We start from the raw sequence: 72,089 nt of genomic DNA on the forward strand, positions 1-72,089 counted from the left end.
AGTAGTGTTGTGGGGCCCTTTCCGGAAAATGGGACCTGGGATGACGATACTCCCTTGCTTCAGAGGCTGCCATAGCCGTTTCTTCCTTCTTCTTCCCCCTTGTCGTTCCTCCGGACCCGCTTTGGACGGCCTGGGAGGTTGCCCTTATGGCTGCTTGACTCAGAATCCGACCTGTTTTCAGCCCATTCTCTACCATCTCTCCTATCTTGATCGCTTCCGCGAATGGCTTACCCATGGCCGACATCATGTTTTGGAAATAGTCAGACTCTTGAGCCTTGGAGAAAGGTAGTGACCATTTCCACTTCATCCATGGGGGGCTTCACCCTCGACGCCTGTTCACGCCACTTAATAGCATACTCTCTAAAGCTTTCCGAAGGCTTCTTCTTCAAATTCGACAGAGAGTTTCGGTCTGGCGCATTGTCGATGTTATACTGGAATTGTTTTACAAAATCTCTGGCGAGATCATCCCATATATGCCATCGGGACATTTCCTGATCCATATACCATTCCGAAGCTATCCCTACTAGGCTTTCCCCAAAATATGCCATTAGCAGTTCTTCTTTTCCGCCAGCTCCCCGCAATTGGTTGCAGTATTTCTTAAGATGTGCAATGGGGTCACCGTGCCCATCGTATTTCTCGAACTTGGGGGTCTTGAAACCCGTTGGTAGGTTCACATGAGGGAACATGCACAGGTCGGCATAAGAGACGCTCTTTTGTCCACTCAATCCTTGCATATTCTTCAAACTTTGTTCGAGGCTCTTCATCCTTTTGGCAATCTCATTTTGCTCTTCAAATCTGGGGTTCTGATCCTGCCCGGGTGCAAGCTCGCACTGAGGCGGTAAAGGATTAATATTGGTAGCGAACCTAGTTGGTTCCATTGAGAACGATGGGGCTTGGAATGTAAAAGATGATGAGTCAAAGCTTGGTTTGTATGTGGTAGGTTGTGCCGTAACCGGGCAAGGCGATGCAGTAAAGATGTTCATGCTTGCATCAGTGGCCGACATTCGGGGATGAGGCTCAGAAGGTGATCCAGCAGAGAAGGCGGAGGTGGCTGGGTACCCAAATGGAGTAGCAGGATAATTTATGGGGACATTGGACGTTCCACTTGACCTGGAGAATAATTCAGGGAATCCGGGGACGACACTTGGCGGCTCTTTCCCGTTGTTCCAGTCGTCCAGCATTTCCAACATGCGGAGCCGTAAGATTCTATTTTCCTCCGCAGTTGCGGATTCAGGTGTGAGGACGGCTGAGATTGAGCTCTCCTCAGAGACGGGGACTGTTTGGAATGGAATTTCCGAAGACATTTCCACACTTCCTTTTGACCTGGTGAAGTAAGTGTGAGTACTGCTTCTGGTCCTAACAACAGGTAGTTGAACACCTCTCCTTGACCTCGTGAAGTATGAGTGCGAGGCCAGACTTTCACCAAGCCAACCGTCTTTTCAAAAACCCTGAAAATGCTGAAAACAAACGCACGGTTAATTTTGTAGCAAATAATAGATAGTTAATTTCACGTTGGGCATGATGCACCTATACAGTTAAGTGGACTACTATATGTTTTCTACGAGAGCATGCGTCATTCCGGCATTTTTCTCTTATTAGTTTTTTCCCCTTTTTTTTTCTTTTCTTTTTCTCTTTTGTTTTCCTTTTATTTTATTTATTATATATATATATATATATATATATATATATATATATTTTATTATTTTTGTAGTAAAAGAAATGCGACCGGATCCGATGAGGATTGCCTACGTATCACGATGCCTACGTGAATCAGATCATCACGTAGTTCGAAAAATACAAATGAGCGTAAAAGAAACAACCTCTTTATTGTTGAAATGTTCTATTACAAGCTACATTTGCAAAAGAAAGAGCAAACTTCGAAAATAAACCTAGACTCAAAATAGACTGAAAATCACCTTGATGAAAAAACAGGCAGAAGATGCTAAAATACAGATTTGACCTACGAATGCATTATGGTTTTAAAAATTGGTTTCCGCGGGGCATCGTTCGGCCTCGCCGCGGTCCTAGGCGTGAGATCCCTCTCAAGTTGCTCCAGTTCGTGCATAGTCTGCTTGACATAAACCATTACTGCCGAGGGGAAGGTAACACTGGACATGTTCTCACATCGCAGACATCGTCTGGTGATGGCATGGGCAATGGCTTTGATCCTATCTCTGGTTTGCTTCTTTTTTATGAGTAGGCGTTTTATCTGATCGCTGCATATTTCGAATACTTGAATATCCTGTATATGCTGATGCTCCAATCGCCGTACTTCCAACTTCATCTGGGCTATTGAGTCATACCAGTATCTGCTCTCAATTTGGAAATCCTTGGCCTGACTAGCTGCTTTGATCTCAAGTGCTGCCATCTCTCTCTTTATTTTAGCAACAGTCTTTTCGTGATCGCTTTCCAATTGATTCAGGTATCTGCGATGCTTATCTGCTCTTGTATCCCACTGTGCCTTGAACTCTGCTATGATGTTTTCATATCTCTCCAAGCCATCTCGCCATTCCCTGATTTCACCTTTTAGCCCTTTTATCAGCTGCTCGTCCGATCGATGCCTTGGTTGTCTATCTGCATCCAACCTTATCTGTTTGATCTGGGCTCTGAGCATTTCATTTTCTTGAGTTAACCTGTTCCGCTCTCCCAGATTGGTAGCAATTTGCACGTTGTGCTCGTATTTCATGCCTTCTACCTGTTGCTTTAATCTGCTGATTTCGGCACAATAACCTCTTTCCTTTGCTAACCAATCCCAATGCCTTTGCGATGACTCGGTGAAATCCCGGATGTGGGGTCTCTTAGCTGGCCTTTCATGCTCGAGTTCCCTTCTATACCATGCAAGGTAACCTGGCGCCGTTTCTCCCTTGGCTCGATCCCGCACGCCAGTATCTGATTTCAAATATTGACCCTCATTCCAGATTTGGCGAATCTTCGCTTCTGGGAACTGTCCGTTAGGACTTATCTCAACTGTTTGAGCGCTGAGATCTTCTTCATGAGGTACTGTCTGGCACCTTCCGAACTGTCTCAACACTCGTCCGGGTGCGTAAGGTTGAATGCTCTTAAGCCCCATCAGCAAGAAATGAGTTTTAGCCGCCGACATATATAAGATCTCATCAACAGGCAACCATCCCAACGTCCATTGTATTTGGCTGGCAGTAAGAGCTTGCAAGAACGAGGTCCATGCCAGGACTCCTTTGGGCCAAATGATCTCTCTGGTTCTCGTGTAAGATTCTTCTATGCGGGTCTTTTCCGGGGAACCATGGCTCAACATCTCGGAATGATGGCAGAGGTGCTCGGTCATCCATATCTGTAGGAGCAAGTTACAACCTTCGAAGAAATTTCCCCCAGCTTTACAAGCTGTGAGAGCTCGAAAGATGTCAGATACCACCATTGGCGCGAGAGTACTGCCACTTTGCGTGAGTAAAGTGCTGACGACCCCAGATATCTTCAAATCAATGTTTCCATCTTTTCTCGGAAATACCAGAAGACCCAGAAACGTTATCATGAACGCCACCCGTCTGTGCTCGTCCCACTTCTGACGAACTCCTTTGCTGCACAGTTTGTTGATTGGATTATTGAATCCCCCCTCGTGACCGTATCTATCATATATGAAGCATGGAGTACAGAATCCGGCTGCTAGATCCGGGTTGTGGACTGTTCTAGGTATTTTCAATGAATCCAGGAACCGATGTACCGTGACGACTCTTGGGGCGACCAAGTATTTTTCCCTCAACGGAAGTTCAGTATTCCCGATGTATCCGGCCATTTCTTCCAAAGTTGGGGTGAGCTCAAAATCAGAGAAATGGAAAACATTGTGCGCCGGGTCCCAATAGGTAACCAAAGCTCTTATGATATCTCCCCGAGGCTGGATTTCCAACAGACCCACAAGACCTTTCAGATTTTTCTTAACCTCATTTTGTCCTTTAACACCTAGATCATTCCACCATAGCCGTAACTTGACAGGGATTTTGGTCATTATTGAAAAATGTTCATTTTGCATCGTGCTCATCCTGCACATTTATTAAGGTGATTTTAACAAAAATGACTGACTCAAAATATTTTACAGAGGGGACCAAGCTTTGAACACGGCCTTTAAGCACTTCGGGGACGAAGATTTTAAGGCTGTGTGGGTCTAAAAATGCTAAGCAAAACCCAAAAGTGGCTATTTATGCAAAGTCAGCCTTCCGGCGTCCCTTTCGGGAACATTCGGCTATTCATGTCAAAACAGCATCACCTGACTTATTTATGACTCTTTAAAAATTTGAAACATATTTTATTTATTTATTTACTGATTTTTGGCTATTTAGAAAAGTGGGGTTGAACCCGACGAGGGTTGCCTACGTATCTCACATCCGGTGAGAATCAAACCGGCGTAGTTCGGGAATATTGTAAAAATAGGAAAAATCGAATAAACCTAGAAATCAGGAATACGTATTTTTTTATATTATTTTTTGTTTTTGAAAAGAGATAAAGATTAAAGGAACTATTTTTTTTTATATTTTTTTTTTTATTTTTTTTTTTTGAGTTGAGACTCATCTCGTGGGTCATTTCGATCCGTGTAGCTCGAGGTTAGACCTGCGGGAAAAAACAAACAAACGAACGAAATTTTCTGCCCCAGTTTCACTAGGAAAATTTCGTTAATTATTCACCAGGAAGTTCATAAAATTGATGAAAGAGGATATGCATGCTCAGTTCAGGGCTGGAGCCCTAACACCAGCTAGCTGGGGAGAGGTTCGGTTTGGGGTTTAAAACCCTAACGCCGAACAAAGGAAGAATTCAGTTTAGGGTTTAAAACCCTAATGCTGATTGCATGGAAAAGCTCAGTTTAGAGTTTAAAACTCTAATGCTGGCTGAAAGGAAAAAGTTCAGTTTAGGGTTTAAAACCCTAATGCTGACTAAAAGGAAAATTCAGTTTAGGGTTTAAAACCCTAATACTGATTGCATGGAAAAGCTCAGTTTAGAGTTTAAAACTCTAATGCTGGCTGAAAGGAAAAAGTTCAGTTTAGGGTTTAAAACCCTAATGCTTACTAAAAAGGAAAATTCAGTTTAGGGTTAAAAACCCTAATGCTGATTGCATGAAAAAGCTCAGTTTAGAGTTTAAAACTCTAATGCTGGCTGAAAAGGAAAAAGTTCAGTTTAGGGTTTAAAACCCTAATGCTGACTAGAAGGAAAATTCAGTTTAGGGTTTAAAACCCTAATGCTGATTGCATGGAAAAGCTCAGTTTAGAGTTTAAAACTCTAATGCTGGCTGAAAAGGAAAAAGTTCAGTTTAGGGTTTAAAACCCTAATGCTGACTAGAAGGAAAATTCAGTTTAGGGTTTAAAACCCTAATGCTGATTGCATGGAAAAGTTCAGTTTAGAGTTTAAAACTCTAATGCTGGCTGAAAGGAAAATTCAGTTTAGGGTTTAAAACCCTAATGCTGATTGCATGAAAAAGCTCAGTTTAGAGTTTAAAACTCTAATGCTGGCTGAAAGGAAAATTCAGTTTAGGGTTTAAAACCCTAATGCTGATTGCATGGAAAAGCTCAGTTTAGAGTTTAAAACTCTAATGCTGGCTGAAAGGAAAATTCAGTTTAGGGTTTAAAACCCTAATGCTGATTGCATGGAAAAGCTCAGTTTAGAGTTTAAAACTCTAATGCTGGCTGAAAGGAAAATTCAGTTTAGGGTTTAAAACCCTAACGCTGATTAAAAGAAAATTCAGTTTAGGGTTTAAAACCCTAATGCTGATTGCATGAAAAAGCTCAGTTTAGAGTTTAAAACTCTAATGCTGACTAAAAAGAAAATTCAGTTTAGGGTTTAAAACCCTAATGCTGATTGCATGGAAAAGCTCAGTTTAGAGTTTAAAACTCTAATGCTGGCTGAAAGGAAAATTCAGTTTAGGGTTTAAAACCCTAATGCTGATTGCATGGAAAAGCTCAGTTTAGAGTTTAAAACTCTAATGCTGGCTGAAAGGAAAATTCAGTTTAGGGTTTAAAACCCTAATGCTGATTGCATGGAAAAGCTCAGTTTAGAGTTTAAAACTCTAATGCTGGCTGAAAGGAAAATTCAGTTTAGGGTTTAAAACCCTAATGCTGATTGCATGGAAAAGCTCAGTTTAGAGTTTAAAACTCTAATGCTGGCTGAAAGGAAAAAGTTCAGTTTAGGGTTTACTTGTTTTAATAGAAGATATAAGGGAGTTTTGCGGGAACTTACCTTTTGAGTGAATTCCTTATTGCCAAAATGTTTCTTGTACCCGTGTACCTTCTTCTTTGGGCGACACCTGCTTCTTGCACGGTTGTCTTGGATTAACACCTGTTTCAATTTCTCAGACAAAGAACAATTGTTAGTTTGAAAATGACGGTCGGTTTGGTGACCTTGATCGTTCCCAATTGCTTCGTTGCGTCTTTACTTCTGTTGCGAAGTCCCGCCATTGATTCGAATTGAATGGCGAAACCTTTAGACTGCTCAGGCTTGTATTTCTGGATTCTGTGATGATTTGCCTCGTAAGGCCCTTTTTTCTTTTGTCCCGTTTTGATTGAAGGTTCTCAACGGGGATTTTATTGGAGGTATTCTGTGGGAACTTGTACAAGAGGAAGCTATGTGGGGGAAATATTTACAAAGTGGATTTTTTGTGCGGATTCTGTACAATGGGGTATGCTGGGTTTTGGTTTCAAAACGGGTTTCCCAAGGTTTGTTGGTGGGTTACGGGTAATGTGATCTTGGCCGTTGATCAATTTGAGATCAACGGCCCAGATCAGACTGCAGTAAAACGGTGTCATTTGGAAGGCCCCCTGAGGCCAGCTGGTCTGGACCAGGTTTACATGGGGTTTGGGCTGAGTTTGTTTGGGCTTGTTTTGTTTTAAAAACCGGACTGGCCCAAGTCCGAAACTCCTTCTTTTCTTTTTTTCTTTTTTTTTTTCTTTTTAATTCCTTAAAATAATTTGCCAAATAATACCATGTAAACATTGGACAACAATTATCACACAATTAACATTTAATTATACTAAACACTTAATGACAAAATACAATGAAGGACGCACATATTTTATTTTTCTTTTAATAAACAGATTGCGGTTCACACGACATATAGACATATATTTTTTATATTTATTTTTTTTGAATAAAACAACCATGGGCAAAATCAACAAATAACTAGCAAAAAATGCCACGTAAAAATCCAGCAAATGTACAGTAAAAACCAATTGCTATTATTTTGTTTCTTTTGGAGTGATTATCGCGTAAAACAAAAATCACGTGCTCACACTGGTTATAGCTGAAACCCAGTAAGGTCCTTCGCATGTTGGTCCCAGCTTCTCATTATTAATTTACCGAGTATTTTGAGTTACCTTTATCAGAACCAAGTCCCCAACATTGAAATATCAGAGATTCACTCTACGGTTATAATATTTTTCCATCCTTTGCTTTTGTGCCACCATCCTCACATATGTCAGGTCCCGGTGCTCGTCAAGCAAATTTAGTTTAACCAGCAACGCTTCATTGTTTATTCCTTCGTTTGCTCAGGAAAACCTTAAGATCAGTTCCCTCACTTCCACCGGTATTAAAGTTTCTGAACTGTATATAAGTGAAAAGGGTGTTTCACCCGTGCTAGACTTCGGTGCGATCCGATATGCTTACAACACACCCGGTAGCTCATCTGGCCACTTGCCTTTAGCATCTTTTATCTTCTTTTTGTTGTTTTGAATAATTACCTTGTTGATTGACTTCGCATGTCCATTAGCACTCTGGTAGTATGGTGAAGATGTAATTCATTTGATCTTCAATCCTTCCAAAAACTTTGTGACTTTGGAATCTATGAATTGTGGCCCGTTGTTACAAGCTATTTATTTTGGTATTCCAAATCGACAGACAACGTGGTCCCATATAAAATAGATCACTTCTCGTTCTCCAATATTTTGGTAAGCATCTGCTTCAACCCGTTTAGTAAAATAATCAGTTAAAACCAAAAAAAAATTTTACCTTATCGGGTCCTTGTAGTAAGGGACCAACTATGTCCATCCTCCATTTACCACTGAATGCAAAAGTTCCCCCCATTGATGTACTAATTGTGCATAGTGTTGACATTATCACATTTTCATACAAATGTCTTTGCGTCTTGCTCCGTCTAGGGCCAATAGTCACCAACACTAACTAACTTCAGAACTAACGAGTTTGCACCGGAATGGTTCCCGCATACTCCTTCATGAGCTTCCTTCATCACATAATAAGCTTTCTATGTCCCTAAACTCCGAGCCAATGGTCCTCAGAATGATCTCCTATACAATTTTCCACCAACAAGACAATAACAAGCCATCTAGGTCCGTAGCGCCCGGGATGCTTTTGAGTCTTCAGGAAATTTTCCATGCTCCTCCACTCCCAGATTAAGGTTGTTGAGTTAAATTCATAGTAGCCATCCACATCCAACATTGAATGTCGTAATTAAACTACCGCACCGGAATCAGATCCTTTTATTTCAGTAGACGAACCCAAATTGGCTAATGCGTCTGCCTCCACATTTTCCTCTCTCAGAATGTGAATCATCAACCACTCTTTGAACCGGGAAAGTAATACTTGGACCTTGTTCAAGTATTTTTGCATATGCTCCTCCTTGGTGTCGAAAATTCTGTATACTTGGTTCACCACCAGTTGAGAGTCACATTTTATTTCAATGACATCGGGACCTGATGTGACGACCCGACCGGACGTCTTAAGAATTAATGCCCTGATCTCCTATTAACTGCTTTTCCCGTATTTATTTCTGCTATTTTGATTTGCCGGGATGTTCGGTTTTGAGTTTCGGAGTGTTTTGGGACACTTAGTCTCTAAATGAGAGCTTAAGTGTTGAAAAGTTGACCGTAGTCGGAATATTGTGAAGACGACCTCAAAATAGAATTCTGATGGTTCTATTAGCTCCGTTGGGTGATTTTGGGCTTAGAGGCGTGATCAGATGGTGTTTTGGTGGTCCGTAGCTAATTTAGGCTTGAAATGCCGAAATGTCAAATTTTGAAGTTTCCGGTTCGATAGTGAGATTCTGATCCGAGGGTTGGAATGGAATTCCGAAAGTTGGAGTAGCTCTATAGTATTGAATGTGACATGTGTGCAAAATTTCAGTTTATTCGGACGAGGTTTGATAGACTTTTTGATCGAAAGCGTATTTTTAAAGTTTTGGATTTTTTAGGCTTGAATTCGTGGTTGATTCGTCGTTTTGATGCTGTTTTAGGTGTTTTAAGGATTAGTATAAGTTTGGAAAGTGCTATTAGACTTGTTGGTGCCTTTGGTTGAGGTCCCGGGGGCCTCGGGATGATTTCAGATGGGTGACAGAAGGATTTTGGAGTTTGGAGTTGCAGCTTCAGCTGCTGGTTTTCTGTCATAACCGCACCTGCGAGTGTGGGACCGCATGTGCGGCGCCATAGAAGCGGCTATGTGGCTGCAGAAGCGAGATTGTCCCAGAGCTCCAGGATTCATAGGTGCGACTGGTTTTTCGCAAATGCGGTGCTGCAGATGCGGCCAATCGACCGCAGATGCGGACCCAACCCGTTAAGTGACTTTTCGCACCTGAGATGCATTCTTCCATAGGTGCGGGACCGCATGTGCGCTCCCTTGACCGCAGATGTGGTAATCGCTGGGTAGAAACATATAAATACTTGCCTTCGCGAAATTTAGCCATTTTTCAACTCTTTTCAAACGGGAAGAAGCTTGAGGAGCATTTTTCAAGAGGGATTTTTAGAGGAGCTCATTGGGGTAAGGTCTGGTACCTAAACTTATTATTGGAGTGATTTTTATCATTATAAGCATGAAAATTTAAGGAAAATCTGTGGTAATTTGGGGGTTAGGGCTTGACTAATTAGAGATCTTTGAGTGATGATTTGAGGGACCATTTGAGGTCCGATTTTGGTACTTTTGGTATGACTGAACTCGTGAGAGTGTGAGAATTTTGGAAATGTAAATTTTACCCGATTCCGAGACATGGGCCCGAGGGGTGTTTTGGTCATTTTACCTAATTTCGCATATTAGCTTAGAATTTCTTTGTAGAATCAGTTACTTGAAGTGTTATTTACATTATAAAATTGAATTGAATAGATTTGGGCCATTTAGAGTCGAGTACTCGTGGCAAGAGCGTGGTTTCAGATTGATTTGAGCTGGTTCGAGGTAAGTGGCTTGCCTAACCTTGTGTGGGGGACCTTCCCATTAGGATTTGGTATATTTGATAATTGAAATGCCTGGTACGTGAGGTGACGAGTGCATACTTGAGCTAATTGTTGGAAATCCGATTTTCTTTAAGAAATTTTAATTGTGTTCCTTTTTCCTGTCTTATACTACTTGCAATTTAAGCCTGTTGTTAGCATAGAAAAACATGTTTAGCTGACTTAATTGCTTACTTGCTTAAACTGTCTTAATTATATTATGTGAAGCATATTATGTTAGAACTACATTTTGCTTGGTACGAAATTGAGCTTTAATGAGTATTCCTTATGTTGTTGCTGCGTGTTTTACTTTGGGACTACGAGACGACATCCCGGGAGATCCCCTGCATGTATTTATGATTTGAGCTGATGTGCGGGATACTGAGAGATCCCTAGTACATATATTAGGGATACCAAGAGATCCCTAGCATATATTGAGGATACCGAGAGATCCTCGGGATACTAAGAGATCCCTAACATATATTGAGGATACCGAGAGATCCTCGGGATACCAAGAGATCCCTGGTATATATCGAGGGTACTAAGAGATCCTTGGGATACTGAGAGATCCGTGGTCATTTCCTTGTGACTTATTTTGCCTCTGTTTTAGTTATTAAATTCCTCGTCTTCCTGTATTAAATTCTTATTGTTAACTTTCAGCTGTACTGCTTATCCAATACTGTCATACCTTATATTTTTATTTTAACTCAGTAGGGCCCTGATGTCACGACCCAAACTGGAGGGCCATGACTAGCACCCGACCATACTTGCCGAGCACCAACGTACATTTCATCTAACCTTCATTATTATCTTTTAGGGCTGACGAGATCAATATTAAATGGTAGACCTGGATCATGGACAACCAACAATAAAATATGACGGCATGAACATACATAGCAGGGGATGACCAGACAATCAAGAAACTACATATAAGGTATGAGCTACCACGCTACCATGAAAGACTATATAACAAAAACCAGCCGACAAGGCATACCAAACTATACATGAGTCGACACTTGTCTATGAGCCTCTAAATGAACATAAGTGCTGCAACATAGCCGGAACAGGGCCCCGACATACCCATAATGTCTATAACAAAAATGCATACCAAGACCAAGGCAAGTCCGGAGAAGGGATCTTGCCAATCACTGCTGAATTGGACAATCTACTGTGGTGGGGAAGTTACACCTACCTGTCTATCAGGACCTGCAGCACGACATGCAGCATCCACAAATAAAAGGACGTCAGTACGAATAAAGTACTGAGTATGTAAGGCAAGGAACCATAAATACGATCAGTAATGTAAGCAAGGATAGAGAATATACAACCTGTAACATCTTAGTACCTCTGAGGGCTACTTACATGAAATGCATGATACATATGTATAAATACATAAACCTTTAAAGCATTCGCCTCTGTGGGCATCATCATCATCATATCGTACCCGGCCATAATAGGCTCGGTAGAATCGTACCCGGCCACGTGGAGCTCGGTAAAACCCAACTGATCAGTGGTTGCACAATAGGTGCCGTACCCGGCCAACTATAGCGTGGCTCGGTAGAGTAAAATAGATACATATATATAATGCATGCTCGACTCATGGAATCACATTCTAAACCTTTCGGAGTGACGTAAGGTCGGTATCCTCTGTACACGTTATTAGGACTAACTCTTCACTATGAACCTTATAAGAATCAGGAAGTACCAACAACATTGATAACATAAGAATAAGAGAAGCAACATTAACATCAATCGTTCCATAAGAGGGAAAACAATGTAAGTACTGCTAGCTTCTAAGAGTAGAGTATCTTGGAAGCTCGTTCATTACATTATGTACAATCGGAGTCGTGAAAAAGAAGGAAAGGGATAGCCTCACATACCTTGTATATACTGCCCCAATCTCAAGCTATGCAATTGTCAAAACTCCTTAGTCTACAATAAGAGAAACGATACTATCGTTATCATTTAAGCGTCATAACTATTATGTATCGACCACAACCTATTTTACGATGAAACGGACAGCACCTCCCCTATATATATGACTTCACACCATTCAAAACAATCACCAAACAGCCCAAACAACATCAATAATAAACATATTGAGCCTCCCAAAATAGTCCACGCACAGCCTAATCACTCCATACATACGACGACCACCGTAGTCGTGTCAAACGACCCGGAAATGTTACGAATAACTATCATACCACAACCCTACATATATATGGTGTTTCTCCACACCCTTCCTCCTCCAAAACTGCACAAAATAGTAGTAAAATACACAGCCCAACAGCAATGCAAAACAGTCCACAAAACAATAACATTACTACCAAGCCTTTCGATATATATTTCACAAGTTCTAGCTTACATGGCTTAGCCACAACTTGGATAATCTTAAATACATATAGAGTAAGAGGTTCCTTACCTTTATACAGAAAGAAAAACTCCAATTTGATCCTAAATTTCCATGAAATATCCCTCCAATGCTGCCACAACAGTAAAAAAGCGAAACTAGCGATCAATTAGAGTTTTTCAGCACTAGAATCACTTTAGAAGGCTTGAAATCACCTAGGATTGATATTAAGAACATGAGGGAGTATACAGAACATAAACCCTTTAAAAAAACCCCCCACACGAGCTGGAACGACACAAAAATGAGCAACAACAAGAAGAACAAGAGACTTACTAGCGCCACGGAATTCCCGACACTTGATTTGTGTTGTTTGCCATTTTTTAGGTCTTGAATCTTGAGAGAACCTTTAGAGGATGTTCCTAGGGTTCTAAGGTCTGAAAATAGTGAGAAGAAATGACTTAAAACGGGTTGGAGACATCCTATATAGGTCCAAATATCTTAAACCGCCTTAGTGGGCCCCATAGAGAGGTGCTTGGCGCAGTCTCGCGAAAATGCGAATATCTCTCTACTCCGAGATCGTATCGATGAACAGCTTAATGAGTTAGAAACTAGACTCATAGATATTTAATTTTATTGGTAGATCACCCCATAATTCCTTGTAAATTAGGAGAAAAGATTAGAAACATTTGACCTAATGTTTAAGTAAAATTATGAACCTAAGTTGAGACAACTTTTGTCGACTTTTGTTTCATAACTCGTTTGACTTCAAGACTTATGATACGGATATTATATGATTAAAATACCTTAATACATGACCTCTTGAGTGTATTAAGCACCGCTAGATTTACCTGAAAATACGAGTTACAACATCCTTGATTCATTTAACTTCTAATACTTGTTAATCACCCTTATACACTCTTGTATCACTTAAGACCAATATGATTGACTTCTTATCATCTCAAAGATAATTCCTTCTTGGATTTATGTTAACTAATATATGGCATGAACTAACACATGTGGATATGGGTTGTAACACCCTCCCCCCCTTAGGAACATTCGTCCTCGAATGTAAGGGTTCATGGGGAGTTTAAATCATCGTGGATTCCAATGGAAATTTCCGATCAATTTTCCCCTATAAAATGGTCACTAGCAAAACTTGCAAGCAATTAAGCCCAACATATGGCTTCACAAGGCTACACAAAGCATTATGCATATTTACATTATCTACATATCACCATTTTGTATTAAGGAGGAGTATTCTCAAATTATTGCTTACCTCATAGAGCCGTTTCACCTTCCAATGTATCCTGTCTTCCACCAGCATCCTTGTTATCTTCATTCTGGAATAGGTAAGGGTATTTAGACTTCATCTCCTCTTCTGCTTCCCATGTCATTTCTTCCATATTTTTGTTCCTCCACAATACTTTGACGGAAGCTACATCTTTTGTTCTCAGCTTGCGGACTTGTCGATCTAATATCGCCACTGGCACTTCTTCATATGATAGGTCCTCTGTAACTTGTACATCTTTGATAGGGACGACTCGAGAAGGGTCTCCAATACATTTCCTCAACATAGATACATGGAATACCGGGTGGACAAATTCCAATTCGGATGGCAATTCTAACTCATAAGCAACCTGTCCAATTCGTCGAAGAATTTTATACGGCCCGATATACCTTGGACTCAGCTTACCTTTCTTCCCAAAACGCATAATACCCTTCATTGGTGAGATCCTCAGGAAAACCCAATCACCAACCTCAAACTCTAGATCACGACGTCGGACATCAGAATAAGATTTTTGCCTGCTTTGTGCCGTCCTCAATCGCTCCTGTATCACTTTCACCTTCTCAATAGCTTGGTGAATCAAATCTGGCCCATATAATTCTGTTTCACCGACTTCGAACCATCCAACTGGTGATCTACATCTTCTCCCGTATAGTGCCTCGTATGGGGCCATTTTAATACTGGAATGGTAGCTATTATTGTAGGCGAATTCTATGAGTGGAAGATGGTCATCCCAATTTCCCTTAAAATCTAGAACACATGCTCGTAGCATATCTTCCAGTGTCTGAATGGTACGTTCAGCCTGTCCGTCAGTCTGCGGATGAAATGCAGTGCTGAGATTCACTTGTGTGCCTAAACCCTTCTGAAAAGACCTCCAAAAGTTAGCTGTAAATTGAGCTCCTCGGTCTGATATAATAGATACCGGCACACCATGAAGCCTAACAATCTCCTTGATATACAACTTCGCATAATCTTCAGCCGTGTAAGTTGTCTTAACTGGCAGAAAATGGGCACATTTTGTAAGTCGATCAATTATCACCCAGATGGAGTCAAACTTATGATAAGAGCGAGGTAATCCAATAATGAAGTCCATATTAATCACCTCCCATTTCCAGGTCGGAATCTCTATATTCTGAAGCAATCCACCGGGTTTCTGATGTTCTATCTTTACTTGTTGACAATTGGGACACTGGGCTACAAATTCTGCAATAGACTTCTTCATGTTATCCCACCAATACTGCTCCTTGACATCATGATACATCTTTGTCGAGCCGGGATGGATGGAATATCGGGATTGATGAATCTCATTCATAATCTTCTCTCGCAACCCTGCCACATTAGGCACACATAATCGGCCCTGGTATCTCAGTGCCCCATCTCTTCCGATCTCAAAAGCCATACTTTTACACTGCTGAATGCTCTCTCTTAATCGTACTAAGATAGGATCTTCATATTGTCGTGCTTTTACCTCGGCTACCAAAGATGATTCTGATGTATTCTGTACAGTAACACCTCCGTCATCAGAGTCTAACAATCTGATTCTCATATTGGCTAGCTGATGAAGCTCTTTAATCAACCCCCATCTACCTGCCTCAATATGTACTAAGCTTCCCATTGATTTACGGCTGAGAGCATCTGCCACAACATTGGCTTTACCGGGATGATACAATATCTCGACGTCGTAGTCTTTCAATAATTCAAGCCACCTACGCTGCCTCAAATTCAACTCTTTCTGCTTGAAGATGTATTGTAAACTCTTGTGATCTGTGTAGATGTCAACATGGACGCCGTATAAGTAGTGCCGCCATATCTTCAAAGCATATATTACTGCAGCCAATTCCAAATCATGGGTTGGATAATTCTTTTCATGCTTCTTCAATTGTCTTGATGCATAAGCAATCACCTTCCCACGCTGCATCAATACGCACCCCAAACCTATACCTGAGGCATCACAATATACCACATAACCTTCTGTTCCTTCAGGAAGAGTGAGCACTGGTGCGGATGTCAATCGATTCTTCAGCTCCTGAAAACTACGTTCACAAGTGTCAGACCACTGGAACTTGGTAGCTTTCTGTGTTAACTTAGTCAATGGTGATGATATAGAGGAAAACCCTTCCACAAACCGCCTATAATATCCTGCTAGCCCTAGGAAGCTGCGGACTTCTGATGGTGTTGTAGGTCTCGGCCAATTCTTTACTGCATCGATCTTCTGAGTGTCGACACTAATACCCTCGTCAGATATCACATGGCCAAGGAACGCTACTGAGTTCAGCCAAAATTCACATTTGGAGAGCTTAGCATATAACTTACGATCCTGAATCGTCTGTAATACTATCCGCAAGTGGCCCGCATGTTCCGCCTCCAAACGAGAATATACTAGAATGTCATCAATGAATACAATCACGAACACATCAAGATAGGGCCTAAATATAGTATTCATGAGATCCATAAAAGCTGTTGGGGCATTTGTTAGCCCGAACGACATCACCAAGAACTCAAAGTGCCCATATCTTGTCCGGAAGGCCGTCTTTGGAATATCCTTCTCCTTAACCCTCACCTGATGATACCCTGAACGTAAATCAATCTTGGAGAAATACTTGGCACCCTGGAGTTGGTCAAACAGGTCATCAATTCTTGGAAGTGGATACTTGTTCTTTATAGTAGACTTATTCAACTGTCGATAGTCGATACACATCCGTAACGACCCGTCTTTCTTCCGCACGAATAGGACTGGTGCACCCCAAGGTGAAGTGCTAGGCCTAATAAAGCCCTTATCCAGCAAGTCCTTCAACTGCACCTTCAACTCTCGCAACTCTGCCGGGGCCATTCTGTATGGAGGAATAGAGATCGGTTGAGTGTCAGGCAACACATCAATGCTAAACTCAATCTCCCTTTCAGGAGGAAGGCCTGGGAGTTCATCTGGGAAAACATCTGGGAATTCGTTGACCACAGGGATTGATTGTAAAGTAGGCGGTTTCGCCTCCGCATCCCTAACGCGAACGAGATGATAAATGTAACCTTTTGAGATCATTTTCCTTGCCTTAAGATAGGAAATAAACCTACCTTTCGGTGTAGCAATGTTCCCTTTCCATTCAATGACGGGTTCACCCGGAAATTGGAACCTAACCATCTTCGTACGACAGTCAACATTTGCATAGCATGAGGCCAACCAGTCCATTCCCATTATCACATCAAAATCAACCATTTCTAACTCAAATAAATTTGCCGAGGTTTGACGACTACAAATCATCACAGTGCAACCTCTATATACCCTTCTAGCAATCACAGAATCTCCTATCGGAGTAGATACCGCGAGGGGTTTACTTATCAATTCAGGTTCAATGCCAAACTTATTAGCCACAAAGGGTGTAACATATGATAATGTAGATCCCGGATCAATCAACGCATATACATCATAAGAAAACACAGATATAATACCTGTAACAACATCTGGAGACGACTCGAGATCCTGTCGACCTACTAGAGCATAGGTTCGATTTTGAGCACCACTCGAACTCGGCACTGCACCTCTACCCCTACCACGACCTGTCGACTGCTGAAAACCCCGTGCTGGAGGTCGAACTGATGAGGAAGAACCAGACACAGATCCAGTCGGCTGAGCCATACCATCACCTCCTCTATTAGGACAATCCCGCATCATATGGCCAGGCTGCCCGCACGAATAGCATGCATCAGAACCTCGACGACACAGTCCAAAGTGGGCCTTGCCGCACTGATCACAATGTGGTGTTGGGGGTCTCATCTGACTAGTATCCCTGTGATGTTGCGAGCCAGATGCCCGCGAACTCTGACCTGGACCAGAATAGGATCGATCATATCGAGGCCTCTGAAACTGTGGAGGAGCACTAGCTACAGGTGGCGCCGAACTCCTCGAAAACTGTGGCCTGATGCGGCCTCTGAAGTCATCAGAATACCCTGCAAATCTCGCCCTCTTATGCTGGCCCCTATCCTGCTCCCTAACTGCCCTCTGCTGGCGCTTACGATCCTCTAGGGTCTGGGCATAAGCTTGAATACGGGAAATATCCATGCCCTCCACCAAGGAGGCTGTCGTACACTCATTTATCAGATGTGGTCCCAACCCATTCACGAACATATGCACCCTATCACTCATCTCGGCCACCATATGGGGAGCATACCTTGCCAAAGAATCAAACTGCATACTGTACTCTCGCACACTCATATTACCTTGTCTAAGGTTCAAGAACTTATCAGCTCTAGCTCGTCGTATCTCAACTGGCAAGTAGTGACGAAGAAAGGCCTCAGAAAATTCCTTCCACACAGCTGGAGGAGGGTTCGGACCCCTGGATCTCTCCCAACTATCATACCAGAGAACCGCTAAATCCCGTAGCCGATAAGAAGCCAACTCTACTGCCTCTGTATCACTAACATGCATAACCCGAAGTGTACGATGAACCTGGTCAATAAAAGTCTGTGGGTCCTCCTTGGGGTCTGATCCGGTAAACACTGGAGGGTCTAAATTAATAAAATCACGAACTCTTGTACTAACTGGTTTCTCAGCAGCACCTGTATTCTGCCTCTGAGCCTGAGCAGCTACCAAGCTAGTCAATAACTGCAAAGCACTCCGCATATCCTGGTCTGTAGTGCCAGACAGAGGAACTGGAGGTGCTGGGTGCCTCCTAATATCCTCTAGAGGAGACGGGGTAGATGAGGTATGAGACGGCATCTCACTCTAAGCCTCACTTTGGCCTGCCCTGGCTTGGGGCACCTGACTAGTACCCTCTCCCGCAGCTGTATCAAGCCGTCTACTAATCGTTTGCTTCCTAGTCGAAGGCATCACTGAAAAAAAACAAGGTGAATATTAGAGACAAACACTTACGACTCAACTCTACGCACGATCTAGATTCAGGAAGAAGGTAACAACCCTAGATGTCATGTAGCCTCCTGATTATAAATGTGGCGCGCTACACATCCATAATCAAGACTCTACTAGACATGGCTCATAGACAATCCCTAGGACAGACTTGCTCTGATACCAAGTTTGTCACGACCCAAACTGGAGGGCCATGACTAGCACCCGACCATACTTGCCGAGCACCAACGTACATTTCATCTAACCTTCATTATTATCTTTTAGGGCTGACGAGATCAATATAAATGGTAGACCTGGATCATGGACAACCAGCAATAAAATATGACGACATGAACATACATAACAGGGGATGACCAGACAATCAAGAAACTACATATAAGGTATGAGCTATCACGCTACCGTGAAAGACTATATAACAAAAACCAGCCGACAAGGCATACCAAACTATACATGAGTCGACACTTGTCTATGAGCCTCTAAATGAACATAAGTTCTGCAACATAGCCGGAACAGGGCCCCGACATACCCATAATGTCTATAACAAAAATTGCATACCAAGACCAAGGCAAGTCCGGAGAAGGGATCTCGCCAATCACCGCTGAACTGGACAGTCTACTGTGGTGGGGGAGCTGCACCTGCCTGTCTATCAGGACCTGCAGCACGACATGCAGCGTCCACAAATAAAAGGACGTCAGTACGAATAAAGTACTGAGTATGTAAGGCAAGGAACCATAAATACGATCAGTAATGTAAGCAAGGATAGAGAATATACAACCTGTAACATCTTAGTACCTCTGAGGGCTACTTACATGAAATGCATGATACATATGTATAAATACATAAACCTTTAAAGCATTCGCCTCTGTGGGCATCATCATCATCATATCGTACCCGGCCATAATAGGCTCGGTAGAATCGTACCCGGCCACGTGGAGCTCGGTAAAACCCAACTGATCAGTGGTTGCACAATAGGTGCCGTACCCGGCCAACTATAGCGTGGCTCGGTAGAGTAAAATAGATACATATATATAATGCATGCTCGACTCATGGAATCACATTCTAAACCTTTCGGAGTGACGTAAGGTCGGTATCCTCTGTACACGTTATTAGGACTAACTCTTCACTATGAACCTTATAAGAATCAGGAAGTACCAACAACATTGATAACATAAGAATAAGAGAAGCAACATTAACATCAATCGTTCCATAAGAGGGAAAACAATGTAAGTACTGCTAGCTTCTAAGAGTAGAGTATCTTGGAAGCTCGTTCATTACATTATGTACAATCGGAGTCGTGCAAAAGAAGGAAAGGGATAGCCTCACATACCTTGTATATACTGCCCCAATCTCAAGCTATGCAATTGTCAAAACTCCTTAGTCTACAATAAGAGAAACGATACTATCGTTATCATTTAAGCGTCATAACTATTATGTATCGACCACAACCTATTTTACGATGAAACGGACAACACCTCCCCTATATATATGACTTCACACCATTCAAAACAGTCACCAAACAGCCCAAACAACATCAATAATAAACATATTGAGCCTCCCAAAATAGTCCACGCACAGCCTAATCACTCCATACATACGACGACCACCGTAGTCGTGTCAAACGACCCGGAAATGTTACGAATAACTATCATACCACAACCCTACATATATATGGTGTTTCTCCACACCCTTCCTCCTCCAAAACTCCACAAAACAGTAGTAAAATATGTAGCCCAACAGCAACGCAAAACAGTCCACAAAACAATAACATTACTACCAAGCCTTTCGATATATATTTCACAAGTTCTAGCTTCAATGGCTTAGCCGCAACTTGGATAATCTTAAATACATATAGAGTAAGAGGTTCCTTACCTTTATACAGAAAGAAAAACTCCAATTTGACCTTAAATTTCCATGAAATATCCCTCCAATGCTGCCACAACAACAAAAAAGCGAAACTAGCGATCAATTAGTGTTTTTCGGCACTAGAATCACTTTAGAAGGCTTGAAATCACCTAGGATTGATATTAAGAACATGAGGGAGTATTTACAGAACATAAACCCTTTAAAACAACCTCCCACACGAGCTGGAACGACACAAAAATGAGCAACAACAAGAAGAACAAGAGACTTACTAGCGCCACGGAATTCCCGACACTTGATTTGTGTTGTTTGCCCTTTTTTGGGTCTTGAATCTTGAGAGAACCTTGAGAGGATGTTCCTAGGGTTCTAAGGTCTGAAAATAGTGAAAAGAAATGACTTAAAACGGGTTGGAGTCATCCTATATAGGTCCAAATATCTTAAACCGACTTAGTGGGCCCCATAGAGAGGTGCTTGGCGCAGTCTCGCGAAAACGCGAATATCTCTCTACTCCGAGATCGTATCGATGAACGGTTTAATGCGTTGGAAACTAGACTCATAGATATTTAATTTGGTGGGTAGATCACCCCGTAATTCCTTGTAAATTATGAGAAAAGATTAGAAACATTTGACCTAATGTTTAAGTAAAATTATGAACCTAAGTTGCGACAACTTTTGTCGACTTTTGTTTCATAACTCGTTTGACTTCAAGACTTATGATACGGATATTATATGATTAAAATACCTTAATACATGACCTCTTGAGTGTATTAAGCACCGCTAGATTTACCTGAAAATACGAGTTACAACATCCTTGATTCATTTAACTTCTAATACTTGTTAATCACCCTTATACACTCTTGTATCACTTAAGACCAATAGGATTGAATTCTTATCATCTCAAAGATAATTCCTTCTTGGATTTATGTTAACTAATATATAGCATGAACTAACACATGTAGATATGTATTGTAACACCTTACCTTCCTCGTCACTACCCGATCGAGGGTAGGCTTGGCACTTACTGAGTACTGTTGTGGTGTACTCATGCCCTTTCTGCGTATGTTTTTCAAGTGCTGATCCAGGTACTTTGACTCAGTCTTATCACCCTTAAGGCGAGGCGACTGCTCAGAGACTTCGAGGTATATCTGCCGCGTCCGCAGATCGAGGAGCCCCTTTCCATTCTATCTTGTAGTGATAGCCCTTCTATTTTCTTCTGTTGATGTAGACATTCCGGAGTTAGAGCATTTTTATTATATCCGTGGCTTGTGATTCATGGGTTTCTAGGTTTTGGGAAAATGTATTGGTTTTGCGAGTTAATATTGTGTATGCCGAGCGGCACTTTTAAACGCTATTTCATCACTCTATTTCTATTTTAAATTGTTTTCTTCCGCAAATTTGGTTTATCTTTCTCAGTTTAGGCTTACCTAGTCGTAGAGACTAGGTTCCGTCACGATGGTTCACGGAGGACGAACCGTGGTCGTGATAAGTTGGTATCAGAGCACTAGGATCATAGTAGTCATGAATCACAAGCCGGTTTATTCGAGTCTCGCTAATCGGTACGGAGACATCTGTACTTATCTATGAGAGGCTATGTAACCGTTAGGAAAATTGCAGTTCATTTGATTTCCTTGTCGTGCATGATTTTGATATCACAATTCTAAACTTATGTCTTCTATTCTCTCACAAATGGTGAGGACACGCGCTACCTGAGATGATCAGGCACCCGCGCCCCTACTGTAGCCGTTAGAAGCCGGGGCTGGGGTAGAGGCCGAGGACGTGCACGTGGTGTAGCCAGAGCACCTGCGTGAGCTGCCATCGAGGTACCACCAGCAGTTCCAGCTGGAGTTCAGGCACCTGATATGCCTACTGCTACTACTACTCCAGCACTTCAGGAGACTCTAGCACAGTTCATGAGCAGGTACACCACTTTGGCTCAGACAGGGTTGTTTCCCCTTACTGCAGCTACATCTCAGGCCAGGGGAGGAGCATAGACTCCAGTCGCCCACACTCTTGAGTAGTGAGTGCATGTTGAGCAGATCCCTGAGATTATTCTTGTACAGCCTGTAGTTTGAGATCAACCTGAGGATAGGGCAGCGGTTTCCGAGAATGAGCAGCTGAGGCTTGAGAGGTTCAAGAAGTACAAGCCTCCTGTATTTACTGGTCTAGCATTGGATGATGCTATGGGATTTCTAGATGAGTGTTACCGTATTCTCCGTACCATGGGTATATCAGGATCGAGCGGGGTTTCCTTCACTACTTTCCAACTTCGAGGAGCCGCCTATGAGTGGTGGCGCACCTATGAGTTAGATAGTCTGGATGAGGCTGCTTCACTAACTTGGACTCAGTTTTCAGATCTATTCCTAAGAGAGTATGTTCCTCAGAGCCTTAGGGATGCATGGCGCGTAGAGTTTGAGCACTTGCGCCAGGGTGCTATGACTATTTCAGAGTATGCTGTCCGTTACACTAGTTTGGATAGACATGCACCGCCTTGGTTTCTACTATTCAGGTCTAGCATGGCTCATGAGTTGGAGATGGATATTTCTTATCAGTAGGTGGTGAGCATTGCTAGGAGGATTGAGGGTATGCATGCTAGGGAGAGAGGGGAGAGGGAGGCCAAGAGGTCTCAAGAGGTCGGGGAGGTAGAGGTCGCCCTAGAGGGGGAGGCTAGGCCTAATACTATGCCCTTCCTTCCCGTACCGAGGCTATTGCCTCCGATTCTGTCATCACAGGTATTATACTGGTTTGTACAGAGATGCATCAGTTCTATTCGATCCATGCACCACTTACTCTTACGTGTCTTCTGATTTTTCTCCAGATTTGGGTGTACCTTGGGAGTCTTTGAGTTCCCTTATTAATGTTTCTACTCCTATTGGAGATTCTCTTGTTGTGGATCGCGTTTATCGGTCGTGTTTGGTTGCTCTTAGTGGTTTTGAGACCAGATCCGATTAATTGTTGCTCAGCATGGTAGATTTTGATATTATCTTGGGCATGTACTGGCTGTCGCCCCATTTTGCTATTCTTTATTGTCACGCCAAAATCGTAACGCTGGCTATGCCAGGTGTAACGTGTGTTGAGTGGAGGGATACTTTAAATCATAGTCCCAGTAGAGTTATTTCTTTCCTTAAAGCTTAGCGTATGGTTGAGAAGGGGTGTGACGCGTATTTAGCTTATGTGAGAGATGTCAGTATTGATACCTCTTTAGTTGATTCAGTCCCAATAGTACGGGAATTTCCCAATGTGTTTCTAGCTAATCTTCTGGGCATGCCGCCTGATAGAGATATTGATTTTGTCATTGATCTGTTGCCGGGCACTCAGCCCATTTCTATTCCTCCATACTGTATGGCTCCTCCTAAGTTGAAGGAGTTGAAGGATTAGTTACATGAATTGCTCGATAAGGGTTTTATTCGGCCCAGTGTATCACCTTGGGGTGCTCCTATCTTGTTTGTCAAGAAAAAAAATGGTTCTATGCATATGTGTATTGATTATCGCCAGTTGAACAAGGTTACAGTAAAGAACCGTTATCCTTTGCCTCGTATTAATGATCTATTTGACCAGTTTCAGGGCGCACAGGGGTTTTCTAAGATTTACTTGCGCTTAGGTTACCATCAGTTGAAGATTCGGGAGCCAAATATCTCGAAGATTGCTTCAGGACTCGGTATGGTCATTACGAGTTCCTTGTTATGTCAGTTGGGTTGACCAATGCCCCAACAACCTTTATGCATTTGATGCACGCTGTGTTTCGGCTGTATCTTGACTCGTTCGTCATTGTCTTTATTGATGATATTCTGGTGTATTCCCGGAGTCGGGAAGATCATGAGCAGCATATGAGGACTATGCTTCAGACTCTGAGAGAGAATAAGTTATATGCTAAGTTCTCGAAATGTGAGTTTTGGTTGGATTCTGTGGCATTCTTAGGCCACGTGGTATCGAGTGAGGGTATTCAAGTGGATCCGAAGAAAGGAGAGGCCGTGCAGAGTTGGCCCAGACCATCCTCAGCTATAGAGATACGTAGTTTCCTTGGCTTGGCGGGTTACTACCGCTGTTTTGTTGAGGGGTTTTCATCGATTGCAGCCCCTATGGCCAGACTGACCCAGAAGGGTGCTCCGTTCCAGTGGACGGAAGAGTGTGAGATGAGATTTTAGAAGCTCAAGACAGCTTTGACTACAACCCCAATTTTGATACTGCATACAGGTTCGGGTTCTTATACGGTCTATTGTGATGCCTCGAGGATTGGCCTTAGAGCGGTGTTGATGCAGGACAGTAGGGTGATTGCCTACGCGTCCAGATAGTTGAAGGTACATGAGAAAACTTACCATGTCCACGACTTTGAGTTAGCTGCCATTGTTCACGCCCTGAAGATCTGGCGTCATTATTTGTACGGGGTTCCCTGTGAGGTTTATACTGATCATAGGAGCATACAACACCTGTTCAAGTAAAAAGATCTAAATTTGCGCTAGAGGAGGCGGTTAGAGTTGCTGAAGGACTATGATATCACTATTTTGTATCACCCGGGCAAGGCCAATGTGGTGGCCGATGCCTTGAGTCGCCGGGAAGAGAGTTTGGGGAGTTTGACTTATTTACCAGCATCAGAGAGACCTATGGCGATGGATGTACAGTCCTTAGCTAGCCAGTTTGTGAGATTTAATCTTTCGGAGCATAGTCGGGTTCTAGCTTGCGTGGTTTCTTGGTCTTCCTTATTTGATCATATTAGGGAGCGTCAGTATGATGACCCTCATTTGCTTGTCCTCAAGGACAAAGTTCAGCATGGTGATGCCAGAAATGTGACTATTGGTGATGACGGAGTATTAAGGATGCAGGGTCGGATTTGTGTACCCAATGTTGATGGGCTTCGGGAGATGATTCTGGAGGAGGCCCATAGTTCGCGGTATTCCATTCATCCTGGTGCCGCGAAGATGTATTAGGATTTGAGGTAGCACTACTGGTGGAGGTAGATGAAGAAAGATATAGTTGGATTTGTAGCTTGGTGCCTCAACTGTCAGCAGTTGAAGTATGAGCACCAGAGACCGGGTGGGTTGCTTCAGCAGATAGAGATTTTGGAGTGGAAGTGGGAGCGGATCACCATGGACTTTGTAGTTGGGCTCCCATGGACTTTGAGAAAGTTTGCTGTTATTTGGGTGATTATGGATCGGCTGACCAAGTCCACTCACTTCATTCCTGTGTCTACTACTTATTTTTCGGAGTGGTTGGCGGAGATTTATATCCGGGAGGTTGTTCGTCTATATGGTATTCCAGTTTCTATCATTTTAGATAGAGGTACTCAGTTCACATCACGGTTCTGGAGGGTCGTTCAGTATGAGTTGGTTACTCAGGTGGAGTTGAGTACAACATTTCACCCTCAGATGGACGGATAATCTGAGCGCACTATTCAGATTCTTGATGATATGCTCCGTGCGTGTGTGATTGAGTTTGGAGGGTCTTGGGATCAGTTCTTTCCATTGGCAGAGTTTGCCTACAACAACAACTATCAGTCCAGCATTCAGATGGCACCGTATGAGACTTTATATAGTAGGCGGTGTAGATCCCTGGTGGGTTGGTTTGAGCTGGGTGAGGCCAGATTATTGGGCATAGACTTGGTAAGGATGCTTTGGATAAGGTTAAGGTGATTTAGGATAGATTCCGTATAGCCCAGTCCAGAAAGAAGAGCTACACAGACCGGAAGGTTCGTGATATTTCCTATATGGTTGGAGAGCGGGTTCTGCTTTGGGTTTCGCCTATGAAGGGCGTCATGAGATTTGGGAAGAAGGGGAAGTTGAGTCAGAGGTTTATTGGCCCTATTGAGATATTGAGGCGTGTTGGGGAGGTTGCTTATGAGCTTGTCTTACCTCCCAGATTGGCAGGCGTTCATCCGGTATTTCATGTTTTGATGCTCCAGAGGTACCACGGTGATCCGTCGCACGTGTTGGATTTCAGTTCAGTCTAGTTGGACAAGGATCTATCCTATGTTGAGGAGCCAGTGGCAGTATTGGACAGGCAGGTTAGAAAGCTGAGGCGAAAGAACATTGCATCCGTGAAGGTTCAGTGGCGGGGTCAGCCAGTTGAGGAGGCGACCTGGGAGACCGAGCAAGATATGCGCAACCGTTACCCTCATCTTTTCACTACTTCAGGTATGTCTCAATGCTTGTTCGAGGATGAATGAATGTGTAAGTGTAGGAGGATGTGATGAACCGGCTGGTTGTCTTAAGAATTAACGCCCCGATCCCCTATTAACTGCTTTCCCTGTATTTATTTCTACTATTTTGATTTGCCAAGATGTTCAGTTTTGAGTTTCGGAGAGTTTTGGGACACTTAGTCTCTAAATGAGGGCTTAAGTGTTGGAAAGTTGACCGTAGTCGGAACAGTGTGAAGATGACCTCGGAATGGAATTCTGATGGTTCCGTTAGCTCCGTTGGGTGATTTCGGGCTTAAAGGCATGATCGGATGGTATTTTGGAGGTCCGTAGCTAATTTACGCTTGAAATGTCGAAAGTTCAAATTTTGAAGTTTCCGGTTCGATAGTGAGATTTTGATCAGAGAGTCGGAATGGAATTCTGAAAGTTAGAGTAGCTCCGTAGTGTTGAATGTGACGTGTGTGCAAAATTTCAGGTCATTCAGACGAGGTTTGATAGACTTTTTGATCGAAAGCGTATTTTAGAGTTTTGGAATTTTTAGGCTTGAATCCATGGTTGATTTGTCGTTTTGATGTTGTTTTAGGTGTTTTAAGGATTGGTATAAGTTTGGACAGTGGTATTAGACTTGTTTGTGCCTTTGGTTGAGGTCCCGGGGGCCTCGGGATGATTTCGGATGGTTGACGGAAGGATTTTGGAGTTTGGAGTTGCAGCTTCAGCTGCTGATTTTCTGTCATAACCGCACCTACGAGTGTGGGACCGCAGGTGCGGCGCCGTAGAAGCGGCTATGTGGCCGCAGAAGCGAGATTGGTCCAGAGCTCCAGGATCCGCATGTGCGGCTGGGTTTTCGCAAATGCACCAAGCGACCGCAGATGCGGACCCAGCCCGTTAAGTGACTCTTCGCACCTGCGATGCATTCTTCCGTAGGTGCGGGACTGCAGGTGCGCTCTCTTGACCGCAGATGCGGTAATCTCTGGGCAGAAATATATAAATACTTGCCTTCACGAAATTTAGCCATTTTTTACCTCTTTACAAACAGGAAGAAGCTTGTGGAGCATTTTTCCAGAGGGACTTTCAGAGGAGCTCATTGGGGTAAGGTCTTTGGTCCCTAAACTCGTTATTGGAGTGCTTTTTATCATTATAAGCATGAAAAATTAAGGAAAATCAGTGGTAATTTGGGGGTTAGGGATTGACTAATTAGAGACCTTTGAGTGATGATTTGAAGTACCATTTAAGGTCTGGTTTAGGTACTTTTGGTATGACTGAACTCGTGAGAGTGTGAGGATTCTGGAAATGTAAATTTTACCTGATTCTGAGACGTGGGCCCGAGGGACGTTTTGGTTATTTTACCTAATTTCGCGTATTAGCTTATAATTTCTTTGTAGAATCAGTTACTTGAAGTGTTATTTACATTATGAAATTGAATTGAATAGATTTGGGCCATTTGGAGTTGAGTACTCGTGGCAAGAGCGTGGTTTCGGATTGATTTGAGCTGGTTTGAGGTAAGTGGCTTGCCTAACCTTGTGTGGGGGACCTTCCCCTTAGGATTTGGTATATTTGATAATTGAAATGCCTGGTACGTGAGGTGACGAGTGTGTACTTGAGCTAATTATTGCAAATCCGGTTTTCTTTAAGAAATTTTTATTGTGTTCCTTTTTCCTGTCTTATACTACTTGCAATTTAAGCCTGTTATTAGCCTAGAAAAGCATGTTTAACTGACTTAATTGCTTACTTGCTTAAACTGTCTTAATTGTATTATGTGAGGCATATTAGGTTAGAATTACATGTTTTCTTGGTATGAAATTGAGCTTTAATGAGTATTCCTTATGTTGTCGCTGCGTGTTTTACTTTGGGACTACGGGACAGCATCCTGGAAGATCCCCTGCACGTATTTATGATTTGAGCTGAGGTGTGGGATACCGTGAGATCCCTAGCACGTATATTGAGGATACTAAGAGATCCTCAGGATACCAAGAGATCCCTAGCATATATTGAGGATACCGAGAGATCCTCGAGATACTAAGAGATCCCATACATATATTGAGGGTACTAAGAGATCCTCGGGGTACTGAGAGATCCCCGGTCATTACCTTGTGACTGTTTTGCCTCTGTTTTAGTTATTGAATTCCTCGTCTTCCTGTATTAAATTCTTATTGTTAGCTTTTAATTGTACTGCTTATCTTAAACTGTCATACCTTATATTTTTATTTTAACTCAGTAGGGCCCTGACCTTCCTCGTCACTACCCGACCGAGGTTAGACATGGAACTTACTGAATACCGTTGTGGTGTACTTATGCCCTTTCTGTGCATGTTTTTCATGTGCAGATCCAGGTACTTTGACTCAGTCCTATCACCCTTGAGGCGAGGTGACTGGTCTAGAGACTTCGAGGTATATCTGCCACGTCCGCAGACCGAGGAGTCCCTTTCCATTCTATCTTGTAATGATAGCTCTTCTATTTTATTCTGTTGATGTAGACATTCCGGAGTTAGAGCATTTTTATTATATTCGTAGCTTGTGATTCATGGGTTTTCGGATTTTGGAAAAATGTATTGGTTTTAAGAGTTAATATTATATATGCCAAGTGACACTTTTAAACGCTGTTTCATCACTCTATTTCTGTTTTAAATTGTTTTCTTCCGCAAATTTGGCTTATCTTCCGCAATTTAAGCTTACCTAGTCGTAGAAACTTGGTGCCGTCACGATGGTTCACGGAGGGCGAACCGGGGTCGTGACACCTAGTCCCCGAGCTAGTTTGAGTCATGCAACCAAAGTCTCATACTCGGCTTTATTGTTAGTTAATAGCACAGTTCTAATAGTGTAATAATATGAAATATTTGGATATACTTATTAATTATGGGATTGAAGAATTAATATTTTTTATATAGTTATTGGGCCTAAGCTAGTATAAGAGAATATATTATAATATATAAGATAATATATTAAATAAGTGAATAGTGGGCTAATTACACCTTATAAATAAAGAATTTGAAACTTCGCGACCTTGACATTTTGTGTAATAATAAGCAAGTGGGCCAAGCCCATCCCTGATGTGAGATTTAAGAGGTGATAAATATATTAGGGCTTATATTTGACTATGGGAAAAACATTAACTCTAAAGAGGCACCATCAGTCATAACTAATCGGAGAGCATAGAGGAGATAAAATAATACAAAGAGGCTTGGAAACAAGGATGCACAGTAATTGAAAGAGACAAAGTGTTGCTGTTTAAGTTGACTAACTTCTACGTGAGAAGCTTGTGAAGGAACCTAAGTGATCAGATTGAGGCCATTGGAGGCCGTTTGGTTGGTGTTCTAGATGTTGCAAGGTTGGAAAACTTCCCAGAAGCGAAGTAAGTGAGACGTTAAGCTTTGGGTGCTTGCTTTTCTAAAATCCATTTTGAAAGTATATTTTTTTTATGTCTGGTCCATGTATTGGAACAAGCGTGCGCTTGACAGAATCGGTAGTCTTTGACCAGCCGCAAGTATATATTATTTTATAAAATGCTAAAATTATTTAATATGTGATTTGTAGTGTAGTGTCATGTGGCGTAGCCTTGTGCTATGGAGTTGGAGCATTAGAAATTATTTCTTCGTCGCCTCAATATATTTGGGGCATTGTGTATGCCGCGGCTATATATTTGGGGTATTATGTATGCCGCCGCTATATATTTGAGGCATTGTGTATGCTGCCGTGATAGATTTGGGGCATTGTGTATGACACCTCTATATATTTGGGGCATTGTGTATGCTGCTGTGATAGATTTGGGGCATTGTGTATGCCGCCGCTATATATTTGGAGCATTGTATATGCCGGTGTGATAAAGGATTTGGGGCATTGTGTATGCTGCCGTGGACTCGTTGGGGTGTTTGGTTAATTTCCTACACTGCCGTTAATGACAAATCCTTAGTGTACATTGTATTGAGATATATATTGTATTGTTGTTGAATAATTGTTTGGACCTTATAGAGTAATTATATGATAAAAGAATTTATGTGCATATTATTTGTGTGATGTGTGTTTGTATAACACTTGTTCCAGAGGTATTCAGAGTGGTGGGTCGATGATCTTACTGCTTATATTTACGTATAACTCACTCCTTATCTGCATGTCCGTGCAGATACTATTGGTGAAGATAGAGCTAGTAGCCGACGAGTTTGCTAGAGTTGATTCAGTTATTGAGGTGAGCTGCCGCATTGTTCGTAGAGGCTGCCCAAAGAGTCTTTATCATTCATTCATATGAAATCTTTTGTAATTCTCTTAGATGCTCCATGGCCTAGTGTGAGATTTGGGATAGAGTTTTAATCTAACATTTTGAGATATTAATTGTTCGTAATAGTTATCAGATTATTTGGATACTCATTTAATTAATCAAATGTTGTAAATTAATAGCTAAGGTAAGAAAGTATGGTTCGCCCGGTAGGCGGTGTTAGCTGGGTGCCAGTCACATCTAGGGGGTATTTGGGACGTGACAAAATTATCTTCAGAGATTAGGCTTTAAGTCCCGGGTCACGGAGCAGTGTCTAGTAGAGTCTTGTTCATGGGTATGTAGGCGCCCATACTTATGATCTTGAGGCTACTAAACATTTAGGATGTTTTCCTTTCTTTCATTCCTTATTCGTGCGTTAAGCTGAATCGAGGTTATTTTTAGAATATCCTTTTAGAAAATGGCTAAGCCGCATGTATCCTCCTCTGCTGGACGATACAATTGATTTGAAAGTTTCTTACAATATACGGGTGATTGAGAGTAGTATTGAGTACAAAAATGTTATGCACATTGATGATAGTTGATATTTTACTTGTTTTAAATTTTGGGATAACTCTATTTTCGAAGGAACGTGCGCCAAAAAAAAAATTAAAATACTTTTTTTAGGTTTGAGAGTTAGTCAAATTTTTGAATGTTGAAATCTTTTTGAATTGTAAAGTGGTCTAAGGATTTCATTTCTTCCTGAGAGTGACATATTCAATATTCGAAGTTGTGGATACAACTCCAAGTTATGAGTTTGATTTGGAGAAAAAAAATTGGACGCAAAAGTAAGAAGTGTTAGGTAACAATAACTTAAACATTATGAGAAAGATGCTTATAGGGGTCTAAGCTTAATATCATTTGAAGTGATGATATTACTAGTGATATCGTGATGGTAATGTTATAAGTGTAATTGTGGCATGACTATTCTAATTTAAGTGCATTGAGTATGACCTTGATAGAGGCACTATGTGATGTAAAAGGTACAACATATTCTACTTGGGGTCTCTTAATGAATTCTGATCTGTGAGAGAAAGTAAGGCTTAAGTATAGCGCTTAATGCACCAAAATAGTAAAAGGGCGAGTATGAAACTTAGAGAGTAGTGACATGATTAGCTATTAAAATAAGGGTAGAACGTATAGTATGGAGACTGTCGTGCATCGTATACGAGAGAGATGGACAATTCAAAGAGTTAAAATACTTGAAAAGAATTAACACAAATGTTATTAAATTTAGTGTTCAGTTCTGACAATTGTTATGATATTGTATCTTGTACTACATGAGTTGAGAAAGTTTGAATATTACCAAAGTGATGCGATAACTGAAAAGGTATAATTTTACCCAAGTAAAGAAGCCTATTATTATTGATTGTGTTTATCAGACATGTGGGATCACAGTTAGGACAGAGGGATGGTGTATGCCGTCGCTATATATTTGGGGCAATGTGTATGCCGCCGCTATATATTTGGGGCATTGTGTATGATGTCGTGATAGATTTGGGGCATTTTGTATGCCGCCGCTATATATTTGAGGCATTGTGTATGCTGCCGTGATAGATTTCGGGCATTGTGTATGCCGCCGCTATATATTTGGGGCATTGTATATGCCGTCGTGATAGATTTGGGGCATTGTGTATGCAGTCGTGGACTCGTTGGGGTGTTTGGTTAATTTCCTACACTGCCGTTAATGACAAATCCTTAGTGTAGATTGTATTGAGATATATATAGTATTGTTGTTGAATAATTGTTTGGACCTTATAGAGTAATTATATGATAAAAGAATTTATGTGCACATAATTTGTGTGTTGTGTGTTTGTATTTTCTAACACTTATTCCAGAGGTATTTAGAGTGGCGGGTCGATGATCTTACTGGGTTATATTTACGTATAACTCATTCCTTACCTGCATGTCCATGCAGATACTATTGGTGAAGACAGAGCTAGTAGCCGACGAGTTTGCTAGAGCTGATTCAGTTATTGAGGTGAGCCGCCGCATTGTTCGTGGAGGCTGCCCAAAGAGTCTTTATCATTTATTCATATGAGATCTTTTGTAATTCTCTTAGATGCTACATGGCCTAGTGTGGAATTTGGGCTAGAGTTTTAATCTAATATTTTGAGATATTAATTTTTCGTAATAGTTATAAGATTATTTGGATACTCATTTAATTAATCAAATACTGCAAATTAATGGCTAAGGTAAGAAAGTATGGTTCGCCCGACAAGTGGTGTTAGCTGGGTGCCAATCACGTCTAGGGGGTAGTTTGGGACGTGACAAATAGCCTGCCTTAAGGTTTCCCCCGAATGAGTGATTAATACTATCCGAGACCGGACCCTTTTATGTTGGAAGCCTCATCCATAAATAAGGACCAAACTCTCGATATTGTTCTCGATACCAACACTTCTTCTTTAGCAGCTAAAGGCATTAATCTCGGACTAAAATCGGCCACAAAGTCGGCTAAAATTTGTGGTTTGATTGCAGTCCTGGGCTTGTATTCAATGTAGAATTTATTAACTTTGACTGCCCATTTAGCCAAACAACCCGACAACTCAAGTTTATGAAGGACATTCCTCAAGGGAAAGATTGTCGCAACGGCTATTGAATGATATTGAAAATATGGCCTAAGCTTTTGAGAGGCAACTACGAGAGCTAAGACCAACTTTTCAAGGTGCAGATATCGCATTTCCGCTTCCGATAATATTTTACTAATATAATAAATAGACAATTACATACCTTCTTCTTTCCAGACCAAAACAACGCTCGCTGCTACTTTCGAAACCGTCAGATAAATCAATAGTTGCCCATATTCTTCTGATTTTGACAACAATGGAGGGCTAGACAGGTACCTTTTTGGGTCTTTTAGTGCATGTTGGCATTCCGGAGTCCATACAAAATCGTTTCTTTTTCAAAAGTGAAAAGAACTGATGACACTTCTCTAAAGACCTCAAGATGAACCTGCTTAAAACTGCCAATCTTCCGACCAAACTTTGTACTTCCTTCATGCTTGTCAGCTGGTCCGGAATATCCTCAATGGGTTTGATTTTATCAGGGTTTACTTCGATTCCTCTTTGAGAGACCAAAAAATTTAAGAACTTATCGGAACCAACTCCAAAGGCACACTTCTTTGGATTGAGCTTCATGTTATACTTCCTCGGAATATCAAACGTCTCCTGGACAAAAAATAACCTAAATCAACAATATTTCGTATATAAAGGAGAATACAAAAGATAATATCGTTTCATTCACGCATGCCATATGAGTAACCATATAAATGCAACTCGATAAAAAATGTTATGTACATAACTCCTATGATAGGGAATAAAATAATCATTCGACACAATGCCTGAGTGACTAAAAAATATATATCAACTCTCCGTGAAAGCAAAATAGAGTCTCACCAAAAATCAACTGCCAAAGTGAAACTGCCCTAACTAAACTGCTCGTCCCGAGCTCCAGCAGTCCCACTAATTGATATGATGGTCACGCAACTTAAACTTATATGTCTAGTATGCACCATAGACCCTTTTCCCAATAAGCATGACAAAAATTGTATAAAATCATGAATAATGCAATAAACATTTGATTTAAAATGGTAACTAGTTACATCAAGTTACAGTTTTGATATTTTGAATAAAAAGTCAAGTGTAAATCCATTTTAATTAGTATCAACTTATAAACATCAAAACATAAACACTCAAGTATATATACTTTAACAAGGAGTACTATATCAACATCAAGGTACTCACATGATGTAAGGATCATCATCATAGCGGGCAAGTAACCATCTCTTTTGCCTAGTGCAATTTAAACGTAATGTCGTAAATAGACAAATATATAATAATAACATAGATGCCCCCACTTACTGAAGACTTTAACCTATAGATTTTAACTCCTAGTTGGTATACGTTTCTATATCGACATTTATATTTTTCTTGGTGACAGACCAAATTCATACACGTAGCGTTTTCAGTAATCATAAGTAACTTCCAACAATATTTTATATCTATTTAACCAAAAATATGATTCTTTGGTCAAAGCTAAAGACAAATAAAAATTCGGGCTACTGATAATCAGGAGACGAAAAAGAAATAATAGACTTTTTGAGATGACAAATAAGCAGTAAATAAGTTTGTATTCCAATGTAATGTTGATGATATATTTTGTCCTTACAAATGACGAGACCTCCTCCTTTTATAGTTGATTCTAAGTAAAGGATTAATACCTTAGTCTTAATGAGATAATTATGAGCAATAAATGACATTAAATAAGACGTTACACAATCATTCCTATTTAATACCAATTCTCTAATGTATTGGGTATTTAATATTGAATTTGGACTCCTTTTCGTCATCATATCCATGTCTTCAATGCCTTCTGATCTCTTGGCTTTAAATGACCTAAATAGGTACGAAGCTTGTATTATTCGAATTGCCTCTCGTGCCTATTTAGCTTTCCTTTCCCCGTATCTGTTGTCACTCGTGCCTCTTAACTGATCATCATGTTTTGACCATTTGACCAGTCCTTGTGTCATGCCACGTCACCTTCAATGTAAATTCAGTTTTTTTCCAATACAGATAGTCCCTCCACTTTCCATTTATTTATCAATTAAATATCTGGGAAGTGGATCTTCATAAAAAGGAAATTTTTGCCGTAATTAACACTATGAAAGTACTGACGCTTCAATTGTCCCTTCTAATTAATGCTTTGCATACGTGTCACCTTTTATTTAATGCTCTACACACGTGTCACTTTATGATTGGTTCTGCAATTCTGCGCCCTTTTTTCAAGGCTTCTTCATTCCCACTATTCACGAAGTGATAGTTGCCTTTATTATAGGCTTTCCATCATTACACTTCTAAGTTTGACGGTTGTCATTATAAACATATTTAACCCTCTTTCTTTTGTCTTCTTCTTCATAGATCTTCAACAAGCAATTTATTATTCACTTTTGCTTTTTCTCCCCTTTAGTTCATCCTTCTTCAACAATGTCATCTCCAAACCCTAACCCTAGAAAAGTTCCAATTCTAGATCACTTCCCCAATGTAAGACATAGGAGAGGCAGAGGAGGTAGGCTTCGGAGCTTGAGCCTAGGATCCACTCGTGGTGGTTCATCTGGTTCTGCTTCTTCTTCTTCTGGTATTAGGAGTTCTATCCCAAAGACTCTCTCTTTTAAAGGTAAAGAACTTTCTGAACCTACTCAGGAACCTTTAGTTGAAGAAATCGTACCCAATGATTTATCTTTTGGGAATGATAGAAGATCTCTCCAAGAACAAGTTAAAATTTTAGGAAAAGCTGACACCTATCCTTCTTTAATAACTGAACTTGTGATTCCCACTGTTAGGAAAGATTGTAATTGGAGAGATAATCTTCGTATGATGATTCCTTCCCCAAACCAGAGAATTTCTTCTTTCAGAATTGGATTCTCTTTCGTGTATATTATCCCTTTACTTTGGGATTTAATCCTGCCATTGACCCAGTTATACTTGAATTTTGCCGCTTTTTCAAAATTTGCTTAGCACAAGTAGGTCCTCTTATTTGGAGAGCTGTGGCTTGCTTAAGGTATTTGTCTACCAAAGCCAATGTTAATTTTACCTTTTCCCATCTTATTCACCTATACCACCCCAAATTATTCCGCCATGGAGTTTTTACCTTAACTGCAAGAAGCAAGAAGGTTTTGGTAAACCCCGAAGATGACAAGGATCGAGGGTGGTATTGTCGTTACGTTGCTATACGTACGGTGGATTTGTTGGGTGAAACAAACATTCCCTTCCCTGAGAAGTGGAATTTTGCACGTAAGTTTTTCTTTTTCTTACCGTATCTATTTTTTAAGAATTTTGATTTCTTTTCTAATCTAGTCTCTTTTTGTCTTTTTGTAGCAACCATGGGAGATGTGGAACACGTTCCTAACTTCCGTGGTTGAGTAGATTCAATTTTAAAGATTGCGCCTATGGAGGCGAGAACTTGGAAATCAATTTCTCTTTTGAATGGTTGGAAAGTGAAGACCCATGGTATGTATTTCCTTATGATTTGCCGTATATTGAATTCTTTCTTATTTTAATTATTTATCCCTCTTTTTATCAGGATTTGGTATCAGGAGTATGACAGCTGAGGTAGCCATTGCCATTCGAGCGTCTTCAACCGCTTCACTTAATTTGGAAAAGACTCGGGCCACGCTACCAAAAAGAAAAGTTGTAGAAGAAAATTCTGAGAATGAGAAAGAAGAGAATACCTCTTTGATAGCTAGGCCATGAGCCAGGAGACGCGTCATTGATGGAGATGAAGTTGAAGATACTCCTGCTCGAGCCTCTATCTCCGAGCCTGTTCAAATCCTTTCTGATGAGGATACCACTCCAAGAGGCTCTAATGAATCAATTCGACGTCTCTTTGTTAGTGGTTTTGAGAGTGGAGAGTTTGGACCAGTTCTTGATGAAACTCCCCTATCTTATTCTATTCCCATTTCTTCTATTACTTCTATTCCTTTGACAACCACGAGTATTTCTTTGCCTATTTTATCGACTCTTGTTTCCTTACCTGTTTTGGTTCCCATATCTGCTCCTACTGTCCCTGCTTTGACTCCCACAGCTCCCATTGTTTTTACCTCTTCTGCTACTCCTCCTTCCATTGTTCCCCCTCCCTCTGTTCAGCATACAGAGGCGGGTTCTAGCAGCAGAGGCATGGCTATGAGAAGTGTTACTCTTGAAGTTCCTGCCAATCATAGCCTTTTGAGAAAGACTGGTGGAGCTGATGTTTGGCTCGAGCCTCTAATCGGAGATATTGAGAAGAAGAAGATGGAGAGCCACAGTTGCTTGACTCTGATGAATGACATAGTTCATTCTACCTTGAAGGTACTTCTCTTTTAACTTACAAGTTTTTTTATATCTCTCTATATTCTCACATTTGATGCCTTTCCCTTGTAGGCTAATCTTATTGGTACTGAGTTAATGGGAAGAATCTCCACTCTAGAGAAGAAGGATCGAGAGTCTGCGAAGGCTATCTCTGAGGCGAGGAGAATAGCCAAGGAAACCCAGCTTGAGGCAGCAAACTGGAAGGAGCAGTTTGAGAATGCACAGGGGACCATAGAGGAGTTGCAAGAAAGTAGAAATGACCTGAAGCAGCAAAAACGTGGTTTGACTTCTGAGCTAGCAATTGCCAAGGCTTCTTCAAGCCAATTTGAAAAAGATAAGGAGCTTTTGGAGTGCTCATTTTTAGACCAATTATCAAAGGTCAGTGAAGAAATCACAGAGCTTAAGGCACTTGTGGAGAAGAAAGAAGAATATGCAGGGGAGTTAGTGCAAAGCTTGACTCAAGCTCAGGCTGACTTAAGGATCTCCTTTGACGAGATACGTGCTTTGAAGAATTCTCATGCCTCCCTTGAAGCTTCCCTTGACTCCCACTTAGCTGAACACCAAATATTGAAGAACGATCTTGCTATGTGGGAAAGGGAGTATGGACTTCTTGAGGAGAACTTCAACATAGAGGTAAGTTGGGCTTTTCTAAAATCTCGCCGTGATGCTTTGATGGAAGCTACTCAAGAAAACTTTGAGTTGCAATCTGAATTAGCCAAAGTCTTAGACACTATTGAAAAAAGCCAACAACCAGTTGATACTCCTTCTCCTGCACTTGGAACTCCTGGGGCAGAAGAGCTTTTAAATGAAGTGGCTACTGCGGCAATTGGAGTTGCAATTCCGGCTCCCGAGGGTGAAACTTCTATGACACAGTCCATGGAAGTTGAAGCTCCCGTGACTCTTGCTTCCCTCGGTGATTTTAACACTCCAGGCCCAGTTGAAACCGCTCCTACTGCTGCTCCCTTAGAAGTTGTTATCGTGCCTGTGACTGCCCCTGAAAATGAGATTGCAACTTCTGATGTTCCAACCCCTTCAGTGACTAGTTGAATGTATTTCAAACTTTACTGTTTTTTTTTATTAATTGGTGGTGTTATCCCTTGACAACTTTAAGGGATCTTTTGATGAAGTCCCCAGTTATCATAATGGGGCATTTGTAAAAAACAAATATTTTGCTGACTAAGTTTGTACTTAGTCTTTTATATTAAGAAGTTTTATCGGTACTTTTGTATATTCTATTCTTGCTTATTTATCTAGGACTTATAGAATAGCTTAGCATTTTTATCCTTTGAAAATGCTTTATGATTCTTCTCATGGATTATCAACATGAGGCTTATAAAAGAGGGCCCTTTTATTTTATCGACACTTAATGAAGAAGACGTCTCAACTTCATAATGGTGTTATAATACGATGAAAGAAATAGGAATACACATGTTTTGTATGAAACAACTTTGACAAGTTTTTATTCATGAACTTTAACAAGTTTTTTGACTATTACATGTATTAAAATACATCTATAACTTTCTCGTAACTGTTTTTCTTGTAACAGATTTTTACATATTATAAAATAAACAAGGTTTTTCTTCATAACCTATTTCAGTACATAGTCATGACCCTATCTTTATATATTAGGAAGGGTTTGAGAGGTGACTTCGTTTATGAGTTTGAGAGATGACTCTGTTGTGATTTTTACATATTATAAAATAAACAAGGTTTTTCTTCATAACCTATTTCAGTACATAGTCATGACCCTATCTTTATATATTAGGAAGGGTTTGAGAGGTGACTTCGTTTATGAGTTTGAGAGATGACTCTGTTGTTATCATGGGAAAAACATTATGATGAATGTCTTGTGTTTGTTGAACACGATGATGAATGCTGAAGACTTCGTAACTTTTTCTCAACACTTGTCTCTTTGTGGCCGACTTTTGTTTGATATTCGTATCTGTTTTTCTACACACATCTGTGTATAATATGTAGTCCCCAAGTGTTTGAGCGGTGAAGTATGAAGCCTCGAGAACTTGTTTATTTCTTTCAATTTGGTCCTTTTCCTGAAACAAAAAAATATACGAGACTCGGAGGTGCGATTATAGATGAAGACTGCCTAACTCGTGTGTATTTCCATTAGATTAATTGTAACCCTGGGCTGAGAATTTTAGAATACTCCATTTTGCCTTGTAGGTCGTGACTCATCATTTGGCACGAGTTAGGGTTTTTACCTAGCATCTAAAATTGTTAGTAAATCTTTAATAATTCAAAAGAAATTTTTTAACATGGCGATACCTGACCTTGGGTACTTTCTCAGAAGTAATATCTCTTTAAATGGACGGCATTCCAATGTGAGGGTAAAACTTTGTCGTCCATTGTCTCCAACTCGTATGCTCCTTTTCCCGCAATGTCACGAACTCTGTATGGTCCTTCCCACGTTGGACTTAGCTTTCCTGAATTAGCAGCCTTTGCAGATTGGAACACCTTTTTAAGCACGAAGTCCCCAATTTTGAAAAATCTGAGGCGTGCTTTCCTATTGTAATATCATTCAATTACTTGCTTTTGTGCTGCCATTCTTATCAATGCAGCTTCTCTTCTTCCTTCAAGCAAATCAAGGTTGACCCGCATCTCTTCATCATTAGATTCCTCCGTTGCCTGAATGCACCGTGTGCCCGGTTCACCTATTTCAACTGGAATTAAGGCTTCCACACCATAAACCATTGAAAATGGTGTTTCTCCAGTGCTTGTTTTTGTCGTTGTACGATAAGCCCATAGTACTCCAGATAATATCTCAGGCCAATTACCTTTTGAATCCTGTAACCTCTTCTTCAAGTTGTTGATAATGACTTTGTTTGTGGATTCCGCTTGTCCATTACCCACTGGATGGTATGGCGTAGATGTTATCCTTTTAATCTGCGAACTTTGAAGAAATTCTGTGATTTGAGCTCCTATGAATTGTGGTCCATTGTCACACACGATCTCCTTTGGTGCTCCAAAGCGGCATATTATATTTCGCCATATGAAGTCTTTAACTTCCTTCTCTCGTACCTGTTTAAATGCTCATGCTTCTACCCATTTAGTGAAATAATCTGTGAGTACAAGTAGAAACTTTACCTGACCCTTTGCTTGTGGTAGTGGACCTACGATATCCATTTCCCATTTCATAAAGGGCCACAGGGCTATAACAGGGTGTAGTAACTCAGCTGGTCTGTGCATATTATTGCCGTATCTTTGACATTTATCACATTTGGACACGAAACTGTTTGCCTCTTCTTCCATCATAGGCCAATAATATCCTGCTCGAATCAATATTCTTACCAGTGACCTTCCCCCTGCATGATTTCCACAATGTCCTTCGTGCACTTCCCTCATCACATATTCTGTTTGAGAGGGTCCGAGACACCTTGCCAGTGGTCCACCGAACATCTTTTGATAAAGATTTCCTTGATATAAACAATATCGAGCGACTTTTTTGCGAAGCGCGTGAGCCTTCCCTTTGTCATTAGGCACGGTTCTGTGCTGTAAAAAAGCAATAATTTCGTTTCTCCAATCCCATGTTAAATGATTAAAATTTACCTCATTCTTATCAGGTTCGAGAATGGAATGAAATAAATGTATGACTGAAGCATTTGCGTCATTTGCTACGTCAGCTGCAGATGCGAGATTAGCTAAAGCATCTGCCTCCACATTCTCATCTCTTGGGATTTGCATTACCTTCCAAGTTTGGAATTACTTTATTAGTTCCCGTACCTTTTCGAGATATTCTTGCATTCGAGTTTCCCTGGCTGTATAAGTCCCCAGCATTTGATTGAAGTTGAGAATCACTCTTGATTATAATTTGTGTTATGACGAGTTCTCTTGCCAATTCTAAACCTGCAATTACAGCCTCGTACTCTGCTTCATTGTTAGTTATAGAATGACATTTTATAGCTTCCCTAATAGTTTCACCTGTAGGTGGTATGAGAACTATACCCAGACCTACTTCTTTTACATTAGATGAACCATCAGTGAATAAAATCCAAGTCCCCAGGTTTGCACCATTAAAAACTTATAATTCTTTTTCTGCTTCTAAATGCATCCCCTGGCTAAAATCAGCTACGAAATCGGCTAGTACTTGAGATTTTATAGCAGTTCTAGGTTGATAAATGATTTCATATTCACTTAATTCTATAGCCCATTTTGCTAACCTCCCTAACAATTCATGTTTATGCAAAATGTTTCGTAATGGAAAAATAGTAACTACAACAATGGGATGACATTGAAAATAAGGTCTTAATTTTCTAGATGCCATGATCAAAGCTAATGCTAATTTTTCTAGTTGTGGATAACGTGTTTCAGCATCTAATAAAGACCTGCTTACATAATAGATAGGAGATTGTTTACCTTGGTCCTCACGGACTAAAACAGCACTTACCACAACTTCTTACACGGCCAAATAGATGAGTAGCTTTTCTCCTTCTTTTGGTTTTGCCAATAATAATGGATTTGACAAGTAAGTTTTAAAATTTCTAAGGGCTTGTGGCAATCTTCGTTCCATTCAAAATGATCTTGCTTTTTGCGTGCGGAGAAAAATTTAAAGCATTTTTCTGAAGATTTGGGAATAAATCTCCCCAAGGCTGCAATTCTTCCCGTTAGCCTTTGGACTTATTTTTTACTTGTAAGGATATCAGGGATCTCCTCTATTGCTTTGATCTGAGAAGGATTTACCTCAATACCACGGTTAGAAACGAGAAAGACCAAAAATTTGCCTGAGGCAACCCCAAATGCACATTTTTCTGGATTGAGTTACATATTAAATTTTCGTAAAATTTCAAATGTAACAGATAAATAAAAAATATGATCATGAGAATGTTGGGTTTTGACGAGCATATCGTCTATATATACCTCCATGGTTTTTCCTAAATGTTCTTGGAACATTTTGGTGACCAACTTTTGATAGGTTGCTCCAGCATTTTTGAGACCAAAGGACATTACTCTATAACAGTAAGTCCCCTGTCTGTGATGAAAGAAGTTTTTTCTTCGTCACTGGGGTCCATTTTAATTTGGTTGTACCCCGAATATGCATCTAAAAAACTCAAAAGTTCATGTCCTGCAGTTGCATCAATTAACTGATCTATATGCGGTAAAGGGAAAGAATCTTTTGGGCAGGCTTTGTTAAGATCTGTATAATCCACGCAAACCCGCCACTTACCATTTTTCTTAGGTACAACAACTGTGTTTGCTAACCAATTAGGATACTTTACCTCGCGTATTGACCCAATTTTTAATAGCTTTTGGACCTCATCTTGAATCACCTGATTTTTGAAAGCTCCTTGCTTTCTTTTCTTTTGCTTTATTGGTGTAAAGGATGGGTCTTCGTTTAATTTGTGAGTCATCACATCCGGTGGTATCCCTGTCATGTCAGCATGGGACCAAGCAAAACAGTCCACGTTAGATTTTAGAAATTCAATTAACATACCTCGCATGTTTGAGTTTAAATTAGCTCCAACATAAACTTTCCGTTCAGGCCACTGCTCAAATAATATCACAGCCTCGAGTTCTTCGATGGTTGTTTTGATATTTTCATTCTCCTTAGGTTCTTGAATTGTATAAGGTCTCGAGTCTAAATCTGTTTTCTCTCGCTCAGTTGAGGTTTGATTGCTGACACCTTCAACTGTTTCCTGTAATTGCTATTTTTCTTTGTTTACAATGCTCGTATCTGTTATAGCGTTGATACTCATGGCTGTTTGCTGATCCCCTCGAATTTGACAAATCCCCCACGGTGATGGCAATTTAATAACTTGATGTAGAGTTAATGGAACAACATCCATATCATGGATCCAAGGCCTCCCCATGATCATATTGTAGGCCATTTCCATATCAACTACCTGAAATTTAGTTTCTTTAACAACACCTGCAGCAAAAGTTGTTAGAATTACCTCTCCTTTTGTTACCACACTTGAATTGTCGAAGCCTGACAAGGTATGCGCCTTGGGTATCATTTTGTCTTCAGCTTGCATTTCACGTAATACCCTTAGTAGTATAATATTTACGGAACTCCCTGGATCAATCAAAACTCGTTTTACATTAGTATTATGTACAAGTAAAGATATTACCAGTGCATCATTATGTGGGGTTATCACTCCTTCGGTATCTGCATCATCGAATGAAATACTTTCAGTTTCTAAAACCTTCCGTACCCGTTTCCCGTGTGTAATTATTACTTTAGAAACCTTGTTGGAAGCTGTGTAGGTTATGCCGTGAATATCTTCTCCCTCACTTATCACATTCACTGTTCTCTTGGGTGAAAGAGGTTTTGGTGGCTCTTGCCTATTTTTCATATAGGTTTGTTTACCTTTTTCACTAAATAACTCAGTGAGGTACCCTTGCTTCAATAGATGATCCACTTCACTCTGCAAAAATCTACATTTTGAAGTTTTGTGCCCGTGATCATTGTGGAATTTGCACCAATGATCTAGATTGCGTCTATTTGGATTTGACCGCATCTCTTTTGGCCATCGTACCTTATCTCCCATGCTTCTCAAAACAGCCACGAGCTCGGAGGTAGTGACATTAAAGTTATATCCGCCGAACCTTGCCTTTAAACTTCTGTCATCATCTCGTGACTCTTGTTTGTTCCGATCATTTTTGAATCTTGATGAAGAACCAGATTCCCTGTTCCTCGATTTTTGATCATATTGTTGGCTATCTTGTTTTGACTGTGAGTCTTTTCCTGCAGGTCCCATATATGGATCGTACCTGTTTTTACCTGATCTTTTTTCGGTTTCTGATCTTCTGGAACCGCCCCTTTCTTCATGATGAAACTTAGGTACGATATGTTCTTCTATTCACAGCTTCGTACTGTACCTGTTGTAAACATCATTCCACGTGGTTGCAGGGAATTCTCGAAGGATTTCTTTGAGTCTTCTCGTGGCTTCAGAACTTTTGTCATTTAAATTACTTGCAAAAGCTACTGCAGCCCAGTTGTCAGGTACACGGGGTAGAGTCATTCTTTCACGCTGGAATCTATCAACAAAGTCTCTGAGCAACTCTGAATCCCCTTGTTTGATTTTGAAAATATCTTCCATTCTTTTCTCAACCTTTTGAGCTCCCGAGTGTGCTTTAATAAAAGAATCTGCAAGCTCAGCAAAAGAATTTATAGAATTTTTAGATAAAAGAGAATACCAGGTTAATGCACCCTTGGTGAGTGTTTCTCCAAATTTCTTGACCAGTACTGATTCAATTTCTTGTTTGGTCAAGTTTTCACGCCTGTTGTAAATGCAGTCACGTGGTCACGTGGGTCTGTAGTACTATCATATTTCGGGATGTCAGGCATTTTGAAATTTTCGGAATTGGAAGGGGAGCAGCACTCGGCTTCCAAGGTTGTTGTGAGTATTTGTCCATGTCTACTCCTTTTATTACAGGCGGAACTCCAGGGATTTGCTCAATACGCTCATTTTATTCCTTAATCTGTTTCTGCAAGGTTAGTACTAAATTTTGCAAATAGGAATTATTTGAATTACCTGGTCCCCCTTCCTGTGGTTCACTGGTGGTTCCTCCATTTCCAGAATTAACAAGACCAGAACGAGGATTCTCCAATGTATTATTATTAGGAGTTGGTGTGGATGGTGCAGCAGGCAATCGACTAACTAGAGCCTGAAGAGCTTTGCCGACCTGTGCATCAATTAGCTTTTGTAAAGCTTCATTTGCACCTCCTTCAAAATGTTCAGATTGTTCTTGTTGATCAGCACGGGATTCAGGAGCAGGAGTGCCTTCACGAGATTGACGTGGTGAATCTGGAGGGGAGGGAACCACGTCAATGTTCGGTAGGTCTCATTGATTTTGATGGATTTGATTTTGATGGTTTCCCAATGTGTTATCACTGTTATTATTGTTGTTATTGTTGTTTGACATGTTGATAAAAACGAATAAAACGTAACTTCAAAGAAAAAATTATCAGTTTCCCGGTAACGGAACCAATTTGTTTAACCAAAAATATGATTCTTTGGTCAAAGCTAAAGACAAATAGAAATTCGGGCTACTGATAATCAGGAGACGAAAAAGAAATAATAGACTTTTTGACAATGACAAATAAACAGTAAATAGGTTTGTATTCCAATGTAATGTTGATGATATATTTATTCTGTCCTTGCAAATGACGAAACCTCCTCCTTTTATAGTTGATTCTAAGTAAAGGAGTAATACCTTGGTCTTAATGAGACAATTATGAGCAATAAATGACATTAAATAAGACGTTACACAATCATTCCTATTTAATACCAATTCTCTAATGTATTGGGTATTTAATATTGAATTTGGACTCCTTTTCGTCATCATATCCATGTCTTCAATGCCTTCTGATCTCTTGGCTTTAAATGACCTAAATAGGTACGAAGCTTGTATTATTCGAATTGCCTCTCATGCCTATTTAGCTTTCCTTTCCCCGTATCTGTTGTCACTCGTGCCTCTTAACTGATCATCATGTTTTGACCATTTGACCAGTCCTCGTGTCATGCCACGTCACCTTCAATGTAAATTCAGTTTTTTCCCAATACAATATCAAAATAAATCACGTGAAATTAATAGCCTCAAAATATTATTTTATCAGAAATTGTACTCATGGACATTCCAACACATTTGATAATATACAACAAATATAAAATATTTTTTAAAATATGTCGTAACATTTATCAGATGATAATAGGGTCAAAATATTCCGACAAGTACTATTTCAAACTTTTTAGCTTTCAAAAGCATAAACATAACATATTTTATAAAATATTTAATAAATAGCACTTAAACACTTTAAAGTAATGGTACAATTGAAAGTAATGGTACAATTGAACATGCTCGTCTCAACATAACTTAACGCACTATCCAATTTCAATCTCGACATCACAATGTCGGTCAATATCAATATCATGATATCCTATTAATATCAAATATTATCCAAATAAACCTAACAAGACTCTTTACGACTTAAATTTTGACTACAAGTCCAAATTACTACCCTTAGTGATCAATGACATTATAGATTCCATTCTTGGTATTTATTAAACTATACCATCTCTCAAATAACTTTTCATGTCATAAGTACCTTTACAATACGCAGTTATAATTCATAAACGAGTTTAAAGTAGTAGAATTTACATTTTGGAGTGAACTTTTATGTTATAAGTACCTTTACAATACGCAGTTATACTTCATAAATGAGTTTAAATAATTTACCTTTTGGAGTGAACTTCAAAAAATCTCTTCAAGATTGAGAGAGATCTAATAATTTCCATGGTTCACTCGTATTAACATTAGTATTAATTAGTTTTTCCTCCATGATAAAAATCTCACCCAAGGCCAGTTTTCCCTCTATTGAGCTTTTAAGACTTTTGGAATATGATACAACATTGCTCTAGCACCAAGGACGGGCAAAAGGACCAATAGCTTGCGGCAAAGCTGCACGACTCCTGGTGGTTGCGCAAATTGAATTGCTCCAGTAATTTGATCATAACTTTATATAGAGGAGTTCATACAATGAACGATTTAAAGTACTAGAAGACCTCAAGAGCTACAAGTTTCATACTTAAGTCATATACAAATTTATTCGAAATTGTTTTCTTTTAAAATTAAGTTATGTGTTACTTAGCACGTATAATTATAGAATGTTGTACACAACTTTTGTCGAGCTTTACTAAAGCCTTAGATATAGAGATATCTTGGAAAAATTCAACGACAACCCCATTATAGCCACTACCCATTATGGCCACTAGTATGTTTGCATGCTAAGACAAACTAGAGAAATCGGGAAATTACTTTTTTGGATCCATTAACCCCATTTTATACTTGGTTACATGACAATCAAAAAACTGATATGGGAGGTACAAATAATGGTTAGACTGTAAGAATGCAAAAAAATTAGTAAGCGATATCACTATAGTTAGTGATAGATGTAAATGTAGTGCTATGTTCAAGCGATCTCAATATATTTAAACAAAGAAACAACAAGTTGAACACACACGCGTGCACACATATATAAACAAAAGTTTCACATAATATTATATCTTAAACTCATAAATTTTAAAAACTAGCGAGTTTAGTGTCTAAGAGCTTTAAACGTTAAACTCATCAAGTTAAAATCTTGAATCTGCTTTTGACTATAACGACACGAGAGATGAAAAATTGAAAAGAGCAACACCAATAAACTTAATCACTCAAAAGTTGCACTCTATAGAAAAGGCGTAATATTTTTGAGAATTATGATTCTGAATATGTTTATCATCTAAAATAATTATTTTTTATTTTACAATTCATGATAGCATCACCTAAGATAAAACAGCCTCTGTTGTACTAGTGTATTCAATTTGGATATCCTGATATATTCAATTTTATTAATCACAGATGATGCAAATTTAGTCGCTTAAGTCACAACCTCTATCTATTTTAAACAAAAGAAGTATTAAAAAAGAATCAAACACATAGAGAACAAAATTGAAACTACTGACTTTAGTTATGAGGATTGACGTAGATAACCATCAAGACTATGCAATGGATTTCATCAATAGTGTCATTTGATATATATATATATATATATATATATATATATATATATATATATATATATATATATTTGAATAGTTAGCACACTATTCCTATGTGTATTTCATATAATATTTTCCGACGAAACGATGTCACACGTCATCGTTTCGATTAACGTGCAGCCCACCCTCTACGCTTCAATATTGAATCGAACTTCAAAAAGGTATTTCAATGAGTTTCTATACTGTTGTCCATTGTAAATCTTCTATTTGGAAATTGATTTTAACATTTTAATATTTCTCTTAATTTTTATGTGTGGAGAGAAATTGGCTTATGGATGGAAGCCATTAACGGGGTTGGGACAATATTAAAATTAAACTTTTGTTGGAGAAGGTAAAAATGATCGGAGTCACAATTTCTTTACTTTGACAATTTTTCTCAAAAAAAAAAAAAAAAGGACTCAAAACTGAGCTTGACGATTTTGTATATGTGTTTACCTTAATAATTTCAAACATATATATATTTTTTTCCCTTTTATGCTTCTTTAATACTTTTTTAGGATTTGTAGCTGAGAAACGATGGAAAGCAAATATTGAAAAAAATCTTGTACCTAAGCTCGTCATTTTTTTTAATTGTGCTTCCTTGGGACTTATAATTGAGAAAAAGAAAGCAGATGTTGAGAAACAACATGTAAATAAGAGAAGAAGATCATGATCTACCATACGGGTGTACATGGACCAGGTTGTTAGTAAACTGTTATTTGTAAAATAATTCTAGAAATATAAATGAACATAAACAGAAATGAACAACAAAATAATAGAAAATCAATTCGAGCCCACTGAATTCACAGTGTTTCCTTAAGGAATTTAATCATCTCCTAGTACCCAAGGTTATGGATTATCTCCTCCCAGGATAGAACGAATTACACACTGGTGTAGTGGTACTTCAAACCCCAATGTTTCAGCGAACACAAAGTTCGGTAGCAAATCACACTTACTATTGCTTTGTCTGATGCTAAAATTATGCAGAAGAAGGAGGAGAAACTCAGAAAATTGTAGTTAAATTCTGAGCAGAATATTGTTGTATTTATAGCCAAAGTTAGGCTGAAATCTAAAGAGGTGCAACTCTTCAGAATGGTTGTTTCTGCAAAACGGCAACAACATAAATGTCATTACATAAATGGCTATTTACTCAACAATAAAGAGGAAAAATTGAAGAGGGCAGTTAATTTTCTGTTACCAAAACAGAAAAACGGATTGGATTTAATATTAATATTTTGTTATTAATACAAATATTTAATAACATTTCTATTAATATTTTACTATTAACAAATAAATTTGGTCCAAAAAGTTAATCAATCAATCATTTGACCAAATCCGAATCCGAAGCCGAAGCTGAAGCCGAAGCCGAGCCGAGCGACGACGACGACGGCGCGAGGCTTGCCTCTTCTCAACTCTTTAAGACCTAGAAGAAGAGCAATTGCTTATATACCCATAAAAAACCTCTTCCTCTTCCAATATGGGACAATGTCCATTTACCAAGGGGAAACTTAAAATTTCATTTCCCTCCATTTCTCATTCACTCTCTTTTAAGTATTTAATATATTAATTAAATACATAAAAAACCCAACAATCCCCCACATGAATGGGGAATGGCTATATCACGGAAGTGTGCATGAAAAACTGTGTGATTCGCAAGTAAGGATTAATTGCATCTGGATAAGTAGGTTTCCCTTTAAACTTTCCGTAGTGAACTTATGTCGGATATACTCGATCAATCGGTAGATTTGATATCTTTGAACCGTCGAACTTTGGTATATACCTAGACAACCACAAGTCACACAACCAACCCTTAACCGTCTTTGGTTCTCATTGTTGTGTTCGTTTCAGCCATGAACACCGCCTAGTTTCATAAGTGCGTAGAGAACTGGTCTTACAAAGTTCTCCTTGAAGCGGCTAACACTTCACACTTACATAGGTGATTCCTAAACGTGTCATCCCGTAGATACACTATTTGATATACCCCGTATCAAAATTAGAAATCATTAAAAAGTCTTAATGCTTTATCCTTGGTACTGAACATTGTCTCATCACGAGAATGGATAAAAAATTTAGTTGACAATGTTGAACCGTCATTAATGACTTTGTTTGATCTCCTTGAACCTAGATCTTGGGATCTCCAGTCTTCTAGGTAGAGTTACCGTCACTATGACTTGTTCTCGGCCATAGTCCCATTCCCCTTGATGATCAGTTAGACTTTTTGTAAGCGGATCCGACACATTATCACTTGATTTTACATAATCAATCGTGATAATTCCTCTAGAGAGTAATTGCCTAACGGTTTTATGTCTTCGTCGTATATGACGAGATTTACCGTTATACATAATGCTCCCAGCCCTTCCAATTGCCGCTTGACTATCACAATGTATGCATATTGATGCCAACGGTTTGGGCCAAAATGGAATATCTTCCAAGAAATTTTGGAGCCATTTAGCTTCTTCACCGGCTTTATCCAAGGCTATAAACTCAGCCTCCATTGTAGAGCGGGCAATACAAGTTTGTTTGGATGACTTCCAAGATACCGCTCCTCCACTAATAATGAATACATATCCACTTGTGGACTTAGAATCAGTTGAATCGGTGATCCAATTTGCATAACAGTATCCCTCTATCACTACAGGATATTTATTGTAGTGCAAAGCAAAGCCCTAGATATGTTCTAAATATCCCAAAACTCGTTTCATTTCCATCCAATGAGATTGGCCTGGATTGCTCGTATATCGACTCAATTTACTTATAGCACAAACTATATCTGGTCGTATACAATTCATGATGTACATTAAGCAACCCAACACACGAGCACAATTCAATTGTGATATGCTTTGGCCTTTGTTCCTTGCTAATGCAAGATTCATGTCAATTGGAGTCTTTGCAACTTTAAAGCCCAAGTGCTTGAATTTTTCAAGTACTGTCTTAATATAATGAGATTGTGACAATGTCAGACCTTGAGAAGTCTTATGGATCTTAATTCCCAGAATTAAATCAGCAACTCCCAAGTCTTTCATATCAAACTTGCTAGTTAGCATACGCTTAGTAGCATATTGCAATGTCATTACTCATTATGAGCATATCATCCACATATAAGCAAACAATGACTATGTGATTTGGAATATTTTTAATGTACACACATTTATCACATTCATTTATCTTAAATCCATTTGACAACATTGTTTGGTCAAATTTCGCATGCCATTGTTTGGGTGCTTGTCTTAATCCGTAAAGGGACTTAACAAGTCTATAGACCTTCTTTTCTTTACCTGGAACCACAAACCCTTTAGGTTGTTCCATGTAGATTTCTTCCTCCAACTCTCCATTTAAGAATGTCGTCTTAACATCCATTTGATGAATTTCAAGATCATAAACTACAACTAATGCTACTAACGTTCGTATGGACGTAATTCTTGTAACTGGAGAGTATGTATCAAAATAGTCAAGACCTTCTCATTGTCTATACCCTTTGACCACAAGTCTTGCCATATATTTATCAATAGTGCCATCATCTTTCATTTTCCTCTTAAAGATCCATTTGGAATCCAACAGTTTATTTCCATGAGGAAGATCAACCAATTCCCATGTATGGTTGTTCAATATGGATTCTATTTCACTATTGACTGCCTCTTTCCATAACAATGATTCCGAAGAAGACATAGCTTCTTTAAATATTTGAGGCTCATTTTCCAATAAGAAAGTCACAAAATCTGGTCCAAATGAAGTAGAGATTCTTTGACGTTTACTACGTCTTGGATCATCCTGGTTAAGTGTACTTTCTTTTGTTTCTTCCCGAGGTCGTTTAGATACTTCACCAATTGACTCACACTCCTTTTTATACGGATATATATTTTCAAAGAACTCAGCATTATCTGACTCTATAACCGTATTATTATGAATGTCAGGATTTTCTTATTTATGAACCAAAAATCGATACGCTTTACTATTAGTCGCATATCCTATGAAAACACAATCAACAGTTTTCGGTCCTATTTTTACCATTTTGGGTTTAGGAACTTGCATTTTTTCCAATCACCCCCACACTTTAAAATAATTCATATGGACTTCCTTTCCATTTTTCATATGGAATGGATTGTGTTTTGCTATGGGGTACTCGATTTAGTATTCGGCTAGCCGTAAGAACGGCTTCTCCCCACAAGTTCTGTGGCAGACCAAAACTTATCAATAATGCATTCATCATCTCCATTAATGAACGATTCTTTCTTTCTACAATTCCATTGGATTGGGGCGGGTAATGGGCCGTTGTTTGATGAATAATTCTATATTCTAAACATATTTGTTCAAAAGAAGATTCATATTCACCACACCTATCACTTCTTATCATTTTGATTTTCTTGTTAAGTTGCGTTTCAACTTCATTTTTATATTGCTTGAATGCGTCTATTGCTTCATCTTTACTATTAAGTAAGTAAACATAGCAATATCGAGTACTATCATCAATAAAAGTTATGAAATACTTCTTTCCACCGCGAGATGGTATTGACTTCATGTCATAAATATCTGTGTGAATTAAGTCTAAAAGATTTGAATTTCTTTCAACCGACTTATAAGGATGTTTAATATACTTAGATTCCACACATACTTGACATTTTGATTTGTCACATTCAAACTTAGGCAATACTTCCAAATTAATCATTTTTCGTAAGGTTTTATAATTGACATGACCCAAACGTATATGCCATAATCCATTTGACTCAAGTAAGTAAGACGAAGTTGAAATTTTATTATTATTTTCAACAATCATTACATTCAGCTTGAAAAGGCCCTCAGTGAGGTAATTTTTTCCTACAAACATTTCATTCTTGCTTATTGCAACCTTATCTGAAACAAAAACACATTTAAAACCATTCTTAACCAGAAGTCCAGTAGAGACTAAATTCTTCCTAATCTCGGGAACATGAAGGACGTTGTTCAAAGTCACCACTTTGCTGGAAGTTATTTTGAGAAATATCTACCCACATCCTTCAATCTTGGCCTTTGCAGCATTTCCCATAGAAATCGTCTCATCGGGTCCAACAGGAGCATAAGTAGCAAAAGCTTCTTTAATAGCACAAACATAGCGAGTGGCTCCAGAATCAATCCAACACTCTTTAGGATTGCCCACCAAGTTGCATTCGGAAAGCATGGCACATAAGTCATCAACATCATCATGCGTTTCAACCATGTTTGCTTGACCCTTCTTCTTATCTTTTTTTGGAGCACAACACTCCGTAGATTTGTGTCCGGTTTTTCCACAGTTATAGCAGTTTCCACTGAACCGCTTCTTGCTTGGGTTGTATTTCGGTCCAGAAGCCTTCTTTCTCTTTTTGTTCTCTTCAACAATATTTGCTCCCATTATTGTTGAGTTTCCATGGCCTCTCTTTTCAGTAGCTTTGTTGTCCTCTTCGATTCTCAATCAAACAATGAGATCTTCAAGGGACATTTCCTTGCGTTTATGTTTCAAGTAGTTTTTGAAGTCCTTCCACAAAGGTGGCAACTTCTCAATCATCGCTGCTACTTGGAATTCTTCATTGATGACAATACCTTCAATGAAATTTCTGTTAGTAAAAATACTAAGATTACTACTTTCAACATCAATATTAATTTGATTTATACCTTTAGCAAAGAGATCGTGAATAATCACTTGCAATTCCTGGACTTGGGTAATAGAAGACTTGCTATCTGCTATTTTGTAGTCCAAAACCTTTGCAGCAACAAACTTTTTCAACCCGGCATCTTCGGTTTTGTATTTCTTTTCAAGTGCAATCCACAGTTCTTTTGATGTTTCCACGCCACTGTAGACGTTATACAAAGCATCCTCTAGCCCGCTTAGAATATAATTCTTGCACAAAAAGTCTGAATGCTTCCACGCCTCAATCACGAGAAAGCATTCAGTTTCTGGAGTTTCATCGGACAACACAAGAACATCTTCCTTGATGAATTTCTGGAGACTTAAAGTAGTCAAATAGAAGAACATCTTTTGCTGCCAGCGCTTGAAATCAATCCCGAAAAATTTTCAGGGTTTCTCCGCCAGTGCCAATGCTGCCGGTGTTGTTCGGCTCGTTGAGGCATTGGCAGTCACCATTGGAACAACTTAGTTTCCATTATCATTAGTCATTTCTGTAAAAGAATGACACAAATGTTAAAATCACGTAGATTTTAATCTCCAATAGAGTACAAAACCACAAAGGTTTTACTCTCCAGAAATAGTGAGTACAAATACATAAAATAGTTAAATTCCTTAAGCTTGTTAGTAAACTGTATTTATAAAATAATTCTGGAAATATAAATGAACATAAACAGAAATGAACATAAACAAAAGTGAACAACGAAATAACAGAAAACCAATTTGAGCCCACTGAATTCACAGTGTTTCCTTAAGAAATTTAATCCCTCCTAGTACCCAAGGTTATGGATTATTTCCTCCCAGGATAGAATGAATTACACACTGGTGTAGTGGTACTTCAAACCCCAGTGTTTCAGCGAACACAAAGTTCGGTAGCAAATCACACTTACTATTGCTTTGTCTGATGCTAAAAGTATGCAGACAAGGAGGAGAAACTCAGAAAATCGTAGTTAAATTCTTAGCAGAATAGTGTTGTATTTATAGCCAAAGTTGGGCTGAAATGTGAAGAGGTGCAACTCTTCAGAATGGTTGTTTCTGCAAAACGACCACAACATAAATGACATTACATAAATGGCTATTTACTCAATAATAAAGAGGAAAAATTGAAGAGGGTAGTTAATTCTCTGTTACCAAAACACAAAAACGGATTGGATTTAATATTAATATTTAATATTAATATTCTTTTATTAAAACAAATATTTAATAACATTTTGTTAATAGTTTACTATTAACAAATAAATTTGGTCCAAAAGGTTAATCAATCAATTGACCAAATCCAAATCCGAAGCTGAAGCTGAAGCCGAATCCGAAGCCGAAGCCGAGCCGAGCCGAGCGAGCGACGACGATGACAACGACAACGACGTGAGGCTTGTCTTCTTCTCAACTCTTTAAGAGCTAGAAGAAGAGCAATTGCTTGTATACCTATAAAAAACCTCTTCCTCTTCCAATATGGGACAATGTCCATTTACCAAGGAGGGAAACTTAAAATTTCACTTAAAAAATTCATTTCCCTACATTTTCCATTTACCCTCTTTTAAGTATTTAATATATTAATTAAATACATAAAAAACCCAACACGAGTTGGTTCGGTTTTTATCAAAACCAAACCAAACCAACTATATCGATTTGGGGATTGGTTCGATTTTGTTGGGTTTTTGGGGTTTTCGGGTTTTTTTGTTACTTGAATATTATTTCAATTTTACTTTGTTAAAATTATAGATAAAGCTTTGATAAGTGAGTATATGTTTAGTAAATATAGAAAAATTGACAAACATATGATCTATTAAAATATTCTAATGGGAGAATTTTTTTAGTAACACATGATAGTAATTTTCTTAGCCGTCTAACAATAATTTTTCGTTAATTTACACTTTCAAGGTTAATACATGAGAGGATCCCAAATATTTTTACATTTTCTAAAGAAAAATCACTATAAAGTCTTAAAAATATAAATTAAAATTTATATATTTATATGTGTCACGACCCGGATTTTCCACCCTCGGGAGTCGTGATGGCGCCTACTAATGTGAGCTAGGCAAGCCAATCATTTAACTACTTATTTCATTACTCAATTATTTCTTTAAAACAAATATAAGACGGTAACATGAAAACAGCGAAACTTTAAATGATTAAGCGGAAGATAACAATTAAATATCTAAAATCTGTATCTATTACAACTCTTAAAACCTAAAGCACCCAAAACCTGATGTCACAGTGTCACAGATGGTCTAAGATTTACTACATACAAAGTCTGAAGAAAATGACAATACACTACTTCTGAATAAAAGGAAAATGAAACAGGAAATAAGAATAGAGGAGATGCTAGGGCCTGCGGACGCCTGCAGGTCTACCTTGGATCTCCGCGTGGACTGAAGGTAGCCTCCACACAACGGTCCAAATGCTGCTCCGGGATCTGCACATAGTATAGAGTGTAGTATCAGCACAACCGACCCCATGTGCTGGTAAGTGTCTAGCCTAACCTCGGCGAAGTAGTGACGAGGCTAGGACCAGATTACCAAATAAACCTGTGCAGTTCAAATACATATACAGCGGAAAGAAATACAGAAATAACCAGTCAATATGGGAGGGGGAGCATGCTGTGGGGGAGATAACAATTTCGAATAGAAAGACATCAAGTAATGAAAGAAACAATATAACTCGGATATTAACAAACAATCAGAAATCAACAAATGCACGGCATCACCCTTCGTGCTTTTACTCTCTTCCTCACCAAAGCAATCATATAATAAAAATGTACACGGCATCGCCCTTCGTGCTTTTACTCTCTTTCCTCACCATATAATCAATATAATCGGCACGGAATGGTACATCGTGTGGCACGACATCACCCTTCGTGCTTTACACTCTCTCCTCACAAAACAAACAATGCACGACATCACTGTTCGTGCTTTAACTCTCTTCCTCACCCAAACAACAATCACAAACAATAGGGCAAGGGAACAAATGAAATTTTCAATAAGAATCCCGGCAAGGGAACAACAATTCAATAATTTAATGCCGGCAAGGGAACAACATCAATAACATCAACATCCCGACTAGGGAGATAACAAATATATCAACAATAGCCCGGCAAGGGTGACAACATAATGCTCCCTTCTCTTTCTCACTTTTGCTTCACTATTCACTTCACAACTCGAGCCAATGCTCTAGAGATTCAATTATCACTTATACTTTCACAATTCGTTATACAACTTGAGCCAACGCTCCTCAATGTTCATAGATCACAATTCCTTCCACAAACTTTATACCACAAATAGAAACCACCACTATGGCATGAAAGATGCAACGAAGTAATGATAATCACAATATAAAGACTCACGGACATGCTAGACACCAATGTATAGATACTCATCACCATGCCTATACGTTGTACTCCACATTACCACATAGCAAATAGGACCCAACTCCTAATCCCTCAAGCTAAGGTTAGACCAAACACTTACCTCGATGCCACAAACATAATTCACGATTCAATTATAGCTTTACCCCTTGATTCCATCACCAATTCACTCGTATCTAGTCAGAAGTTACTTAATTACATCAATAAACGCTAAATGAATCAACCCCAATGCATAAAAATGAATTTTCTAAAGTTTTACCCAAAAAGTCAAAAATCGCCCCGGGCCCACATGATCAAAACCCGTGGTTCAAACCAAAACTCGATTACCCATTCCCTTACAAACCCAAATATATAATTTGTTTTGAAACCGGACCTCAAATCGAGGTCCAAATCCGCAATTTTTGAAAAACCTCGGTTCTACCCAAAACACCCAATTTCCCCCATGAAAATCATTGATTTTAAGTTGAAATCATGTTAAAAGATGTTAATGATTGAAGGAAATGAGCTAAAATTAACTTACAATCGATTTGGAAGAAGGGTTGTTCTTGGAAAATCGCCCAAAGGAGTTTGTGTTTTGAAAAGATGTGAATAATGAGTTTAAAATCGTCTAAGTATAAAAGTTGTAAGTCTCAGATGTGGGAATTGAGAACAGGGGTTCGCAATTGAGAACCCCGACCTCTGCTGGCTTGGGTATTGCGAAGGGAAGCTCGCATTTGCGAACCCTTAGGAAATCTGGGCTTTTCGCATTTGAGAACAAATAGTCGCATTTGCGACTTCAAGCCTTCCCAGCATACGTCGCATTTGCGAAGGGAATCCTCGCATTTGCGATCATAGAGGATTTAGGCGGGCGTCGCATTTGCGAAGAAAGCTGCCAAGGCCACCTCTCGCATTTGTGAGACAAGCTTCGCAAATAAAAACCTGCAATAAAAACCTGCAATTTCTAAGTTCAAAATGCACCCCGTGGCCTATCCAAAACTCACCCGAGCCCTCGGGGCTCCAAACCAAATATACACACAACCTCAAAAACATTCTACGGACTTGTTCGTGTACTCAAATCACCAAAATAACATCATGAACATCGAATTAAACCTCAAGATCAATGAAATTTCTCAAAACTCCTTTAAACATCAATTTTTACAATTTAGGTCCGAATCACGTCAAATGACATCCGTTTCTCACCAAATTTCACAGGATCGTCTTAAATCATATATACTTATACCGGGTGCTGGAACAAAAATACAGGCCCGATACCAACATGTTCTAATCAGATTTCATTTCAAATTCCTTTAATCAATTTTAGAAAATAATTTTCTTTAAAAATTCATTTCTCGGGCTTGGGACCTCGAAATTCGATTCCGAGCACACGCCCAAGTCCCATATTTTCCTACGGACCCTTCGGGACCGTCAAATCATGGGTCCGGGTCCATTTACCTAGAACATTGACCGAAGTCAAATTAACTCATTTTATAGTCAAAATTTATCATTTTCACAGATTTTCATATTTAGGCTTTCCGGCTACGCGCCCGGACTGCGCATGCAAATCAAGGTGATGATAAAAGAGGTTTTTAAGGCCTCGGAACGCAGAATTTAGTTTTAAAACAAGTGATGACCTCACATTCTCCACCTCTAAAACAACCGTTCGTTCTCGAACGGACAGAAGAAGGAAGTACCTGAGTCGGGGAAAAGATGGGGATAACGGCTCCGCATATCGGACTCGGACTCCCAGGTCGATGCCTCAGGAGGATGACCTCTCCACTGAACACGAACAGAAGGAAAAATCTTCAATCTCAACTGATGAACCTACCGATCTAGAATAGCTATCGGCTTCTCCTCATAAGACAAGTCCTTGTCTAACTGGACAGTGCTGTAATCTAACACGTGGGATGGATTGCGTGATATTTTCGGAGCATGGACACATGAAACACTGGATGCACAGCTGATAAGCTCGGCGGCAATGCAAGTCTATAAGCCACCTCTCCCAATCGATCAAGAATCTCAAACGGGCCAATGAACCTAGGGCTAAGCTTGCCCTTCTTCCCAAATCTCATCACGCCCTTCATAGGCGACACTCGAAGCAATACCTGCTCACCGACCATGAATGCCAAATCACGAACCTTGCGGTCGGCATAACTCTTTTGCCTGGACTGAGCTATACGAAGCCTATCCTAAATAATCCTGACCTTGCACAAGGCCTCCTGAAAACCCACCAACTGAGCCTCTCCCGGCTTAAACTATCCAATCGGAAACCGACACCGCCTACCATATAAAGCCTCATAAGGAGCCATCTGAATACTCGACTGGTAGCTGTTGTTGTAGGCAAAAAATGATCCCACGAGCCTCCAAAGTCAATGACATAAGCTCGGAGCATATCCTCCAAAATCTGAATAGTCCGCTCGGACTGCCCGTCCGTCTGAGGATGAAACTCTGTGCTCAACTCAACCTGTGTGCCCAACTCTCGCTGAATTGCTCTCCAGAAATGGGAAGTAAACTCCGTAACTCTATCCAAAATGATAGACTCGGGCACACCATGAAGGCGAACAATCTCCCGGATATAGATCTCAGCTAAACTCTCGGAAGAATAAGAGACTGCCACAGGAATGAAATGTGCTGACTTGGTCAGCCTATCAACAATAACCCATACTGCATCGAACTTCCTCTGAGTCCATGGGAGACCAACAACAAAGTCCATAGTGATACGCTCCCACTTCCACTCAGGAATCTCAATTTTCTGAAATGAACCACCAGGCCTCTGATGCTTGTACTTAACCTGTTGACAATTCAAACACCGAGCCACATATGCAACGATATCCTTCTTCATTCTCCGCCACCAATAATGCTGCCGCAAATACTGATACATCTTCGCAGCGCTCGGATGAATAGAGTACCGAGAACTATGGGCCTCCTTTAAAATCAACTCTCGAAGCCCATCCACATTAGGAACACAAACTCAAACCTGCAATCTCAAAACTCCATCATCACCTAAGGTAACCTGCTTGGCACCTCCGTGCTGCATCGTGTCTCTGAGGACACACAAATGGGGGACATCATACTGCCGATCTCGGATACGCTCCAATAATGAAGAGCGAGCGACTGTGCAAGCTAACACATGGCTGGGATCAGAAACATCCAACCTCACGAACTGATTGGCCAAAGCCTGAACATCCAAAGCAAGCGGTCTCTCACCGACCGAAATATAAGCAAGACTGCCCATACTAGCTGACTTCCTACTCAAAGCATCTTCCACCACATTGGCCTTTCTCGGGTGATATAAGATAGTGATATCATAATCTTTCAACAAGTCCTACCACCACCTCTGCCTCAAATTCAACTCCTTTTTCTTGAACAAATACTGAAGACTCTTGTGATCTGTGAACACCTCGCATGCCACGCCATACAGATAATGCCTCCAAATCTTCAACGCGTGAACAATGGCTGCCAACTCCAAATCATGAACTGGATAATTCTTCTCATGAATCTTCAACTGCCGCAAATCATAGGCAATGACCTTGCCATCTTGCATCAACACTGCACCAAGTCCAATACGAGATGCATCACAATAGACTGTATAAGGCCCTGAACATGTGGGCAAAACCAACACCGGTGCCGTAGTTAGAGCTGTTTTGAGCTTCTGAAAGCCCGCCTCACACTTGTCCGACCATCTGAACTAGGCACCCTTCTGGGTCAACCTGGTCATCGGGGCTGCAATAGATAAAAACCCCTCCACGAACCGACGATAGTAGCCTGCCAATCCCAAGAAACTCCGAATCTCTGTAGCTGATGTTGGTCTAGGCCAATTCTTGACCGCCTCAATCTTCTTTGGATCAACCTGAATACCCTATGCTGATACAACATGACACAGAAATGCAACTGAACTCAACCAGAACTCACACTTCGAGAACTTAGCATATAACTGAGTATCCCTCAAGGTCTGAAGAACCACTTTAAGATGCTGCTCGTGCTCCTTCCGACTGCGGGAATATATCAAAATATCATCAATGAAGATTATCACGAACAAATCCAAATAAGGTCTGAACACTCGGTTAATCAAATTCATAACAGTTGCTAGGGCATTTGTCAACCCGAATGACATCACCAGGAACTCATAATGCCCGTACCGAGTGCGGAAAGCTATCTTAGGGACATCAGATGCCCTAATCCTCAACTGATAATAGCCAGATCTCAAGTCCATCTTCGAAAATACCTTGGCACCCTGAAGCTGATCAAACAAATCATCAATCCTCGGCAACGGATACTTATTTTTGATTGTAACCTTGTTCAACTGTCGGTAATCAATACACATACTCATCGATCTGTCCTTCTTCTTAACAAACAACACCGGCGCACCCCAAGGCGAAAAACTAGGTCTAATGAAACCCTTCTCAAGCAAGTCTTGCAATTGTTCCTTCAACTCTTTCAACTCAGGCAGGGCCATATGATACGGCAGGATAGAAATAGGCTGAGTGTCCGGAGCCAAATCAATGCAAAAATCAATATCCCTGTCGAGTGGTATACCCAGTCGGTCTGAAGGAAATACCTCAAGAAACTCACGAACAATGGGTACAGAATCAATAGAAGGAACCTCAGCACCAGAATCACGAACATATGCCAAATAGGCCAAACACCCCTTCTCGACCAAACGATGAGCCTTCACATAAGAGATAACACTACGGGTAGAATGACTAGGAGTCCCTCTCCACTCTAAACGAGGCAAACCCCGCAAGGTTAAGGTCATAGTCTTGGCATGACAGTCCAAGATAGCGTGGTAAGGTGATAACCAATCCATTCCCAATATAACATCGAAATCGACCATGTCCAGAAGCAACAAATCTACACGAGTCTCAAGACCCCCAATCACAACTATAAATGAACGATGGACTCGATCTACCACAATAGAATCACCCACCGGTGTAGACACATAAACAGGATCACTCAAGGAATCACTAGGCATAACCAGATACAGTGCAAAATAAGATCACACATATGAGTACGTAGACCCTGGATCAAATAACACTGAAGCATCTCTATCACAAACCAGAACTATACCTGTAATAACTGCATCTGAAGCCTCAATATCGGGCCTGGCTGGAAGAGTATAACATCGGGGCTGGGCCCCACCACCCTGAACTACATCTTTGGTACGACCTGCAGCTGGCTGGCCTCCACCTCTAGCGGCCTGAGCTCCACCTCTAGTACCTCTACCTCCACCTCTAGCACCTCTACCCCTACCTCTAGCTGGTTGGGTGGGCTGTGGAACACTTGGTGCCTGAACCATGGCACGAGAACCCTGATGCTGAGAGCTACTAGGTGCTCGAGGGCAAAACCTAGCAATATGACCCATATCACCACAAGTGTAACAAGCCCTCGGCTACTAAGACTACTGGCCCTGACGACCTGAATGACCACCCCGAAAACTCTGAAGTGGCGGTACACTGATAGGAGCAGGTGGTGCACTGTAGGACTACTGATCAGAATACTGCATCTGAGGACCTCGGCCACCTGAAGTACCGTGAGAAACCTGGAGTGCTGACTGAAAAGGCCTAAGAGGATGGCCTCTTACATATGAATCCTTACCTCCAGACGAGGTACCACTGAATCGTCCTGAATGACGGGGCCTCTTATCCGACCCATGACCACCTCCTGTGATAGAACCATCTCCACTCTCCTGGCCACATTGGCCACCTCCTGGAAAGATATCTCACTCCCTGCCTCCCTAGCCATCTGAAGATGAATCGGCTGAATAAGTTCATCAATGAAGCTCCTCACCCTCTCTCTCTCTCTCTCTCTCTCTCTCGGTGGGAAGTATGATAAGAGCATGACGAGCCAAGTCGATGAATCTGGTCTCATACTGGGTAACAATCATAGAACCCTGCTGGAGGCGCTCAAACTGCCTCCAATAGGCCTCTCTCTGAGTGATGGGGAGAAACTTCTCCAGAAATAGCTGCGTAAACTGCTCCCAAGTCAAGGCTGGCCATCCGGCTGGTCTAGCTAAGCAATAATCTCTCCACCAAGTCTTGACGGATCCAGATAAGCGAAAAGTAGCAAAATTGACCCTATTGGTCTCAACTATCCCCATGTTCCTAAGAACTTCATGACATATGTCTAGATAATCCTAGGGATCCTCAGTAGATGCACCGCTGAAAGTAGTAGTGAAGAGCTTGGTGAACCTATCCAACCTCCACAAAGAGCTTGGTGAACCTATCCAACCTCCACAAAGCATCGACAGACATAGCTGCTCCATCGCTGGTATGAGCTACCACACCCGGCTGAACTGCTCCAACTGGCTGAACCGTTGAAGTCTGAAATTGGGGAGATCCCTGCTCCGGAGTGCGAGTAGTAGGAGTTTGGGCTCCTCATCCAGCTTGAGAGACGGCTGGTACTACAGGAAGTAAGCCTGCTCGGATGACACTCTCCATGAGGCCCACTAGACGGACCAGAGCATGTTTGTGAACTGTGAGACCCATGTAACCTAGAGCTTTGATACCAACTTATCATGACCCGGATTTCCCACCCTCGGGAGTCGTCATAGCACCTACTAATGTGAGCTAGGCAAGCCAATCATTTAACTAATTATTTCATTACTCAATTATTTCTTTAAAACAAATATAAGACGGTAACATGAAAATAGCGGAACTTTAAATGATTAAGAGAAAGATAACAATTAAATATCTAAAATCTGTATCTATTACAACCCTTAAAACCTAAAGCACTCAAAACCTGGTGTCACAGTGCCACAGACGGTCTAAAATTTACTACATACAAAGTCTGAAGAAAATGACAATACACTGTTTCTGAATAAAAGGAAAATGAAATAGGAAATAGGAATAGAGGAGACGCCAGGGCCTGCGGACGCCTGCAGGTCTACCTTGGATCTCCGCGTGGACTGAAGGTAGCCTCCACACTACGGTCCAAAAGCTGCACCGGGATATGCACATAGTATAAAGTGTAGTATCAGCACAACCGACCCCATGTGCTGGTAAGTGTCTAGCCTAACCTCGGCGAAGTAGTGACGAGGCTAGAACCAGACTACCAAATAAACCTATGCAGTTCAAATACATATACAACGGAAAGAAATACAGAAATAACCAGTCAATATTGGAGGGAGAGCATGCTGTGGGGGAGATAACAATTTCGAATAGAAAGACATCAAGTAATGAAAGAAACAATATAACTCGGATATGAACAAAGAATCAAAAATCAACAAATGCACGGCATCAACCTTCGTGCTTTTACTCTCGTCCTCACCAAAGCAATCATATAATAAAACTGTACACGACATCTCCCTTCGTGCTTTTACTCTCTTTCCTCACCATATAATCAATATAATTGACACGGAATGGTACATCGTGCGGCACGGCATCACCCTTCGTGCTTTACACTATTTCCTCACAAAACAAACAATGCACGACATCACCTTTCGTGCTTTAACTCTCTTTCTCACAAAGCAAACAATGCACGACATCACCCTTCATTCTTTAACTCTCTTCCTCACCCAAACAACAATCACAAACAATAGGGCAAGGGAACAAATGAAATTTACAATAAAAATCCCGGCAAGGGAACAACAATTCAATAATTTAATCCCGGCAAGGGAACAACATTAATAACATCAACATCCCGGCAAGGGAGATAACAAATATATCAACAATAGCCCGGCAAGGGTGACAATATAATGATCTCTTCTTTTTTTCACTTTTGCTTCACTATTCACTTTACAACTCGAGCCAATGCTCTAGAGATTCAATTATCACTTATACTTTCACAATTCGTTATACAACTTGAGACAACGCTCCTCAAAGTTCATTGATCACAATTCCTTCCACAAACTTTATACCACAAATAGAAACCACCACTAAGGCATGAAAGATACAACGAAGTCATGATAATCAAAATATAAAGACTCACAGGCATGCTAGACACCAACATATAGATACTCGTCACCATGCCTATACGTCGTACTCCACAATTGCCACATAGCAAAATAGGACTCAACTCCTAATCCCTCAAGCTAAGGTTAGACCAAACACTTACCTCGATGCCACGAATACAATTCACGATTCAATTATAGCTTTACCCCTTATTCCACTACCAATTCGCTCGTATCTAGTCACAAGTTACTTAATTACATCAATAAACACTAAATGAATCAACCCCAATGCATGAAAATGAGTTTTCTAAAGTTTTACCCAAAAAGTCAAAAATCGCCCCCGAGCCCACATGGTCAAAACCCGAGGTTCGAACCAAAACCCGATTACTCATTCCCCCACGAACCAAAATATATAATTTGTTTTAAAATCGGACCTCAAATGAAGGTCCAAATCCCCAATTTTTGAAAAACCTAGGTTCTACCCAAAACACCCAATTTCCCCCATGAAAATCATTGATATTAAGTTGAAATCATGTTAAAAGATATTAATGATTGAAGGAAATGAGTTAAAATTAATTTACAATCAATTTGGAAGAAGAGTTGTTCTTGGAAGATCGCCCAACGGAGTTTGTGTTTTGAAAAGATGTGAAAAATTAGTTTAAAATCGTCTAAGTATAAAAGTTGCAGGTCTTAGATGTGGGAATTGTGAATAGGGGTTCGCAATTGCGAATCCCGACCTCTGTTGGCTTGGGAATTGCGAAGGGAAGCTCGCATTTGCGAACCCTTAGGAAATCTGGGCTTTTCGCATTTGCGACTTCAAGCCTTCCCAGCATACGTCGCATTTGTGAAGGGGATCCTCGCATATGCGGTCATAGAGGATTTAGGCGGGCGTCACATTTGCAAAGAAGGCTGCCCAGGCCACCTCTCGCATTTGCGATGCAGGGCTCGCATTTGAAATCTCGCATTTGCAAGACAATGCGAAGCCTGCAGGTCTGAAACACCAGCAATAAAAACCTGTAATTTCTTAGTTCAAAATGCACCCCGTGGCCTATCCAAAACTCACCCGAGCCCTCGGGGCTCCAAACCAAATATACACACAACCTCAAAAACATCCTACGAACTTGTTCGTTTACTCAAATCACCAAAATAACATCATGAACATCGAATTAAACCTCAAGATCAATGAAATTTCTCAAAACTCCTTTAAACATTAATTTTTGCAATTTAGGTCCGAATCACGTCAAATGACATCCGTTTCTTATCAAATTTCACAGGATCGTCTTAAATCATATATATGACCTGTACTGGGCGCCGGAACAAAAATTCGGGCCCGATACCAATATGTTCTAATCAGATTTCATTTCAAATTCGTTTAAACAATTTCAGAAAATAATTTTCTTTAAAAATTCATTTCTCGGGCTTGGGACCTCGGAATTCGACTCCGGGTACACGCCCTAGTCCCATATTTTCCTATGGACCCTCCGGGACCGTCAAATCATGGGTCCGGGTCCGGGTCCGTTTACCCAGAACGTTGACCGAAGTCAAATGAACTCATTTTATAGTCAAAATTTATCATTTTTCACAGATTTTCATATTTAGGCTTTCCGGTTATGCGCCCGGACTGTGCACTCAAATCGAGGTGATACTAAAAGAGGGTTTTAAGGCCTCGGAACGCAGAATTTCGTTTTAAAACAAGTGATGACCTTTTGGGTCATCACAATATGTCGGTTTGGTTCGAATTTTTTTACTCACTACCAAATCAAGTCAAACCAATCCTAGTCGGATTTTTTAATTGGTTTAATTTGGTTTTCAGTTCGGTTTGAACACCCCTAATCTACCATTAATAAGTCTAATGATGTGCGTAGCTCATAACTTTTAGATATGATTATTGTTTCTGCTTCTTTAATACTTTAATTGGGACTTTTAGACGAGAGACATTAAGCAAATGTTAAAAACATAAACTAGACGTGGTCTACTCAGGGTATGCCACTAAATCTTCTACTTTTGGCCCCCAATAGTTAAAATCACTGAATTGATGTTTGATTATATATAATTACTAAGCATGCATGCGCTAGTCACTTATTTCAATACACTACCTTCATTCTTATTATTAAAAACATTGAGTAGTTTATGATTATATATAATCACTTATCAAGATTTGAGTAGTTTAATAAAGTTCTAAAATATTAGGCAAAGTTATAGCATTGAAAACTTAAAAATTAAAATAATAACTTAAAAACTTACAACAATAACAACGATCCAATAAAATCCCACAAAATGGGATCAATAACTTAAAAACCTGAAAAATTAAAATAATAACTTAAAAACTTGAAAAGGAGATTTACTACATTTAAAATATCATGACCAGACAAGAATATAATTTAGTTTTTTATTAGTTGAAAACGTCAAAAACTGAATACAAGGAGATAATGAAGTTTTAAAAAATTAATTGTAACTTTTTTACAAAGATGGTAGTTTCTCATGATAAATAATTTTCTATTATAAAAAGTTCAAATATGAATAAAAAATAATATTTTCTAATGATTAACCGTAATTAAAGTTTTATTCAACATGTAATGAACTTATATAAGAAAGGTCGATCAACATTTTGTGTTAGAGTTTCCATACTTTATATAATACTATAGATAAAATATAATTTTTATAATTATCATAAATAAATAATTTCAATTCTTTCAGATTTGGTTGAGTTTGTTTACGAAGGCGACCCCATAAAATTTAACTAGGTAATCCAGAATAATGGAATATGCGACCTAAAGTAACGTATGAACTCCATTCCCTTTATGTCAAGGGAATTTAATTGAATCCCCTTCCTTGGATGTGGCTTGGCCACTAATTGTTTATATGAGATGAGTAAATTAAGGTTTTATCTCTTACTAATTAGTACATATACCTATTGTATTCGTTCTTAAATTTCATTTTCGCGTACCATATTTTTTTTTCTTTTTTCACGACTTCATTTTCCAATTTTAACTTGATGTTTTTGAATCAACTATTTCTATTTCTCATTAAAATAAACATTTGAAAATTATTCTTTAAAGAGATTGTTTTGCATCTCAAAAAGTTAGAAGAGTGAAATGCTTATATTAGAAGTAGAAAGAAAAAAAAAACAAATTTGTTTGAGGGACAGACAAAGATTAGGAAACTAGTGCATTTTAATATATACTCACTTTTGGGGCCACCATTAAATTTATTCCCGTATTGGACAAAATTTTGTAAAGTTCACCCGCTCGGATATGAAGTAGTTCAATCTCTTCAATGCAATTTCGGAAATAAAATCTGAAGTTCTTCTATCTTTCAAATGCAACTACAGAAATTTGAATCTGAAGTAGTTCAATCTCTTCAATACAACTTCAGAAATCAAATCTGAAAATTTTCTATTTTCAAATACAACTTTAGAAATTAAAATCTTGTAGTTCAATCTATTGAATGCAACTTGAGATTTCAAATCTTAAGTTCTGAAACATAAAATTGTTCCTCGAATTTCAATAATATAATGCATGATTCAATGCCCAAATCTACTCCAAATGAGCTCAAATTTGAAACATAACTTTCAAATATCATAAAGAGCAGATCTCAATCATTAAATTGTCAATACAACAATAAATTTAACAAATTCATTTTGCATCTAAGAAGAAAAAGAAGAAACTCTAAGAACAAAGAAGAAGAAAACAACAATAAAGAAGAAGAGAAAAGGTCAAAATCAGGTATGCTCGAATTAGTGGGCTCGAGGAACCACTTCAAGAATAAGTCCGAAGTATACAGGGTTCGAGGCCGATGGCAGAATTCGAAGTTCCAAGATCAAAGCTTCCGATGAATATCGAGGCCGAACGTGACCGACCTCGAGATAATACCATTGTGGTTTTGTAACAGAAAAAGTAAGATTCCCGCCACGTCCCTAAGATCATGGCGTAAATTCCAGAATAGATTTGTACGAGTTAGTACAAATCCGTACTAGGCGGTTAGACAACTGTCCTAATAAGATTCTTTACTGTAAATAGAAATGTATCTTATTTAGGGTTCCCCTACTATATAAAGGGGACCCCAATCACTTGTAACGATCATCAATCATTGGCAAAAGAATATACTCTCTCACTTTCTTGCTCATTACTCATCAGAATTGTCTCTTAATATTATTGTCTTTACTTTACTGTTCTTGTTGACCAACTTCGAGGCCACCGTAGCTCGAGGTCAAGACTCGCTTAAGCATTGGTTTGATTCACCTTACTTCTTACATTTATACGTTAGATTTCTTGGTTATTAATTAGTATTGAACTAAATCACATATCTTTAAAACCATAGACAAATTTAAGTGTTACTCGTTTTGAGGTAAACAGTTTGGCACCCACCGTGAGGCTAAAGATAATAGTGGTTATGTTAGTACTAATTCTGATAACACACGCTATATTCACACTTGTTCTTGTCAAGAATTTTTGTTCTCAGGTTAAAACATGTCAAACTCACAAAACACACCCGTACACGGCGATAATGGTCTTGGATTTCATGGGAAAAACAACAATGTAGCTGCTTCGGGAGCCAGTGTACCATCGATTAACCCTGGGGAAGTGGAAAATGTGAAACAAGTCGATGTTAGTTCACGCATTTCTTTGAATGCAGATTTAGGTGCAGACCCCGGAGGAAGTGCACGCAGGAAAGTCCGATCTGGTGGTCACGAAACACATGGTATAAGAGATGGGGGAGTTAGCCTCCAAGTAATATTCGAGATGTTACAAGCTCAACAGATTGCTATCGCTCAGCTTCAAAGTCAGCATAAAACTCCAAGTGTGGTCGAACCAGAAATCACTCGCCGTACTAAGCCGGTGCCAGAAAGATCGAACGGTAATGGCTCGGGGATTGATCCCACAATTATAAGAATGCTCTAGGAACTCACCAAAAGAATCGAGTCGGGGGAGAAAAAGATTGAGGATGATGACAAAAAAGTGAAGATGTATAACTCCCGTGTTGATCAAATACCGGGGGCACCCCCGGTCTTGAAAGGATTGGATGCCAAAAAATTCGTGCAAAAGCTGTTCCTCCCGAGCACGGCTCCAAAGCCCATCCCTAAGAAGTTTCATATACCCGATATACCTACATACAACGGGACGAGGGATCCTAATGAACACATTACCTCGTACACTTGCGGGATTAAAGGAAACGACTTAAATGATAATGATGAGATCGAGTCGGTATTGTTGAAAAAATTTGGGAAAACTTTGTCAAAAGGAGCAACGATTTGGTATCACAACTTGCCACCGAATTCTATCGATTCGTTTGCTATGTTAGCAGACTCCTTCGTGAAAGCACATGCTGGGGCCATAAAGGTTGCGACAAGGAAATCAGACGTTTTAAATATAAGTGTAACGAACCGGTCGGTCATTCTAGGAATTTAGGCTCCGTTCGGTGGCGTAAGGTCTTGAATAGCTTCATAATATCTGTATCGACTTGCATGCATGGTTGAATTCAGTTAACGGATGATTCAAAGTCGAAGTGGGAGAAGGAATCTAGTTTTGGAAGCTTAAGCGGTGAGGATTTGACCGGAATTGGACTTTTGAGTAAACGGCTCCACAATGGGTTTTGGGTGATTTCAACAGCTCCGTATTGTGGTTTGGGTAAGTGTATTGAATCAATTTTTAGAGAGGGCAATTTTTAGAGAAGATTTTCATACCAAATCATTGGGTAAGTGTCTCTAATCAATTTTCAACTATATATTGTGATTTTATCTTAGATTTAACATCAAATTCATGAGAATCTAAAGGAAAATTTGGGAAAAATTGTGAAATCTTTCTAAAATGTAAAATGATGATTTGAGGGATCAAATGGTGTCGGAATTAGATAACTTTCGTATGGGTGAACTCGTATCAGAATGAGTATTCAGTTTTTGTAAATTTTGTCGGGATCCGAGGTGCGGGCTCGGGGAGTTGCCTTTTGTTGACTTTTTGCAAATTGTATAAGAATCATAATTTTGTTAGTTGAAATTGTTTTCTCTTGCACTGTTTGATGTATTCAAGTCGTTTTTGGCTAGATTGAGCCGAGCGTTGATGAATTGGTAAAAGAAAAGCTAAATTGAGTACTGAATTGGCCGGATTGAGGTAAGTATCTTGCCTAACCTCATGTGGGGGACTTCCCCTTAGGATTTGAGTCTTCTATGTTGATTGTAGTCTGTGTAGGCGAGGTGACGAGTGCGTGTTCGGACTTATTTGTGGAACGTTGTCCTTTTAGAGTTCTTAGGTCCTTGTATTCACTGAGTATGAAGTTGTTCTTGATATGATTGAGCTTCCATTTATTAATTTCACCTCTACATGCTTTAATTGGAATTAATTGCTTTATGATTCATTCTTATTGCCTATTTGACTCTTATTTTGCTTAATTGAAGATTTTTAACTCTTCTATTGTCATGCTATCTTTCATAACTGCTTGTCTTTATTAGAAACCATTATTATCTCTTCTGTAATTGTTTAGTCTTAAATTGAGGTTATGATTATCTTCCTGCTGCTCATCCTTAATTGAGATTGTTGTATATTCTTCGTAATTTGCCCAACGTTAAAAGAAGTTTAGGTATCCTATATTTAGTTGACATTTCCTTATTTGGAATTATTTGATTCGTGTTAGCTTCCTTGTTGTTGAACTACATATTGTGGGAACGTTGCTTCACATTATTTTCTCCCCTATTGAGCTATTCTAACTACACTTAGTATTCTCTATTGTGGTTATTCCTTGTGAGCTAGATTTACCGTCTCCTTGTGATCGAAAGTTCTCGAGTTGATTTACTTGTCGTGTTCTTGTATATATTGTCATTGTTGCTGTGGTACTAGTTGTGGTGGTGCACGTGGTTTCTGCCGTGCGGTTATTCTTATAGGGTTGCACGAGGTTTCTGTCGTGTTATTGCTACTGTTGACATATTGCACATGCGGCGTGACAAAGCGAGATGTGTGTGTATATATATATATATATATATATA

Source organism: Nicotiana sylvestris, chromosome 1 (assembly GCF_000393655.2).
Source record: "Nicotiana sylvestris chromosome 1, ASM39365v2, whole genome shotgun sequence".
Taxonomy (NCBI): domain Eukaryota; kingdom Viridiplantae; phylum Streptophyta; class Magnoliopsida; order Solanales; family Solanaceae; genus Nicotiana; species Nicotiana sylvestris.